The sequence below is a fragment of the Puntigrus tetrazona genome, chromosome 8, assembly GCF_018831695.1.
Source record: "Puntigrus tetrazona isolate hp1 chromosome 8, ASM1883169v1, whole genome shotgun sequence".
In the NCBI taxonomy this organism is placed as follows: Eukaryota; Metazoa; Chordata; class Actinopteri; order Cypriniformes; family Cyprinidae; genus Puntigrus; species Puntigrus tetrazona.
In genome coordinates this window covers 16,856,992-16,929,080 of record NC_056706.1, presented here as the reverse complement: position 1 = coordinate 16,929,080, position 72,089 = coordinate 16,856,992, and the positions used below count along the sequence as shown (strand labels likewise).

Below are 72,089 nucleotides of genomic sequence, written 5' to 3'. Positions count from 1 at the left end.
ACACAGAGCCTCTAACACCACAACCAAATCCCAGGGGGGAATTCTGGTCCGCACTGGAGGTCTCAGCCTCAGCACACCATGGAGGAATCGTGTAACTAATGGGTGTTTACCCACTGAGTGGCCACCAATAGGGTCATGATATGCAGATATAGCTGCCACGTGAGACCTTTAGGTGGAGTGGGATAACCCGGTGGAGAATCTCGCCTGAAGGAACTCCAGCACTGAACCTACTGGGCAGTTAACTGGGTTTAAGTGGCGATCTCCACACCAGGAAGTGAACATTTCCCACCTCCTGGCATACGCGCTCCTCGTAGAGAGGAGCTCTGGATTGGAGGATGGTCTCAACAACCTCAGCTGAAAGACCAGAGGCTATGAGTTGTGCCCCCTCAGGCCACACCCACAGCTTCAACAACTCCGGCGAGGGTGAACTATTGTTCCCCGCCTGAGAGAGTAGATCCGGCCTCAGGGGATCTCCCACGGATGACCGTCTACTAGGCCGATAAGGTCCGCAAACCATACTCGGCCCGGCCAGAACGGGCTACCAACAGTAGTCTGACTCCGTCCTGGCGCACTCTCGCCAGAACCCCGGGAGCAGGGCAATCGGGAAATGCGTACAGGCGACGCCTTGGCCACGCCTCAGACATGGCATCCAGTCCCAGGAGCTGGATGAACTAGAGAGAACCAGAGGGGACATTGTGCATTCCTCGAGAAGCAAAGAGGTCCACCTCTGCCTGGTAAAATCTCGACCAGATCTGCTTCACCACGCCGGGGTGAAGCATCCATTCCCCGCCTCAACCCCTGTCTCGACAGGGTGTCGGCTCCCGTATTGAGATGCCCAGGGATGTAGATCGCTCTCAGCGAGCAGATTTTGCCCTGGGACCACACAAGGATCTGGTGCGCCAGCTTGTTCAAGGGCGCGAACGCAGACCTCCTGGTGGTTGATGTAAGAGACCACCGCTGTGTTGTCGGTGTGCACCAACACATGGTGACCTCTCAGGTCTGGGAGAAAGTGCTTCAAAGCACGAAATACCGCTAACATCTCTAGCAGATTGATGTGCCACCCTGGTGGTGATCGCTCCACAGACCGTGGGGCCGGGCGCCTGCTCAATACTGCGCCCCAACCGGTTAGGGATGCATCTGTCGCAAGGGAGGTCCGGCGACATAGAGCTCCTAACCTTGGGCCCTGATTCAGGAACCAAGGCTTCTCCACAAGTCTAAGGCCCGAACTGCACGGCGTGACACTTTGATCTTGCGGAGTGGGTTTCCTCGGGAGAACCCCCTTGGTCCTGAGCCACCACTGTAGGGTCTCATGTACAGCAGGCCAAAGGGTATCACGTTGGGCGCAGCTGCCATCAGGCCCAACAGTCTCTGATACTGCTTGACAGTGAATGACTGGCCTTCCCTGACTCTCTCGACTGACATGAGGATTGACTGCACACGGGCAGGAGACAAGCGTGCCCACATTGTGGTCGAATCCCACACCACGCCTAGGTATGTGGTCCTCTGAGCGGGACGCAATACACTCTTCTTGGCGCTCAGTCTCAAACCCAGCTCCCCATGTGAGACAGAACAACATCTCGATGTTGAACTGCCATCTGCTCTGATTGAGCTAATATCAACCAATCGCCGATATAATTGAGTATGCGGATGCCCTGGAGTCTCAGTGGAGCCAGAGCTGCATCCATACACTTCGTAAATGTGCGGGGTGAGAGTGCTAGGCCGAACGGAAGTACTGATATTGGTATGCTACGCCCAAAGCGAACCTCAGAAACTTCCTGTGTTGAGGAAGGATGGATATATGGAAGTATGCGTCTTTCAGATCTATGTTGACAAACCAGTCCTCGGATCTGATTTGAGTCACCACATGCTTGACGGTAAGCATTTTGAACTTCAGTCTGCTGACTGAGCGGTTCAAGACCCTCAGATCTAGGATAGGACGCAACCCCCCGTCCTTCTTTGGAACAATGAAGTAGCGGCTGTAAAACCCAGATTCCACAGCATGAGGAGGGACCACCTCGATGGCCTCCTTCCTGAGCAGGGATCCTACTTCCTGTTCCATCACCAGAGCCTGCTGGGGGCCGACTACTGTCGGTGTGACTCCCCTGAATGTCGGTGGTGGAAAACCGAACTGAATTCGATAGCCTTTCTCTATCGTTAGTATGACCCATTGAGATACATTTGGCAGAAGTTTCCACGCTGCTAAATAATCTACTAAGGGAATCAGCCTCTCGAGGCTGACCTCTGGTGTGTGAGATACAGGTAACCCGGTGGCCTGAAACGGTTGACCGGCAGGCAGACAACGGGCTAGCTGTAAACGGGACCCCCGCAGGGGAAGCGCGTTCCCCGGCCGTGACGCACCCTCGGGTGAATCCGGCTGGGGAAACGTGCTGGAAGCCTCCGCACTCTGGCACGAGGGCAGAGACAGCGGAGTTACTCCCTGAGGGCCCTGAGGAGGAACGGGTGCCGTCTGACCCGGCATTAACTGATCCTCCCCAGGAGGGGCAGCCCTCAGAAGCCCTGAGCCACTCATATCAGGGCTTCTTGGCCGTGGACTTCCTGTCCAAAAAGGCCCTCAGGTCTTTAGGACCGGAAGCCCCCGGCCCAGAGCGCCGCTTCGCCCCCTGCTGTTTTTTAGGGGGGGAACGAGGCGACGCCTGTTTTTGCACATGCCTATATGAGGAGCCGGCACGCGGTGGGGGCATCTCTCGTCCCGATGCCCCCTGAGATCGACGCGGGAGGAAACTCTTGAACGCCGCCGCCTGTTTACGGGCCTCCTGGTACCTATCGACGACCTCATTAACGGAGTCGCCGAATAGGCCAGAAGGCTGCAGGGGCGTCCAATAGGCAGACCCTGTCCCGCTTCTTTCATGTCGGACAGGGTCAGCCAGAGATGCCTCTCCGCGGCCACAAGGATGACATAGACCGCCCTACAGCACGGGCGGTCTCCTTAGTGACGCGCTGGAGGCAGAGGTCAGCCGTCCGACGCAGTTCTGCGATGTCATCGGACCTGACCCCCTCTCCCTCATCAATCTCTTTCAGCAGGTCGGCTTGGTATGCCTGCAACACCGCCATAGTGTGCATGCAAGCCCCAGCCAATCCTGCTGTCACAGACTTCTAGCCATCAAAGCCGACGTTGTTCTCAGCGGCCTTGATGGTAAGGTCGGAGCCTTCAAAGACGATGCCGCGCACCGGGGACAGATAGGTAGCCAGAGACTGCTCTACCCGGGCATCGCTTTATAGCCGCACTCCGCGACTCCCGCCACATTACCGTAATGACTAGCAGCGGTGGGGGAGAAAACACGAGCGGAGTACGGCCTTCCCCAGGACCTCGACAGCTCACTGTGGAGGTCTGGGAAGAATGGAAGGCTCCGTCTCAGAGGTGGCTGCTTCGCTCTCAGAAACCTTTCATCCAATTTAGATTTCTGAGGCTCAGCACCCGCTCGGCGGCCAATCGATGTTTAATTTGGCAACCGCACGAGTTACCACCTCTAAGAGCTCCTCATATTGCGGCGTGTGCAACGGCGCATCGCCCACCACGCCAACATCAACCTCCTCGGAGGAAGAGTGAGCGCGAGTGGACGCTCTCCCGCGGGCCGGCGAAGCCGGAGTACGGGCTTCGGACCCACGGGATTGAGCGCCCGACCTGGCGGACTCCGATGGAGAAAGGGACGAGCCCGCCTCCATCTCCTCCGCCAGATCGAAGTTGCGATCCCCAGACGCAGCGCTCGCCGCCCGCCGGGCGGAAGCGGGTCCCGCACCCTGGGGACGCTGGTGAAGTCTCCTCGTGAAAGAGAGACCTCCGGGCGGGAGTGTTCGCAGCGGTAGCTGCAAACAATGCGACAATCAGTCCCCTCGAGGGCTGACGCCGCGTGCTCCGCTCCCAGGCACGCCACGCACAAGCTGTGTGTGTCCCCACCCGTGATATAACGAGGGCAGGGATCAGCACACCGCTTGAAACGCGACGGCACACCAGCGTGTTTCGCCTTAGATTTTCTCTTTAATTTCTGATCATCAGCCATATATTCTCTTTTAAGCTAGACAATACAGACAATAAATAGACAGACAATAACATGTAGCGCTTACTGAACGCAGAAAGCTGGTGCCGGCATCGCAGAGCGTCACTTTATACTTCCTGGTCGGCGACGCTATCTCGTCCATGACGCCGCTCCCTCCATTGGGCAGACTTTACACGTGGTTCAGAACGGCGCACGCTGAAGGCGTTCCCAAAGCGTTTGTGACGCAGCTCGAGTTCCTGAAGAGGAACTGATTTTACTCAGTTTACTGATTTGACTTGTTGGATAGAAACAGTGCTTATGAAGACTGGAATGTATATGTTACAGGGTGCTACTTTGGCCTAACCCTGTCTTTTTCCCAAAGATGTTTAACCCCAGGTTTGCAAACTCTGTTTCAGTGGTTGTCACCTCATTGGTTGGTTAAAGGAAACCTATTATGCGCCTTTTTACAATATGTAATATAAGTTATGTCTGTGTAGATAAATAGCTGGAGGGGGAAAGAAAAAAAAGAGTTTTTATTAGATCACTTAAACGTAAAAAAATAATAATAATAAAAACAACAACCAATTTTTAATGTCATCTCCTATGCCTAAGCGGAAAAAGAGTTTCTGGTACCTACAGGAATACAAGCTCATTCCACACGTAGTGTAGCTACTTCAGAGGCTGCATTGATGGGGATTCCTGCAGGAGATTGCTGTGTCATGAGATCTATATCAATATATGTAAGATTTTATGTAGCCTGTACCACATCTGTGTGCACTGAGTTCTGAAGACTGTTGCCGAGTGAGGTGTAGATAATGCAGATTATTTTATTCCTCTTGACAACTGGTGCCCAACCCTGCTCTTGACAATAAACTATCCTGCAAAGTTCAGCTCTAACATTAATCAAACACACCTGAAGCAACTAATTAAGGTCTTCAGGATCACTTATAAATTAAAGGTGGGTTTAATTACAGTAGGGGCTGAACTTTGCAGGACAGTTGATCGCCAGGAGTAGGATCGAAACGCCTCGGTTACGTGGTAACCCTCGTTCCCTGAAGAAGGGAACGGAGACGTCACGTCGGGTGACTGACGAATTGGGATCTCACTTCAAGAGAACAATCTACTTCAAGTGTATCTAAACGAGTCAATTGAAGATTGGTATGCACTAATCGCATCCAGCTGCCGCTGATCACAGCGCTGGTATAAATAAGCAGCGGTGCAGCGATATTCAGGTTTTCGCTGAGGAGCCGAGCTAGTGATCCGCCCCTTCAACGGAGGTGCAGCACAGGGCGACAGGACGTGACGCCTCAGTTTCCTTCTTCAGGGAACAAGGGTTACAAACGTAACCGAGACATTCCCTTCAGTCGGTCACTCCGAGTCACGCCGGATGACCGACGCAATTGGGATCCCAACCAAAAACGCCATGGACGCTGCCTTTTCCAGTGTCCTGTGGGGAGCCCACAAGCCCCTCAGTCTATTGGCGTAGGCCGGGGCTTGACCACAAGGAGCCAGCTACTTTTGTAAACACTACCCATTCGTAAGACTGGAACACTGGGGAACATCCCACATTCTAGTGAATAGGGCGTGCGGAAGTCCAGCCTTCCCGTAGGAGGTCTCAGAACGAATACACATATGGACAATATTTCAGTTTGCATATGGAAAATTGGAGGTGATTGAACCCTCTTAGATGGGCAGAAGGTCTGCCGGGGAAACACGGGGCTCTAAGGCTATGCCGTGGAAATGCACACATAAAGTCCTCTTGGGGTACTTTACATGGCTCCCAGCCCTCACCGGTTCGCACGGATTCATTGAGAGGGCCTGGCGCCAGATGCTCTGCAACATCTGGCTGCCGAGGGAATGGAGGAGCTCGACAGGGTCTACTGTATGGACGCTCTGGAGCAGTTAACAAGCCGATCCAAAACTGGCGGCTCTTGAGACGGCCTAGGGCGAGGCTGTTGATGTGCCATTGCAGTTCAGGGCCCGTCCTAACCCCTGACACTGCATGCCCGTTGTACGTGGCCCCCCAGCCGGTGGTGGAGGCATCCGTGGAAACCACAGCATACCTGGAGACCTACTCCAGGGCACTCCGCCCGAAGGAACGAGAAGTCTGACCACGGGAAGAAGGTTTGGCAGCAGACTTTGTGTTATCTGAACCCGCTGCGTGCCACGTTGCCACGCCCACTTCGGGACTCGATCGTGTTGCCAGTGTTGAAGCGGTCTCATATGGAGTAGTCCCAGCGGTGTCACTGCGGCCACGGCTGCCATATGCCCCAGGAGCCTCTGAAAATATTTCAGTGGGACCGCCGTCCTGCTCTTGAACATATTTAAGCAGTTCAACACCAAATTGGCATGCTCCTGTATGAGCCGTCTGATCGATCGAATCCAGCTCCATCCCAAGAAAAGATCCTCTGTGTTACCCCAGGATTGGTCGTAACCCACCGCTTTTTCTTGGGCACTATGAAGTATGGGCTATAAAGCCCCGACCTCATATCGGCTGGAGGAACTGGCTCTATCGCATCCTTCTCTAGAAGGACAGCAATCTCCGTGGCCGGTCAGAAGCGGGGTCTGAGTGTGTGCAACTCTTACCTGCATTCCCGCAGAAGTGAAGTGGGTAGGCCGTTGGTTCGTCCTCCCAGTCTTCCCACTGCTGCGTGTTGGCCAAAGAGGTCATTTTGAGGTCAGTTGCGGTACGGAGTTCTTTCAGAACTTCTGGGTCATGACCACTCTCATGCAGGTCCTTCAGTGCCTTGGCCTGATGAACTTGCAACAACGCCATAGCATGTACCACAGACGCAGCCTCTCCACAAGTCATATAGGCACTGCCGTTCAAAGCTGACGAGTGCCTACAGGCCCGGGAGGGGAGCACAGGATCACCAAGTGAAAACGGAGTTGGGACACAGCTGCATCGCAACTGACCACTCCACTGGAGGGATCACCATATACCCCCTGGCTGCGCCGCCGTCAAGGGTGGTGAAGGAGGAAGTACCAATCTTCCAGCCTTGAGGGCTCGGGACGCGGTGGAGGTTTCCACTCTAGCCCAATCCCCTTGGCGGCCCGGGCAAGCATAGCCACCAGTTCCGGACCTGTATCTAGCACGGTGGAGCGTCCGCCGGACGCCCTACCAGCCGGAACTTCATCCCCAGAACCTTCCGACTCTCCTTCCGATGCCGTGATCGTTATCTGGTCATCAGGGGGAGCTCCAAAAGATACAACTGGTACCTCCCTGTAGGAAGGTCCAGACTGCTCCTTGCTGCTGCGAAGCGCCGGTGGCAGGAGTCCCCCTCGGTGGAGAGTTCCTCACTGTCACTGTAAGACCAGTCCGTCCACTGTTAGAGGGAGCACTCTTCCCACTGTTGCCAACAGGAGGAGCCCTAGACCTCGGCAGAGGAATGGATACTCCGCCCCTTTGCAGGAGTCTGGTCCGCAACTCCGCGATGGTCATCCTCCTGCACTGGGAGCATGACTCATCCACGAAAGCCACCTCAGCGTGCTTAAGGCCCAGACACGTGAGAGAGCGATCGTGACCATCACCCGGCGCCAGGTAACAACCGCATCCAGAAACGCACGGGTGGAAGGGCATCTTGCAGATGAACTAGCTCTTTTAGCTCTGGATAGTGTTGAGGCAACAGGAGATGGTCGCTCTGCACACAAACAGGGGGGTAGTGCAGCCTGATTGTGGCAATCCACTCGATGCAGGAAATGACCTCCGCTGAACGCCGAACTCCAACACTCGAAGAATCCGTCTTTGGAGCAGAACGGTCACGCTCGGCTCCGAAGCGAAAAGCTGAATATGCGCTGCACCTGCTGCTTATTTATACCCACGCTGTGGTCAGCGGCAGCTGGATGTGATTAGCGCATTCCAATCTTCAACTGGCTCGTTTGGATACACTTCGAAGTAGATTGGTCTCTCGGCGAGATCCCAATTAAGCCGGTCATCCGACGTGACTCCCAAAAATATCTTCCTGGATGGTGCTAATAATCCTGAAAGGTGTTCAATTACTCTCCAGGAACTGAATGCGACAACCCCTAACATGTCTCAGGAGAAAGGGCAACAAAGATGATTTTTTTTTTTTTTTATAAAGACTGCATTGACAGTCATCCTTAGGTCTCACAGATCCACAGTTGTATTCATAACCATAGATATGTTTTTTTTCCAATGAGCCTTAGTTGCGAATGAGAGTTAAAAGCCTTCAATAAATAAAACACAGATGTGAATGCTGTCATTAATCTTATTTTGACAAAATTAAGCATTACAATTAAGTTCAACCTGAAATACATTTCACAAAATACACCCACCTGTGTCTTCAATTATGCTTCATATTGAGTGGAAAAACTAAAAGTTGTGAATTCATGCTCAATGCGACAATTTACAGATCAAGGTTAAAAAGTGTCTGGACTCTTAATTCTTGTTTAAGAAGCTTTGCGGTTCGTTAGGACTGTTGCCACTAAATGAGCTTTGCGTTTGTCCCTGTAATTATGTGGAAAGGGGACAGCAGGGATACCACTGCTATTTATACATTGACCTCATTTGCATGTTCCATACTGAGCAAAATAGTGTAGCGTCCAGGCTTTATGAGTGTATTTCTGTTATTCTGCATTATCCAGTCCATAAATTATTTTATTCATTTTTTTCACCCCAATTATATCCTGCATATGATAATACAGCAGCAGTTCCCATTTAGACAGTTCAGTTCCCATTTAGTTTTCAGGCAAACAAAGACAACTAAATTACTTGCTAGATGTTGGCATTCTTCAGTCTCTATTGCTCATATAGGGGTAGGAACAAAGATATTCAATAACATCTGTGTGTTTTGAGAGGAATAGCTTTTAATTTATTGAGTGGACTAATAGCAGCTATTTTATTCATTTCTTTTTCAAAATATCTTCTTTTGTGTTCTGCAGAAGCAAGTAAGTCATACAGGTTTGAAAGAACATGAGTGTGAATAAATGTTTTGGTTTTTGTGTGAACTGTCCCTTTAGGACTAGACCTGTCTTTAGTAATGTGTATACATACGTTTACCTTTACTGATTTAATAAAGGCTCTAAATTTGCACAATAAATAGATGTAATGTGAAAACTTGTTTTGTAACTATGTCTTTAACGATGCACAATGATAAATATGATGCATTACATTGAATTATGACACAAACTATTACAGGGGCTTGTGGGACATTTGGCTGTTTTGACTCGAGTTATCTCCTAGCAACCACTCTGCATTCCGTAGTAACCACTAAACAATCCTTTAGCACCCCAGCACATTTTCTTCAGAATCTGGTTCATATATGCATCATACGCTGAGTTTCACATACTTGCAATTACCTAGAAGACCGCTTTCTCAATAATAATTGAAATAGCGTTATTATTGACATAGCATTGTTTTAGTGAATAATGGAGAGGTTCAGTATCTCCATGTGATGCCACCTTCTCACCCTCTCAAATGTAGTAGTGCCCTTTTCTGAAGTGCATTTTGCTGTACCTCTCTTGTCTCTTCCTCTCAACCTTTTTGAATCAGAACAGTCCAAACACCCTTTTGTGGGGATCTGTCGGCTAAGAGCAGGTGAGGAAAACAATAGAGAGCACCTAATTATGGCGTCCTTGATACCGCCTGCAAGAGCGCTGTCAGCTCGCTAGATTCATATGGACAAGAGGCAAAGGGAGTGCGTCGAGCGTCTGTACAGATGGGCTCCAAACAAATACGGTTAAGCCGCTGGGATAAGATTGCATGGGGGAGGTGGGTGATAAAGCGGAAGGGAGACCAGGGGTAATAAATCAAACCGTGTAGGGGACTGGCGAGGAAGAAAATTTCAGTCAAGCCGTCCACGGCTCCCTTTCTTCAGGACAGCAGCCAAGATCTTTATTTAGTTGCTTTGAGTGAGTTTTAGCATGAGGGGATTTCTTGAGGAAGAGTGGTGTGAAATCAATAGAAGCGTTGGCTTGAAGGTACGATTAACCCTGAGTATGGTATTTAAGTGACAGGTATCTTTCTGTCGGGGGGAAATGTAGGACACAGAGTATCTGCATTTGGGATTCTCAGGATTTTGGTATTTGAAGGATGACCTCCTCTGACATCCCGCTGAGGATGTTTGGGGTTATTTGTGCAACGCTTCCAGAAATATTGACCCTTTAAATCTCCTGTCTTTATTTTGATGGGATACAGCCTGCTCTCTCACAGAAATCACACGCTTAAGTGTGTATTAGCTTGAGCTGATCAAAATAGTCATTTAGGAGAGTGAAGTACACGGATTATAATGATGGTTAGAATGGTACAAAGTAAATTTACATTTTTAGAATGAAATACCAGTGCTTGAGGCTACAGAATAAGATATAGGAAATTATATTTTCAAGCCAAATTAAAATGAATTTTTTTTGTGTAATTCCAGTCACATACAAGTACATAATAAAGCAGTTCTGTAGTGCAACTTACTCCGCAATGCAATAAATAAGCACCCAAAAAAGGTGTACGTAATACACATTAAATTATATAGATAATTTTAGACATATGATTACACTTGTTATTTTTTATCAGTGCTACTCTGCTGTTGTCGTGACACTCAGCATTTTATTTCTATTGATTGCGAATGGGAATCAGCACATAACATGGCCTCTGTGCTGCATCTACTGTATGGATTTATGAAAAGAAACACCATTTGCATAAAACTCTCAAAACTCAATGTTTGTTGCATTACCAACAGTTGCCTCAAGGAATGATCCCACAGTTGCAGCCACTCATTTTTTAATGTGAATTTTAAAATTATTATTCGTTTTGGTTTCACTTTATTTTAATGGTTCCTTCTGTTGACAATAAGTAACTTTGCGCCTACATCAACTAACTTTCATCAGAGTGTTAGTAGAGTATTAGTAGACTTGTAGGGTTAGGGTTAGAATAAGTCGACATGTTCTTGAAAAGCTATCTACAGTCAGTAGAAAGTCTGTTGGGAGATCATCACAATAAAGAGTTAACAGATAATAATCAGACTCTAATGAAAGTTAGTTGACATGTAGGTGCAAGTTACTTATTATCAACAGAATGTTCATAAGAGACCATCAAAACAAAGTGTTAACTCAGTTTTTTGTGATCATATTTTCAATTTTTTTTTTGTCCACCAATATAACAAACCCATTCAAACACAGAAGCCAGCAGAAATTTTTAAACTGAAAACTAATTACTTTGAGGTGTAAACAAAATATCAAATCATTTTATTTTATTTTACACTGTAAATAAACACCTGCAAATCAGGTGTCATATGGTAAGGTAATGTGACATTTCATGTAATCTTTCAGTAACATTTTGGAAGTAAAATAAAAAATAGAATTCTCAGCAAACTCTAAAATGGTATGTTTTTCATTTCTTTGCAGTTTTTTAACAGTTATGTAACAGTTATGTATGTAGTTTTCTGTTACAACCTATGTATTTTAATTTAGTGCATTACATGATAGCACTTTCTGTTTTTATTTTATTATTATTATTATTTTACCTGTTATTTACCAGTTTATGGCATATGGCATATGTATATAACAGTGTGATTGCTAACAGATTGAGTTAAGGACCTATCAGAGTGTTTCACCTAGTTGTTCATGACAGAACTTTATTTATACTAACAGCCTGGACATTCATGCATAAAAATACATACCAGACACACATTTGACTTTAGTTGATCCTTAAACCACAAACAGATATCAGAATTACTGCAGCAAGATTGTGTTATCTATTCTGTGTCCAGCTGCCAAATGTGAATGACCGGTATTGTTGTCTCCCAAAACCCTTGGTTAAAAAAAAGAAATGTAGCAAATTGCATTGCAGGTTTTAAAGGTCATCACTCTCTTAATCTGAGTGTTGTGCCTCCTCAGCTGCATTACTAGCTCTCAAACCAAGCTAATTTTTATATCTCCAAGGCACAAACTTTGGCATATCGCTCAATACAAATAACCACTTGTACGGCGAGATGCTTTAATCATTCATTATCCAATTTGAATGCCATTTTCTATCGCCATTTTCAAAGAGCATGGATGTTAATTGAAGCTAAATGCTGTAGCTTTATTGCATTTGTGTTCCTCTAAAGCCCTGATTAGAGTTTAGTGAAAGCTGGGGCTGACATTTTAAACAGGACGTGCGCGGGAAAGCAATCAGACTTCTGCATGCATGATATTTAACTGTTATTTTGTTGGTAGAGGGCCACTCCAATGGAGAGCACAGAGGAAGAAATGACATGATTAACAATCTGGACAAACGTCTTATATTATGGTAATAGTAATTGAAGTGACAACATGGGTTTTGTCAAACAGCATTGGCCTTATTACATGATATCACTCGACATTAATGTGCTCTAAATGGTCAGCTAAGAAGTACATTCCAGTGTTGAAATAATTGGTAAAAGTAATGTGAAATGTTTAATGCTTTAACCTTTAAAACACACACACACACACACACACACACACACACACACATACACACACACACACACACACACACACACACACACACACACTTTTAGTAATATTTTAGTAACCATTTCACAAATGTTAGAGTATTAACAAAATACACTTTGCAATAATAATCTTTTTTGTTTCGTTTTTTGTATGCATTTGCAATTATTGATGTGTTCAGTAACATACAACACTAAAACATGCGTAAAATACCTATATTTTAATTTTAACTTTATTCTTTTCATAATTATATTCAAAGCTATTGTATTTTAAATGTACTAAATGGCCGTTTCATCATTACAAATGTGTTCTCGTAAATATTTTTTTTACCAAATATAGTAGTAACAACATTACACTTTACATTTACATAAACATTACATCGCATTTGAATATTGCTGTAAACATTACACTCGGTTTGCATATTGCACTGCTCTTTTTTTTTTTTAACCGTACTAAAGTGATTCTTTTTTTACAGGAAACAGTGAGATCCTTTTCTAAAAGAATTAAATATAATATACATACATTTCCGCAAGTAACCTTGCCCTTTTAACGTGATGTTGATGTTAATATGCTCCATTGGGATTACATTTATCCGCAGTGAAACCCCTTTGTGTCATGTTCAATGAATACTTAATATTAAAAGACAGAAAACATAGCAGAGTTCGAACGCTATAGTTTACAGTGACCTGTAAATAATTAAAGCACACGTGATAAATGATTCATGTTCCTCATAAAACAGTGCATGACACGTCTTGGTAGTCTCTCTGTAACAAGCACAATATGCTCCACATTACTTGAAGGCTGATAATTATAACAGGACTGAAAGAATGGCTTCTCAGCCAAGCAGGAGAATGCACATTGGTATTTTTAGCCAGGAGAGCAGTGTTTAATTATTTCTGAAGAAAGTGCTGTAAGGATGCTTTGTTTCACTGAGCTTCTTGGCATCCCCACAATGAAGCACGTAGGGAACAGACGAGATCCTGCTGATGTATGAACGCATGCTGAGAGGGGTACCGGTGCCTTCTACAGAATGCTATGGACCACGAAGACAACAGGAAAAACACTAGGGTTGTCAGTTAATTTACATGTTTTTGTATGGAAGTCCCATTTCTGCCTCCGATGTCCTGTTCCCATTTCCACAGTTTCAGCGAGCGTACTAGAAACGAAAACGTTTTTTTCCTTGCACTTCCGAAATGTTTGCATAGAGAGAACAGTGAAAAAAGAGTTTTGCAAGCCGCCGCATAGTTATTTTCTTTGCGTGCAAAAAGCGCTTCGTAACATTCAGATCGAACCACTGACGGCAGATGAAGTATTCTGATGATGTCTTTATACTTTTCTGGGTCTGGGCAGTGTTCAGTCAACGGGACAGTCACAAGCCTCCCAGTTTTCATCCAAAATGTCTTAACTTGGACAAAATTAATGACAACATTTTCATTTTCAACCCTTTAAGCCACTCTTTATAATGTCTGTTTAATGCTTCACTTGTCTGCTATAATAAACTTATTTGAATTTTCAAAAAAAATATTGAAATGTGATTCATCAGATCATTTAATTAGCACATTGTGTAATTAAGTCGATTTACAAAATTTGAATCAGTGGACAGCCTTAAAAATAAGCATCTGTGTTCCCCTCCTGGCCATTATCAGGGGGTTTCAGGGGGAAAGCAGGGATGTTGTCACAGGCCCTGCATATGCTAGGATGCCATCCATAAAAATTCCCCCCCAGGACCTGTAAATTTCTATGACAACCCTGACTCCCCTTCCTATATTTTTCTCTTTATCTCTCTGTTCTTCCGTCACATATTGACACAAACACACTCACTCACATTCCGTCAGCCTCCACAGTAAAGATTTCAGTTAAACGGTTAATAAATTGTTTCGCCTTGCAGCAGTAGCAGGCAGGATATTAAACAGTGCTACTCCGGAGAATAACCAATTTTGATATCATAAAAGTTGTATGTGCTGAATTTATAGTATATTTATTTATATTTATATTTTTTTTAAAAAAGACAAAAACTACAAAAAATGATGTTTTGAAAAGAAAAAGCAAGCAAGACTACCTGAGGATCAAAATCATAACATTATAAATGTGAATTCACAAAGCTTGCATCTAAAGTTAGAACTGATGTTACATAGAGGTGACGTTAAACTTTTGCAGTTAGTTTAACTTGCAATTCGGACTTTTTGAAACATGACGTACATTTGAAACATAATGTACAAATAGTACATTATCACAACTCCAACTGCAAAACTCAGCAGCAAAATGATGCTCATAGAAACATGTTTAAGACATTTTATGTATGAATGGAATAATTAGATATTTTTAAATAAAGGAAGGGGAAAAAAATTGCACCACATCATTTGTCCTTAGAGACACAATAGAGATAATAAAAATATTTTTCTTCCTTAAGAGAAGTCAGTGGTATAACAGAACTAATCTCACAAGTGTAAAAATATACTATTCTGTGCAATTTTCCCCTTGAGCTAGAGAGTCTCAGGTCTCTCGCTGCCGTGAGGCTTATAAAGATTAGGGTCTGCTGTTGACATGTCATTTGAAAAACTTATCTAAGGGCAGTGTATTATTGACTCGTAGGCTATTTGAGAAGGTTTGGCTGAATTACTAAAGGATTAGATCAGAGCATATGGCCTCCAAGGGTTAGTGCCCTGAAATATTGACTGGGGAAAATTAGTTGAACTTGACATCATCTTTTAATAGTGCAGAAGCGTGCAATCTTCCAGTCAAGCCTCAATTCTTCACCTCTCGATCTGTCTATCTCTGAGGCATTCATCTGAGCTTTAATCTGGATGATATGACAACTTCAGGGATGGACGTCTTGGCAAACCGAGTGCAGGAAGTGAATGTCTCAGACCTACCTTCATCAGACCATCATGTGTAAGGTGGTCACAGACATGCGTGTGGGGGAGTTTAATTGTCTACTGTGAATTTGATATGTGGACCTGCACGCTATAATCACTTTTATTTCTGGCTGTAGTTTCAGCTTGAGTGTAGTCTACAGTTTGGATGCTCAAGTGGATGATATGGTTTTGCCGTGTTATTGGACATGTTGTATTCAACATCGTGATATTCAGAAGTTTTGCTTTTCCATGAAAAATATTGCCACTGTTACACTAGGATTTTGTGAATGATTGTCAGGATGTTATTTTATTATTATTATTATATTTACAAATCCAAAGTTCTGGCATGAAATTTTAGATGGTGCAGTCAGATAGGTCAGACTCAATCTGATATAATGACATCATTATCACTTGGCAGAGCTGATTGGCCCTTTTTGTATCAGCAGCCAATGAGCTCATTTCAGACGCCCTCCACCATCCCCAGCTCCACCTGTATAGATCTGCTTAGGGGTGATTCATATATACTATAGGGTTATTTCATATATGTTATATGAGTAGCAGCAGTATTTCTTACATGCTCACATCAGCAGCAGTGTAGATCTATTCCTCCAAGACCAAACACATTTACATGTATATTACCATACCAATCCCTCTGAGACTGGTCATGACAGAACTTCATTTCACCATAAGCAAAAGCTAAATTAGCTATAATTTACTAATATTAAATGATTAGCTTTTAATAAAACTAAAAACATATCTCGTTAGGTTGAGATTATTTATTACAAATAAAGCCAACTTTCGAAGGACCTTAATGTGTTTTTAATATATCATCATATTAAAATATCACAAGCGTAGAAGACAAATGATGTCTTCTTCACATCAACATTACCTACTTTTAGACCAATTTAACATATGTTTAAACTAGAACCTATGATGAAATGCTTCTTCACTTTTTAGTATTTATAAATGTCAGTCTGTTTGACACAGGAATTAATTTCTATGGCTTACAAAACAAAAACATTTAGGATTGTAATAGCCTTTCACTGGGGACAATGGACACACTCTTTAAAGGGTGCATAATAGAACCTTGCAATAATAAAATGGTTCCTACTGGAATTAATATGTTCTCGTCCTATTATAAACCTTTAGGAGTAAAAAGGTACAAAGGTGTCTATTTGAGGGGTACTGTACCAGTGAGCTGTTGTACCTTTTGTTTTGTAGTTTATTCTTTAAAAAACACATTTGGATGAAATGATGGTGTTTTTGAGGATTTGCTCCTAATAATAATAATAATAATAATAATAGTAATAATGGGAGTCTTGCAAACAAACACAAAAAAAAAAAATAGCTAATAAAAAAATTTTGATTTGAAAATTGACACTTTATAATTAAACCCTATCCGTCTTAGCTTTGACTTTTTTCAATGGTTAAATTCATGAAAGATCTGCAAATACATATTGCTTATCCTAGTGTCCAAAAGTTGTCAATAATTGTGAAAGCAATTTTAGTTTCAAGGCCTCAACTGTAATTAGCCTCAATCCATCAGGGAAGCGAGTGTGTACTTTTAGATGGTGGGCCGTAATTACGAGCTGTCTCTGTGACTTGTCGCATCTCACGATCTAATCATAGCGGAGCTTTGGAAACCCCCACCTGCCCTCGTACAAGACTCTTTGACCACACTCACATTTATACTGCACATTCATCCATAATTATAACCCCTTATCCTTAATTTTCTTTTAAATCCGTAAGGTTCTGATTGTAATTATGGTCATTGAAATTATTTTAAAAACAGACAAAAAACTACTTTGAAGGAGCTTAAATGAGCCAGTGTGCATTTCCCAAAGATGACCTGAATTCTCTGGGTTAATAAAAGGCTTTCTGCCACTGTGTTTGCAGATTACCCAGAATGCCAGTTGCTTTTCATCCCTACTCTCTGTCAAACATTGACCTTTTCTTGTATTAGGTTTATTTTAAAGTAATGTCACACCATTTAAGAGCCAGCATATGATCAATGTACGACAGATTGCCTCTTCAAACTTTATTAGAAGCCTATTAATACCCACTCCTACAAATAACACGCATTTCCTTTGACTTAAATATCAATGTAGCGGATGTGTAGCAGACTTTTTTGAACAAAAAGATCACCGTTCACAATGCCTGACATTTATTTTTATTCATTCAATATTTACATTGCTATTACAAAATATCTGACATACCATAAACTTACATTTACTTACTATGTAAAAGGTGTCCATTGCATGTTTTTTTTTTTTTTTCTTTTTTTTTTTTTTTTAAAGCCAAACCAGTTGCTAGGAATTGATACAAGGACTGGACCATGTTGAAAAACACATACATCAGGAGTTACTGTGATTAAAAACTGTACAGCATTTACATTCCAATATATTTGCATGAGCACATACTGATATGTGCTCAGATACAGGGGTCATTCTTTATTTTCTGCTCAGAAACAGAGGTCATTCTTTCAAAATTCATCACGAAAGAAACTGGGTTGTAGGTTACCAGATCAACGCCAAACGGCAGAAATAAAAGCACAACTAAAGGTCGAAATAAAATAAAAATACACATCAACTGAGCAAGTAGGGCTAAATCAGGGGTCAGCAAGCTATAAATACTGTGCTAATAAAGAGTTTAACCCACGCTAGTAGAAGCACACGGCTCTGACAAACCAATTAGCAACTGCTTCGCACCGACAAGCAAAACAATCACTATGAGCTCCCGGATTTTAGTGTTTAGTGTTTTTACAAGAAAAAGTAAAAATGCTCTGCACTCTGTAAATGTCACATATGTTTAGTTTTAAGGCTTGAAAGCCTTCTTTTATGATTAAAATACCTCTTCTGTGCTTTTATTTCGACTAAAGAATATTTAGACCAGTAATTTTTAGAAAAACACACAATCATTATCATTTTGGAAATATTAATTACCGTATACAGAATCCTTCACATTCCACACACAAAGTATAAAAACCTACTTTATGTAGGAGAAAAAGAAAAGCTTCAGAAGCAGAAGCTATATAAGATTCTCTGCTATTTGTATGATACTCATCCAATAAGTTTGTGGTGTTTGATGTGATATCATGTTAGGGTGACGCTGATCTTTGGATTTTAACTATAAAATCCATTTTTCCATTAAATTTAAATGAACTGTGGACGCATGGCTCAATGATTACCTTAATAACAATAGCACTTCATAACAAAAAGATTGCTGACCCCTGAAATAAATAAATTGCACAAACAGTGCCAAATCGCACCTATTTCAGCTTGAGAAATTATTTACATAAAACACTTTACTCTAGGCACATTTTTATTCTCTCTGAAATGCCTTATAGATTTGAATGTTTAGTGATGATCGAATTGCAATAAGCAAGTAGGGGAGTATTAAGTGTGCAATCTTTGTGCCACTAGTGCCACTGGATGGAATTGCAAAAATTTTTTTCAAAATTATTTTTCAACAGGTTTTCCCTTTTGTCTTCCACAGGTGAGAAAACCAAACCAAACCAGAAAAAAGTATAAAATATATATATATACTGCCCATACAAAAGAAAAAGTCACATTCTAGCGTTGATTACGGCACATAAACTTCTGCAACGTTTATTCCCATACATTTTTTGCCAAGATCTTGTATTGATTGCAAAGTCTTCTCAAAGATTAAGGTTAAGATCTGGACTCTTTGGTGGCCAATCCATGTGTGAAAATTATGTCTCATGCTCCTTGAACCACTCTTTTCACAATTTGAGCTCAATGAATCCTGCCATTGTCATCTTGTAATGTGCCCGTGCCATCAAGGAAGAAAAAATCCATTGATGGAATAACCTGGTCATCCGGTATTCAGTACTGACCTCATTTTTTGGGCACATAACGTTGTTGAACCGACCGACCTGCAGCTACTCCAGATCATAGCACCTATTTCCTTGGTTAAATCCAGGTGGTGATCTTTTTTTCGTTTTTTTGGAAGGGCAGTATATATTTGACACTGAATAAGCTACACACTTCAGCATTAAAATGATTCATCCAGGGCTATTTTTGAATCATATCCTTGCCTTTTTGCTGACTGCTTCTCAAACGATCACTGAGATAGAAAACAGGGTTAAGGTGGATAAAATATTCAAAACCACACCAGTAACGACATCTTCCTTAAAGGAAAGAAAAAAAAAGAACTTAAATTGTAGTGCAGTTATAACCTTCACCTGCAACATAGCAAATGCTCATTATCATGCTGTATAATATAGCACTTTGCACCAAAACTGTGTGTGATCCACAAAGCCTGATTCAAAAAAGGTGAGCAGTGGATATTTATGGCCGAGTTTAAATTGTGACACCGCTTTTATTACTGGAGATTTTTTTCTATTTTTCACAAATTAATTGTGCTTAATTTTTTTTTTTAACCACAAAAATGAACTGTCACATGTCAAATCAAACACTTACTCCAGTGAACAGACAGAAAAAACATAGACACACCTTTATATAGTTCAGATAGGTTTGTGTACAGGTGATGTACACAAAAATACTATAGACATACATTGGCTGCAATGTTATGAGAAGTACCAATGTAACATGCATGATCATTTTTGTCATGGGCTTTAATAAAACTATTTAATTCATATTTACATTGTCCTTCATAGTCGGTAAGTCAAAGGCATTCATTTCCATTTGCTTAAAGGTGCGCTCAGTTTTTTTAAATAAATGTTTTAATATATAACATAATATATTAAATAATATACTACTTTATTTTGGCTAATCATCATATCATTAACATAATTCCTAGATAAATGAAAGAAATAGTTCACCCAAAAATAAACGTTTAGTTCAAATTTACTCAATAAACTTGAGTTTGTTACTGCATTAAAACAGATTTGAAGAAATTTTGCACTGCGTCAGTGGCTCACCATCGGATCCTCTGCAGTGAATGGGTGCCGTCAGAACGTCCAAACAGCTGATAAAAACATCACGATAATCTAAATTTATTGTGATCATTGGCAGTGAATTCCACTGTTGAGCTGGCGATGCTCAAAAACTTCTCCAAATCTGCTGCAGTGATGAAACAAATACATCTTGGATGGCCTGAGGTGAGTACATTTTCAGGGGATGATCATTTTTAGGTGAGCTGTTCTTTTAAATTGCATAATTCTGCACTCCAGGCTCCTGGGTGTCAGTATGTGTTTAAAATAACCAGCGCAACGTAAAGAAAAAGTTACTGAGTGCACCTTTAGTATCTTTGTGGTCTGGCTTTATAAAACCGTAAATGGCATTTTCACCTTGTTTATTTGTCTTTACAATACCTATCTCTTTATTAACAAGTTCTCAAACAAAGAAACAGATCGGTGATTAAATAAATACTTGAACAGAGCCGTAAGCATTTTGTAACCAATTGCTCGCCACTAAATTGATATAACGATGTAATTACTGTACGACATTCCAGGTCCTGCTTGCATAAAAGTCTCTGTAGTGAGATCCAATTGCCAATCATCTCAGATTTGCCTTAATTCTACAATTAATCACATTCATACTTCAGTTCCAAAGAGAAGAAACGGGTTCGCACATGCACTGGCAGAAATAATGGAGACACACAAATATAACTTTACTTTACATTCATTTGAACCTCCATTTTCTGTAATGAGTTCTTCCGCTCTGCCCTAAAAAGCATGGCTTTGTAAATCCTCATTTCACATGGCGGTGAAAGATGGCACTAACCTCTTGTGAAATCCTCCATCTCCCCTCGTCTATGCGTGCAGCGAATAAGGTCCTCAGCAGTGCAATATCTTTATGAAAGCCTTTCTGAACTCCACATTGAAAGTGGTATATATGATAGGGTTGACGGCACTGTTCACATATCCCAGCCAAGTGAAGGCATTGTACATTTCCAGCGGCACCACGCAGCTCGTGCAGTGAGTTTTCAAAATGTGAGTAATAAAAAAGGGCAGCCAGCAAATAATGAAAACACCTGCAACAGAGAAAATAAAGCTGAGGTATTCTGAGGACAAGACCTCAATCTAGGACTTTTATGTAGCTCGTGCTCGGCATACGGCTGAGAAAAATGACAGCATCGTGACCTCACCTAGAACAATAGCCAGCATCTGAGTAGCCTTCTTTTCTTTATGCTGGGATATCTTTCTCTGCTCATGGTTTTGGTCACTGTAGTTCGGGTTTTGCCATTGGGCAGTGCCTGAGTTTCAACAGGTTTGGCTTCTTTAGGGGTCTGGACCTCCTTGGCGTGCCCATTTTTCTCATCTACGTTTGACTGACATTCACCGTGGGAGGGAGAGCCATGGATGGGGCTTGGATTGGCCAGCAGATCGACGACCAGAGTGGATGCCAGTTTCTTTTTCTCTGGAGGGCTGGTGCATGGAGTAACGTCCACCCCCACATCACCACCTTGGTGCAGGACTTCCTTTATTAGTTGCTGTTGAAGACATGTTTATTATTAGTTGTATGAAAGACACTTTGAATGCCATGAACTAGTTTAGTTTTTTTGTTGACATAATTAATTTTGTTTATATTTGCACTATATAAGAATACAGATAACGTACAGCTAAAAGAAAGTAAAAAAAAAATGAAACAATATAAAAACAAATAAAATGGTCTTTTAAACATTGTAATGAGATATTAAACAAAAACATATTGTGACACTTTAGTTTACGGACACTATTGTGACACTTATTAGCATGCATATTACTGTTTACTATTACTTATAAAGCTCATATTATTATATCGATAAATTATATTACTAAAATAAAGGGAAACAAAATATTTATGAAGGACAATTTTTGAAGTAATGGAAAAAAAGCTTGACTAAACTATATTGCAATATGAAAGATATAATGTAGATCAATTAAAACTATAAACCTATAATAAAAATGAGTAAAACAGCCTATAGTGTCTTATTATTCTTGTTTTTTTCTAAACATAATTTTTATATAGTCTGGACAGGGCCGGTCCAAGCCTTTATTGGGCCCTAAGCCATATTTACGTATGACGCATTAAACCAGCAGACAATTGAATTTTCACAACATAAATATTAATTAAATTGTACTTTTATTACAAGTTATGTTTTTATTAGGGATGCACCAATATTTCGGTCGCGGAAAATTATCGGCCGTAAACGGCATTTTCGAAAGAGGGTTAGAAAGAGAAAAATGATAATACAAGCTGAAAATATGCTATATAATATATGGCGTGTCCGCCCTGTCATTCCATCGCTGTGATGCTCCGCTCAGTATCCGCTCGATGAACGTGTACCTGCCCGTATACGTCGTGACGTATGCTCAAATAACAAAGCTCAAAAAGCAAAGTCTGCTCGAATATGCACCGACAGGACTTTTCTATTGTATTTTCTACTGTGCTGTAACATGCTGCTGTACAGCTGATGCTACCCTCTCGTGATGATTGCTTTCTGTTCAATGGAAATTAATAAAAATGAGCAAACAATACATTTATTACAGTATTTCATTAATCTGTCCTAATGTTAGATAATACAGCTGTTTGAGTTCATTCAGAGTGCATTAACTAACAAGAACAACTGATGACTTTAATACTGCATTGGTAAATGTTGCAATTAACAAACATTAATAAATAAATGAATAAACCATTGTTCATTATTAGTTCATGTTATCTATAATATTCTGTCCAGTTTTGATACTTTCAGTAAAAGTGTGGTTCTTTTTAAAAGCTTGCGTTTTTCATTTATTTTTATTCAGTATCGTTAAAATTGTGTTAAATTAAAAGAATCTTACAAAATGACTCTATATTATTCAATAAAATAATAAATAATCATTACAAATCATTTTCGGTTTCAGTTTCGGTCACTTGCATCCAGAATTTTCGGTTTTAGTTTCGACCAGAATTTTAATTTCGTGCATCCCTAGATTTTATAATAAAAATTAAACGGCAGAGAGCATCTGTAAAACAACAACTCTTGATCTATATCTAGCTAACTGAGGCATAATGATATTGGAATATAATAGCACCCAAAAGGTAGGCTAGCTTAAATAATGTTAAGCTGTTATCAGTTTATGAAACAGAACCTTATTTTTATTGCAAAATTATATACCCAGGAAAGTTGCTTTTACACTAAAAAAAACTAATCAAGTAAAATGACATATTATATTAAAATATCTATTTGCTGATGTTTTGATGTTCAAACATGAACTTAGCTAAAACAAAAAACATACCCTAGGCTAAGCTAACAATCTGCTCAGGAAGCCTTTCTCAAAAGCAACCATGGTCGCAAGTTCTGTTGCTACCAACAGAGTTCAGTGGAAATAATGAGAACGACCAAAGTTAGTTAACTATGGTTTTAAAACACACCCCTGCCGCAAAAACAACTATTTGTCCCTCCTCCACCCTCAAAATCAATTTAACCCTTTGATGTTTTTACTGCCACTGAGCCAGAGAAAAAAAAAAGTGGAATGACGTGAAAATAAATAAATTATATGTACAGATTATTTACTATTGCACTTTCGTAAAATTACAATTGCCTATCGACATAATATATCACAAATTAAAAAATTAAATAAAATATAATTTCATGTCGGCTACTCTTGGGGCCTCCTCCGTGGCCACAAGGCCCTAAGCAGCCGCTTAGTTCGCTCATGCCTTGGGCCGGCTCTGAGCCTGGAATACTAGTAGACCAGCATGGGAGAAAAGTACATAGTACAGTACACGCAATATTGAAAATTATGTTACGTGTGAAAATAAAAAGGGTATTCAAGCTTATTTGCACTAACCTGACAGACCCTGACAGCATTAATTGGTGACCTTATGGCCTCTCATTAACTATTCACATTTAAAGTAGTTGCTAAATCAATGCTTGTTTAATACAGGCAGGCTGTCAGCATGGATGTATGACTCACAGTCGTCCAGCTATAATCCATCTGATGTGATATATGACTCACAGTAGCCCAACTGCAATAAACAGTCCGTGAAAGAGAAAAGAGTTTTATTCACTTACATTTATTCACCCTTACAATTAGTTAAATAAGCTAAATCTAATGATAATAAATGAATAAGAAATAAGAAAATATCAATGTTACATTAACTTAACTACTACCTCGTAAATCTTCTGCTAAAAACTGTTTTTTGATGTTACTGCAGTTTTTTACACTCCACATTACTTTCCCAATGTAATTAGGAATGTTCTTTTTAACTGCAATTGTAATGCTTTTCATTGACACTAATAGTGGATGTATTCAGTGGCTAATAAAAATCTGCTTTGCACAACCAGGGGTGCATTTCCAAAAACCATTGTTAGCAGACTATGGCTGTTAGTCCTGTTGAACTCTATAGGTAACGGCAGAACTTCTGACCATATTGCCTTTGGGAAATGCGCCTCTCAGTGATCGTACTTATAAGTATTCAAACAAAGTGTCTGCATTGCATTCATTCAAAAAGTTTTACATCCCCTTGAGAAACTCTGTTTACTCGAATAAAACTTCTAGGCGAATGTATTGAAATAATTTTTTTCTTCCATCGCATATTTTTCCCATCGCCACGGCCCCTTAGGGCTTTATATATACAAGATCAACAAAATCTAAAATTTAAATCCAGTTATGTCAAATTAAGACTCTTAATAAGAAATAATAAAGTGCATTTCAGTGTGTTAAATACAGACGAGACTAACAAAAGTAAAATCATCATCATTTATCATGTAATTATTCAGTAAGTACAAAATAAGGGAAACGCCATGCATTAATAAGTTTCACTCATGTACTAATTTGCAATTAAATTAGTAATGGTCCTACTTTTTAGTAATCACAGAACAAAGAAAAACGTATAAATAGTAAACAGGTGTGTTAAATAATGTGATACCGTTAACAGTTTAATTTATTTTATAAGTGCAATATAATCAACCCATGAAATGCACTCTTTTTTATATATAGGCTATGTTTATTAGCCACCTGTTTTCATTTAGTAGTAATAGCAAATGGAAATTTGGCAGCTTTTGTGAAGTCTAGTGTATAATGAGTCTAATTTACATAAAACATAGGTGTGTATGCAATTTAATTAGCATTAGAATGCAGGACAGCTAGTTAGTGAATAATCAATCAATCACTTTTATTTATATAGTGCTTTTAATTGTACACAGATTGTATCATAATAGCTAGGTATAGCTAATGAATAACAGAATAGTTAGTGAATAACAGGTATCTGCATTGATTCACCTCGTGGAAAAGTGGCGTAATGGCTTGTTTTTTCATAGAAAAGTGCCTGGTATACAACACAGGATCTGTGGAAAATATCCAATATTTTTGCACTGTACCAAAACTGTACTTTATGCATATACTTCCCTGCACTATAGAGGCAGTTGACACAGACAATTTTTATCACTTTTCACGCAAATATTGCTCTGCATGGTTCTTCGTGACAATGCATGTGATCGCATCAAAACAGATTTACCATTGTGCAGAATTTGCTAACTAATACAATTTAATGTTTGTATCACATAACCAACTCTATGTGTATGGCTTTTCCAAAAAAAGCAAGATTGCTCAGTAGCTCACCTGGTACGGCATTACTGAAGCAACTCCATTCATAAGCAAAAGTTATGTAGTGTGTACTTCAAATGGCCAGCTTCTTTTTTTTTTGTATGGATTTTGTTTTAGAACCGAACTTCTCTCCCCATAAAGAGGAAAGAGCATTGAGATATATTGGATGTAATGGTGTAAATGCAGAGGCAGCTGCATACATATACTGAATCTACAGAATCACAATGCTTAATAGCATTTTCATTACTTGTTTTATAAGTAAAGCACACTTACTGCTTTCTTGTTTTTGGCAGGTAAACCCCCATTGGTCTTAATGATAACTGTGCACAATTTCACATCTTCAGGATGAGTGCACTTTTCCTGTGGCAAGAGTAATAAGAATTTGATTCAGCATGTGGTCGACATTAAATTCCAAAGACAGCATGGAGCCTTGAAAATCATTCATAGGTATATTTGGAGCCTCTTGATGACACACAATGCAAATAAATCCACTGAACACAAAAGAGCCTTTCTAGCCCAATGAAAAAGAGATTTCTTCAGTAATTTGTAAGTACCTCAAAAAGTCCTCGGGACCCTTAAAAACTAGATGACTAAACCCACTGATCCAAAGTGGCCATTAAAAACAGCTGGTGCGAGAAATCGATGATGAAAAAGCACAAAGGTCAGAAAAAAAGAAATAATTTGTAGCTCTTCTGTATTGCGCTGAAAACAGAAGATGAATAAAGGGTAACCGGTATATCATATTCGCAATCTGCGCTGACACATAAATAGCACAGGGAATTATGTTTAAAAACCTTACAGCTCAGGAAAAATGGCAATGACTTCTTTTGCTTTACCGGCTTTACTTCCATAGTGTCCAGTGGGTAATGCATATTCATCAAATTCAAAAAAGGCAATACCCTCATAACCAGATACAATGTACACAGTGGGGATGCTGAAATCAGACTGTCTAAAGATAAAACCACCATTCATTTTCATTTCCACTATACTTAGATATCTATCTGCCAGTAGCCACAACCAAGCATTAATTGACATGTACATGCAAAATTACTTATAGTTCGTCCATCATAAATAGATAGCAGATATTAATCAGAAAGTCTACTAATACTCTAATACGAGTTCTGTTGCAAAATGTAAGAAAGGGACCATCAGAATAAAGTGTTATCAATGAATCTAACAACACTGTAACATAATACTGATTCAAGATTTTGGGATCATTATCCTGCAGATCCCAGCATTACCCCAGGAATTCTATAATTAACACTTCTTCTAACTTCTAAACACTTCTAACTTCTCCCCATATTTTCTAGAAGGAGGGCAACTCTCTTTTCTAAAACAACATTGACACCATGTCTTGTCCAGTGGGGAATGCTGGGTATTTTCTCTGAGGCTACTGTCTCACATGGTGCATATCACCTTGAGAGGGGGCAGAGCATCAGCGTCTGTCTTCTGGCAGCTCCGTTTAGTGTTGACCCGTTTTCGACGCTTACGAAGAACCACGTAGATCTGCACGTACACGAGAAGGGTGATGATGAAGGGCACGTAGAATGACATGATGGAGGAGTAGACAACAAAAGCGGGGTTGGCGATTTCACATACGGTATCATCCCGTGTAGCTAAAAGAGAGAGAGAGAGAGAGAATAAAATACGGTTACACAATTAATTACGGCTACAAAACTAATTAGTTCATTGAGGCACTGGCAAATGCCTGTATGGCAAATTTCCCCTAACAATTGCAAATTAGCTCTAGATTAGAATTAGATTAGAAGCGTACTGGAAAATTTATAACAGTATGACAACGTCAAGTGAACTCAAAACGTAATACAAATGCCGTACTGGAAAATATATATAAATACATTGAAATATAAGATAAGATTAAAAAGACTTAAAAAGTTATATGCACATCAAGATTTTTATATTTGGTTTATGTCACTGATGCAGTGTAATATTAAATAAAACGTATTTACTACAGGTTTAGGGTTAAGTTTAGCCTTAATTGCTATCAATTATGAATATACTACATATGGGGCTTTTGAAAGTTTGATTCCGACTGACTGACAAATGTTTTAAAGGAACACTCCATTTTTTTGTTTGGAAATAGGCATATTTTTCCAACTCCCCCAGAGTTAATAAGTTGAGTTTTGCCATTTTGGAATCTATTCAGCCGTTCACCGTGTCTGGTGATAGCAGATTGGATTTCATGATCTATGTAAAGCCATGCCTTACAGTGCTATCTTCAGGCCCGGAGATTAACTGAGTAGATTCCAAAACGGTAAAACTCAACTTATTAACTCTGGGGGAGTTGGAGGATGAGCCCCAAAAAAGTGGAGTGTTCCTTTAAGGTGCATGTGCAAATATTGTTTAGGGAACGCACAGCTGAAGTTTAACGCTGGTCTTGATAGCATTACGGTTCCACTTCTTCAAATGATTTCAGTTCATTAAAAAGTTATTTCAATCTACAACAGCAAAGGACCAAAATCTGCAAAGCATAATTAATAAACTAAATAATGACAAACATGATAAAAATTACAAACTCTCCATAATTTGCCATTAGATTTTATTATCTATGGAAGGCACATTCACTTCTTTTTGAAATTAACAAAGGAGTCTGAAATTGGGATGAGAATATTAGTTATAATAAGATTATTATTATTATATTTTTGCCCTAACGAGCCACAACAGTGATTCAAAACTAACAACAATGGGTTCTATTTTAGATATTGTTTCTATTTCAGAGACGGCTAGAACAACTTTTTAATAAAGTTTTTAATGGAATTTAATAGAAGTCACTTAGTATGTTTGTATTGCATCATATTTGACTATTTTGGGCCATTTAAAAAAATGATAAACCTGACCAGTGTTATTTTAACTATATAGAATACTACATTTCATTTTTATCATTAACTTACATTTAAATGTAATATACTTTTATGTTTTAAAAAGTGAAATTTTCAGTGAATCTCTATGTTGTTGATTTATTGTGAAATGCATGTGACAATTAATTGATTAAATTAGTTTTAAAATTAATTTCATTTTGTATTTTGTATTTAGATTGTATTGTGTGTGTGTGTGTATATATATATATATATATATATATATATATATATATATATATATATATATATAATACAATCTAAATACAAAATGAAATTAAGGGAAACATTAGGGAAAATAACCTAATGTTAATTCTTGTGTGAACTGTTGCTTTATGAATATTAGGGAAAAAAACTCATTTACCTGTGTTATTTAATCCGAACAACAAGGGGCAGGAAATAGCGAATGAAAGCACCCAAACCACCGAGATCATTACCGTGACTCGTCTCTTGGAGCTGTAGCGTGTGTTGTACAACATCGGCATGGCAACAGCCGTGTACCTACACCAGAAGCCCAGAGGGAAGGAGATGAAGAGGGGGTGGATTTGCATTCAGGCAGACAAACAGAGAAGGAAACAATGATGGTCACACCTGACTAGCTGCCTCTGATACAAGCTGCCATTATTGTGCCATCATCTCTCTTTTTTGTAAGTGTAATAAACCTAAACATCATCATGATCATCACCATCATTTCCAAAGCTTTCAGGGGTCTTCCTAGCCCAGCAAAAAGCTTACCAAGTTTACCAAGCATGAATTGCACTGATGTCTAGTGATCTCTGCGTTGTTTTATAGCACTGGTTTCATGAATTCAGAATGATCTGTTTTTTGCAATGCAACTTCTGTAATCCGACATGCTTTAGTGGGACTCTTCAGAATGTCAAAAGTACCCATTTATAACATTATTCTCCATCAAATAGACATCATCTGATGAACTACTGCTGCCATGATCAATAAAATGTAGATGAAGATCTCTTCTTAACTAATATTCAGTATACCACCTGCTTTCTGTGGATGGGAATAGCATGGTTCTATGTTAGTGACCTTTGACTTTCATTATATGGATGAAACATTTTTCTTCCCTTTCCATAAAATCAATTAAGTCAAATACATTTGAAACAACATAAGAGCAGAATTTCCATTTTTGAGTTAATTATTCATTTTCCTTTGTCTTTCATCTTTCCTTCACTATTTCTAACAACTCACTGACCAAATGGGTTTGAATGACTTTTGGGTGCTAGCACAACTGTATAAACAAGAAGATGCCTATTTCATAAGGTATAACATCCCCCCGTTCTACTGACCACAAAAACATGTAATTGATTTAAGACATTCTTGCTATTCAAAAGAATCATTACACTTTTCCTGAACCGACAGCAAAACCTACCTGTCAATACTAATGGCACACAGATTAAGAATGCTGGCTGTACACATCATGACGTCCAGGGTGACGAACACGTCACAATGGATTTTACTGAAACGCCACTCCCCCACCACCTGCAACACACGTATATACACACACAGACTTGAAAAAACAAGTTCAGTTATTTACTGTGAAAAACAGTAAGACTATACTGCCCTACCTGTCTTAGGACATAAATGCACCTTGGCGAACTTTTTAGCGAGACGCGTACCAACAAGTACATATCACTGCAGTTTCCAAAAGAAATGAACACTAGAGGCAGTAAACCCTTTTATTGCTTTTCACACAGATTTACAAAGCTTCGTTTAATAAATCGGTTCAAGTTAAACCATGGATCTTTCAATTCTGAACCACCGCAATACAAACCTACATCAACGTAAAAATGTGCCAGGGTTCACATATTAAACTTACGTTTTAGCGCCACTCAGTGGATGTTTCACTTTGAAACTGCGGTGAAACATGCGGTAAGGCACGTAAAAAAAGTATTGCACAGAGGTACATGTTTTTATGAGACCAGGTTGATACTTGTTAGGATTTCTGTCTGTCTGTCGGTCAGTCCGTCTTTCTGTGTATGAATACTGCCATGAAACCTGAGCATAGCTACACTATTTTAGATTCATAGCGGCGCATATCGAAGAATCTTTTTTCAGTTTGATATCATATAAAAATAACAGTATTTTAAAAAGCTTTTGAAATAAAATGACTCATGATTGTAAAATGCTGTTGACGGTTTTATAATAATATCAGGAATATCCAGTTGTTTTCCACAAGACCTTTTATTTAGAACCTGTATGCACTTTTGTATGGAGAGATTTATAACACCCCACAGAGCCTTAGCAGTACTGCTGAGAAGCCATTGATACACACAAATCAGTGTGACGACAAACGGCAGCATTTCTATGAAATATTCAAGTTTGCAGTTTTACAAGCAAGAGATGAAACGATAGCTCACGGAAATGTAAAAGGGCTAAAAGCATTTGAGAAGTGGGAGATATATTCATGCTTTATTAATGCGTGAAAGGCTATTTCCTCCATCATTCATTCAGTAGTTTGAATAAAAAAAAGAAAAACACATTCCATGGTTGCCTAGCTTTTGTTGTTTAATTTATCTCTTAATATTATCTCTTAAAAGTCCACCACATTTCTATTCAAGTGCATTCAAGCTTTTAGTAGTGGTCTTAAGCTCTTAGTATGAATAAGTAAAGAAGTACTTAATGGAATTTGAAGTATGCATACTTAGGATGATAAGTGATAATACAGTAATTACTGTGTGATTTTTTTTTTTGGCTCATTGTGCGTTGCATATTTCTTTAATCATTTTTGGCCTTTTTACTTTGACCTTTCTGTTTTATTATAACTATATTCAAAGACTATAACGTAAGACCTAACGTAATCAGCTACTGGAGTTGTTGTTATTCTTAGACATATAAAATGAAGAATGATGCTAAATTGCCTACATATGCCTCAGTTCCAATGCAGTGCAGAAGGGGAGAGTGGGGAACAACACTTTTCAGTTGGTGTAAATCCACAAGGGGTTCAGAGGATAATTTTTATCTCACACTTGTCTAGTACAAATATGTCACTTTGTTTCATTGTTACATTGTATAATTTTTTTCTTTATATGACCTAAAAAAATGCCCCATAGGTGGGATACATATGACGACTTACGTTATCTGATATAATGGAAAAAATATATATAGACAAACAACATATTTTTGACAATAAAATAAAAGTGTCTTAAATTAAACCTAGGTCAAATAGCCAGCCTCGTTGGCAGAGTCTATTTAAACTAACTCCATTTAGTGTAAATAGCATCTAATTGCTTTATACACTTAGTGTAAATAGCCACTTGCAAAATAAAATGATTAAATTCCTTAAATTTAAGTTTTTGAAGAATTAAAAATAATCAGATTTTTCAGTTTCAAGCAATAAACATTACAACCATTTTTGGTGAATAAAATAATAACATATTTTTTATTTTTAATGAATATGACAAACTGAGTTAAAAAATTTACTCCAGTCAGAAGTGTATATTTAGGAAAAATATTAATTTATATGATCAAAAGATTTTAGAATTTTGTTGCACCGTTTTCCTCTATTTAATGTTGATTAAACTGAGTTAATGGCATTAGTGTTGTTTTTGGAAGCCTTTTTTAATTTTTGTTTTAGTCTAGACTTTGTGTCAAGCTTTGTGTCATTTTAGTTTTTATTAGTTTTAGTCACGTTCATACTATTTTTACTCAAGTTTTAGTCAGCTAAAAGTCCGAGCATTTTAGTTATATTTTAGTCAGAATTATCCATGACTATGAGCATTTACTCCATAACTTATAATAGATTTTTATCATCATTATTAATATTACTAATATAACCCAGTTTACATTATTATGGCATACATTTATTATGGCATACATATATTATTGTGAGCCTTACAGCACTAGTGTGCCATTTTTCACTTGTTATTATATATTTACATATTATATGTCACTATTCTTTGATTTTAGTAGATCTTCCTAAACTGTTACTGTTTTCCTTCACAAACAACTTAAAGTGGGCTTTGTATTTATTAAAAACCTAATCAGTTTCTTTTGCAGCTGTCTACCTAGCCCTAGTTGATTGTGCCAAACCATTCCACCATCAAATAACTACAAATCAATATGTGTAGGTTATTCTAAAAATGTCATTTTCTTATATTAAACAATTATCCTCCTCAGAAAGTGCTTTCTTAATAGAGTTAGATACCCTTTCCAACTGAGAACTTATTAGTACTCATGTGGCACCACATTAGCCGGCAGTAGCTGATACCAAGGGAACAAGACTTGAGTGAGCTAATAGAAAGAGCAAGATTTTCCAGAACAACTCTATAGAGTAACAATGAGTCGGTCTGCTTTCTTCTTTATCTCAGGAGACGTAAAGAATTTTTCTCCACCTCTTATCACTGCAGCCTGTCATATCTGATCTACCTGTCATTTTCAGCAATAACAAATATCAAAAACTGAAAGGAATCTTTGGATTTGACATTTGACTTCATTATAGTACTCTTTGGCCGCAAACTTTTGTGCTTTTAGAGATAGCATATAAATCAAAAGAGTATCATAACTCGTGCAAAGCTTCTTGGGAGGAATTCTGCAGTCCACCATGCAAAACTGAACTGAAAATTCATTTTACATTCAAGTAGTAAACAGCGTTGAGTTGGAATTTTAATGTAAAACAATTTCAATCAATTCAAGGATCGATAGCCTTACAAATGTGATAGAAATGTGCATTTTATACATTTCATTACATTTTGCAAGAATCGAATAGGGGCCAATTCTTACTTTTAAAAATGCATACAGTTCGTGGTTTCTTCTTTCGACCATACATGCAGTAATTACACAACTAATGTTGTAAATAACTCGTATGTATTGTTTTCCAAAACTGTAGCTGCAGGAAAAGTGACACCGCAATGAATATTCTTATATTGTCCTATATTATGAGCACTATATTTACTCATTCTTCAAAACCTTCATAAACTCTCCAGAGAAATAACTGTTATGGATGTCCCTTTCTGCAAGAAGGAAATGATGAAGGTTTTCACTTGGGAGTAGTCATTGATTTGGTGTTATCTCACTGCTTCAGCCTAGTACTTTTACAAATCCCTACTATAAAAACACACTTTCAACAATGAACACTTTGTGCTATATCATCAGTCTATTTTCGAATCCTCCTAAATCATGTCCTGTCAGCTGGAAACGTCAACATAACTCAGCATAAATTTGCTTGATCTTCTTTCCCTCGTCACTATATCTTTGGTTCTTCTCAACACAGATCCTATTAACTTGACTTAGTTTTTTATAAATCAGTGCTGGCATAATTCATCAGCCTTCCCTTTCCCCATCCTCTCCATCATTAGATGCAGGAATCACAGTGAAAGCATGTCTGCCTGAGCACATCTTTATAAAGCTATTCATTATTTACAGGTAAACGATGACAAGGCGACACTTCTTTTACGCGGCAAGACTCTCTATCTCGCTCGACAGCTCAATACAGTGTTTGCAACACTGTCAGGAAACTCTAGAGTGATTGAAGATTTCTATCTTATCTGTCTAGCTTTAAGTCTTAAAGCAGGTGCCTCAGTAACCAAATAAATTGTTCGCTGGGCCTAATTCAAGCTCTTCGACAGGGTGGTAATATAGGGGGCACGCCAAATATTTTCTGATCTCAAAAATATGCCATTTAAATATATATGTATATATAACGTTATTAACTTTAACCAAAGATAAAAGTTAAGAAGTTTTAGTTTCATTGGTCCTCGTTCATTCAGTAAAATTAAAGTGTCATGTACAATTCTACTTTGCACATCAATAAGATTCAAAGCATTAATATGACAGTATAAACATTTACCTTAATCACGCAGTGGTCGTTGTGTAGATATTTATTATGGTAACACTTTATTTTGATGGTCTCTTATGAACATTCTGTTGATAATAAGTAACTTTGCACCTGTCAAATAACTTTCATTAGAGTATAAGACTGTCTTCTTATTATCTGTTAATTCTTTATTGTCGTGATCTCCCAACAGACTTTCTACTGACTTTAGGTAGTGTTAGTCTACTATACTCTACTAACACTCTAATGAGAGTCAGGAGATATGTAGTGGCAATGGTAATTATGGTCAATAGAATGTGTAGACCATGTCAGTAGACCATCAAAATAAAGTAAAACCTTTATTACTATTTCTAGTGGCATTTTAAAACTCTTTTTTTTCACTTGAGTGTGGGTTTTTGCTCATATTTTTATTTAATGGATTTATTTCTTTACCACTGCTTTGGCTTTGAACGTTTGTGGACTGGAATGGAATTATTAATTTATTTAACATTTAATAATATCTATAACCTATATCCTTCCACTATACCATATTTGATTGTTTTAGAAACAATACTACTGACAATTTTGTCGTGACATGGATTACATGGATTTTGAGACAGTGCTATAATGGCATTTTACCCATGATAGTGACTGATTGATATATTCATCCAGGTCTAAAAAAAAAAAAAAAGGAAGTATCATAGTGCTTTTTGATGCGCAAAGAGTTTTGAGTGCGCAGTTGCTGACTGCTTTAATACACTATTAAAAAACACTCTATACTTCCAAAAGACTTTCTACAACAGCCAAAATCATCAACATACTTCAAGAGACAATGGCACTATTCCCAGCCACCATTCAGAAGGCGTTTGCTAGTTTGCAATGATTTCAAAAGTCTGGGCATTTCAAGTGGTTTTATAATTAAACTGGCACTCTTAAGACAACTGAAGACAATGAACGTGTTGACACATGCAGAATGTTACAGTCCTTTCTAGTCATCTTTGTGTATTATAATTTAAATAGCTTTTTCATAGAGTTTTCTGTTCAATAATGGTGGATAACATCATTCATGTTTTTGATCTGAGTTGTGAGCTACTTTACGGTAACAGAATCCATTGCATAAACCCATCTAATCATTCACCGTGAACAATACGGTGGCCACATTTTTTCAAGGAGGTTGAAAGAGCAGCTGAGCTGACCCTGAGAAGTGCAGCCAAAGGCAAGTTCCACAGACTGATGCGGAGTGAGATGGACATTGGTAAGAGACATGGCAATGATGCCAAGTGGGTCTCTACTTTTTTCCTGACCTGCCGTACATGAGTTGTGCAGAGCCACAGTATTTCAAAGTTGGCACAGGATGAAAATGTCAGCATGCTTTCATTTCAACCATGGTAAGGCTTCTCATGTATCTTTAATAATGCTGTGCTACCAATGAGGTTTTTGCACATCTGAGGTTACCCTGAAATATGATATGGATTATATTTTATGGCCCCATGAACATGTCCGTGGAGAGTTTGTAAGGTTTGAAGTTCAAATTGAAGCATTTTAACTCTTTTTTACATTTTTTGAATCTTTTATGTATAGCATAATACATGCTGTTTGTTTCATTGCTATGTTAATAACTCTGAATGGACTCAAAGACAGTACATTAAAATTCTCCATTTGTGCTACTAAAAGCATGCATTCCCTACATTCACAGGACTATTATCATTATTTCTGGTTAATGGTGCAACTGAATAGCAATTCAACAGAGCACGCCTGTTGCGCTTTAGCAGTAGAACTGTAGGCTTTTGAGATAATATTGCCCTGAGCACAAACTAAATTTGAATAAATCCAACGGTTGGCTTTAGCTATAAACATCAAGAAGTATTAGGTCTGTGGCAGCGTTAAACTAAAATCAAAAATATATCTATATATATATATATAGACAGAGAGAGAGAGAGATTAAGTAAATGAATAATGAAAAAAAAAATCCAATTTCTGAACTAAACTTTAACTAAAATTTAAATGGAAACAAAAAACATAAAAATATTTATGTCAATAAAACAAATAACAATAACCCTAAAATAACTGCTGTCAGCCTACATGATTAAAACAAAGGATAATGCAGGGGTTCTCCAACAACAGCATAATGAAAGGAAGGAAAGGTTAGTCGATTAGTTTTAATTCTATGCCACTCAAAGTCAATCAATGAATCTATCAATGAAGGTCAATGTATCATTATCAAATGACCTGCAGTAGCAATCCATCTGGGAAGGGAGGGACATGAAGGTGTTCAGCCAGCAAAAACATTAGCCATTTTAGAAATATAAATATTACAATGTCCATAAGTCAAACTTTTGGGATCAATTGAAAAGCCATACATTCAGGGAGCTTCATATTTGAAACCATGGCAGAGACTCTAATTCTTAAAGGAATCAGTTGCATCTATTTAAATGCATGGTAGACAACAAATATTTTTGTAATTGATGTCGGCCCAACTTGCCTTATATTGAACAATGAGGCATGAATAAATAATTTGTAGTTTTATTTGTAAGGGACGCGCTATAAATTGGGACCATATTAGTTTTCAATACTGTGAATGCTTCTGGAGACCCTATACTTGCAAAGCTACAGTACTTTTAAAAGTTTTAGACACTAAAATGAGGATGAAAATTAGGATTTTCAAATAAATAATGTCATAAACAGATTTTTTTATCAATTAACTTCTATTAAGTAAATTAAATTATCATTTGGTGTCAGAGCTTTTGCCCTCAGTGCACTTGCACATAGTTTTTCAGGTAGCTTTGCAGGTTTCTTGAAGCAGTTGTCACATTTCTTCTGGGTTTAGTCTAGTCCCAACCTCAGACGTCACACCCAAGGACCATTGGCTAAAAGTCTGCTGCAAATGGTGCACTTATCAGGAATATCTTCAGGAGTTTCAAAGTCGAAATCAGATGTTGAATTATACAGGATTTCCGGAAGACGTGTATATCAGGGTCTTTAACGTACTGCCTGGAAACAAAGATGCGGTGACCCTGAACCATTCACGAAATATATATTTTATGTTACATTTACAACTGTGATGACAAAAGCTTATCAAATCAACTTAACGCTGGATTTTCAAAATTATGTGAGATATTTAAAATTTGTGGCATAGAATCTTTAAAACACATCAGATGGTGTCACACACCAGTCTGTTATTGACATTTCCACGCCCTGAAACATGGTGCTGAATGTAATGAACTGTGATTTGTGTATCGACATGTCGCTCAAACGGTCTCATGGGTTTCGCCTTGGCCAATGAATGCTGTCGCAGGTTTAATCTGCCTTAGATTGTTCTGTTAATTCTTTCTAGACAGACTGGAGGATGATGAGATCAGATCTTTATGTGGAGTACTAGCTGTTGTCAAGAAAAAAAAATCTCATTTTTACAATGTTTAGAATGAATGTTTGGAAATTTAAACTAAACTCTTAATACACTACAGCAAAAAAAAAAAAAATAAATAAATAAATATATATATATATATATATATATATATATATATATATATATATATATATATATATACACACATATATATATATATTTTGTCCACCACCGTATTTCACAGCAGGTAAATCTGTGTATTTAATGCATTGCCATAATATATTTAATTGCAATCTCATTATTACCTTAAGCAGTTAGATATTATTATTATTTAGATAGTTCTCTAAATCTACTGTAAACTTAATCAACTAAAAATATACTAAAACAATGCAGATGACTAGTCAAGGGCTATGTCGAACTAAATCAAAATTTCCCCCAACTGAAGTGTGACACCTTTCTTTTTTACCAAAAGTGAATCATTTTAGCTGTGTGTGATGCTTGGGGCAAAGGTCAAAATATCTTGCATCAAAAATTGAAAATCGCACTTGCAGGGTTCTGTTTGTTGTCCTATACAGAGTGAAACACCTAAGGACATGAGAAGGAAATGTGAAATTACCCTACTGATGCATTGCTGCAGCTCAATTAGTCCCCTAGTTCCTATGGAACCTTTGTGGGGCTACAAATTATAATCTGAGGTGCAATATGTTTCAAGGACAAAGGACAGATCAATTGGCTGTCTGGGAGCTGGAAATCACACAGCTGACACAGAAGCCGTGTGGTGCAGAGTGCATTATAAACCCGAAAGCTGTACGGCGCCAGCTTACAGAAGCCCCTGAGATATGTCCCGAAGGTGTTGTTAGCTGATTATCCAATTAAATTAATTCAACAGCACATATTTAAACAATAGCGAGGCACTTTGAATCATGCCTCATATCCTTAAAGTGTTTAAAAGTCAAAGTTGAGGCTCATTTTTTTGACATACAGTCTTGGGTTATTTTCAACTTCCAGCAACCCAGAAATGTGGCTCCATATGACACAATTAATGTTTCTTACCTCAAGGTACACCACCCAGGGCATAACTAATGTGGCCACGAGAAGATCTGCCACCGCCAGGCTGACAATGAGGTAATTAGTGGTGGTCTGCAGCGCTTTCTCTCGGGAGACTGCCATACACACCAATACATTGCCGAAGACAATGACAAAGATGAGGAGAGTCAGGAGCATGGCATAGTAGTTATACTGATGCTTGGCCTCACAGCTTGTGCTGTTGAGGGCCCCGGTCCCGTTGTCATAATAAGTGTCATTGTAGGGATACTCCGTGAGGAAATCCATGAGCTGTGGCCAGGGAAGAAGCCTGAAACTGAGAGACATAATTCACTGTCAGTGAAGCTGCAAACACGGAATGAAACCAAGCAGTAGTACGCCAACACAAAGGAAAATATTATTGATCAGAGGTTGCTCTATCATTTCTCAGCGGAGTTTTCAGTTATGTTTTATTTATAGCATGCGTGTGCAATTTAAAGCCCATGTTCATCACGAAATGGAAAGAAAATTAGACTTTTTTTCAAACAGCTGAAGTCATATAGTGTGAGATATTGAACTGAAAATTCTTACATTTTTCTTGCAATTCTGAGGGTTTTTTCCCCCAGAATTCTTGCAATCTTCGCCTCAGCATAAAAAATAGGGTTACACTTTATTTTGATAGTCCACATTCTACTATACTACATGTGCACCAACTCTTAGAATAGACTATTAGGGTAGGTTTAGGGTTAGTAGAATAAGTTTCTAATAGTATGTTGTATGTTGTGGACCCATCAAAATAAAGTGTTAGAAGACATTAAGCAGGCAGCCTACAAATACTCTAATGGCAAAGTTGTTTACTGTAAAGTGATAAACAGTTACCAAAATGAGTTTTTAAAGTTGCAGTTAAATTCAAGTGAAATTGTTAAATTAAGGTTGTAAAAGAAAGGTTTGAATTTACATACACATCTCAGACTTTTGATAGCGTCCGTACTAGCATTATAGCAAGCCTGAATAGAACGTTTGTCAAAACCCTGAAAAAACGACACATGAGATTTCTTAAGTATATTTCCCAAGACAAAAAAGTGAAACAAAAGTCTTCATTTGCATTTAATCTTGCTGACTAGGAGAAAAAAATTGATTTTAAAGAGGTTTTTTTTCCTTTCCACCTGAATCTCTGTTAACCTTCGAAGGGGAGCAGAACTAAACTTAACAGAATTAATGGATTAAACAGTTGTTTAATGAGAGGTCATTTATATTCACGCAAAATGTTTTGTGACTGTGTGAGAACAGATTCAATTTAATACAGTTGCAAAAGCGGCAAGACGCAGTGGAAGACAAAATTAATGAGAACGGGGAATCATGTGAACCCTTGCACAATATGGGTGACACTGAGCATTGTAAATGAACAATCTGCACAATCACAGCATTCACCTGACACTCACACTATCACACCCATCTTCATTTCCTATGTATAATATTTGAGACACACATTAGAGAAAATATCTTCTATCCTTCCTCCAATTTCTCCTCTAAGCTCCATAACACTGGACAGCTGCTGAGACATGATTGATTTTTCTGCGTGAATAGTGGCATAATAGCTGTCTTGTATTGATTTGGAATTTACACAGCAAGATCTATTCCTGCTCCAAAATCAACATCTCAAACCAACAGGAAATAGCAGCGAGGGTACACACCACCACAGCTTAGGAACAATTATTATATATATTACAAATATATTATATTTATTCAAATAATCTCTGAATTCTCTAATGTTTGTCACAAGGGAAATTATGGCTGTGTTAAATATTTATGTGTCAGTACTTCAGTCAGAAATCCAATTAAATGGGTGTCAATGGGTAACACTTTATTTTAGGCTCTCTTAACTAGTTGATTATTAGCATGCACATTACTAGAATATTAGCCATTTATTAGTAGTAATTAAGCACCTACATCTCTAATCCTACTCAGTACTTAAATTTTACACCTACCTTACCAGCTAAATATTATTAAATGAGGGAAGTTAATAGCGAATAAGTGTTCCCTATTCTAAAGTGTTACCTGTCAATGTATGTTTAATTAACCATTTATTTCTTAAATTTCAAAAACTGACAAACACTGACAAATATTCACTGGAGTGTAAAAGTGTGAAACTACTGTATACTGCTGGTTAAGGTGTAAACAAACACACTCCTGAACCTCCTGAATTAGACATGCATTTTGGTGTGGAAAATCAGTCTGATCTGTGTTCACCCTCAATCAAATGTTTTGGACTTGTGAATGACAGTTTATCTAATCTCGCATGTCACCGCCTCCCCGCGCTCATCCACTCTGTTACACAGGTTTCCGAACATTTGCCCTCTTTAACTCGAAAGCCTATAGCTGTCAAGCTTTAGAGTGTTCAGCTTCAGATGCTTCTGAAAGCACTAAATCCTCAAGAGAGTCGTCATTATCTCTTGTTAAACTCCGCAGAGCACAGATGATCCATATGTTGTACTATAAGACATTCACAAACGGTAATGGCAAAATCTAATGAACGAAGAAAAACGCAAATGTTCAAGGCAAATAAATAAAAACATGAAAAAAATACAGCCCTTTATCATTTTCTTTTCCATAGAAAAAAATAGTAAGATAAATCTACAAACAAAGAATAGAGAATAAAACAAATGGCCTTTTGCAGAAACAATCACCCTGGTCCTTTTATAGCAACAATTTATATCCGCTGCCCTCCACCCTTACTCTCTGTGAATGTGTGTGTGACGCTGGCGCCACAGACTCAGTGGAGCAAGTGAGGGCCGCTGATTGATGCAAACTGTCTGACAAAATGATGTCTGTGTCAAATACAGCAGGCAGGATCCTCCATCCAGCTATGACCCAACAAGAATCAATGAATTACTTCAAACTATTTGAAGTGTCTTCACTTTGTTGTCTCAGTTATTCAAATCCTAAATGACTAGTATGTAATTTGAATATTTTTATGGAGTATGTTAACTTTAATAATGTCTGTTATGGTAAGAAAATGAAGCTATTCATTCATATTCAGTCAGTGACATTTTCTTTGGTGTTGTTCCAGTTGATAACATACTTATACCGAGTTAGTAAAAAAAAAAAAAAAATATATATATATATATATATATATATATATATATATATATATTCACGCTTTATTTTAAAGTCCAGTTCTTGCTACCAATAAATAGATGGTGCAGGTCTAACTCACTTAGACATAATTACATCTTTATCATATACCACAGCTGATTGGTCCACTATTGTATATGCAGTCAGTGAGCTCGCAGCTCAACAAATACTTGGCTAGTGTTTGCTGTAACAGTTACAACACACATCAGAACCCTCCAGCTTCCCCAGCTCCACCTGTATAGATGTGCTATGGGGTGAGATCATGTATGTTATGGTGGTTATTCATAAGTTGTATTTGCATGAGCATAACATAAAGTAGTAGAAATACTGCTGTTGCAAATACAACTAAATACAAATTAAGTAGGACTGAAATTGTATATATATATATATGTATATATGTATTTATATGTTTAGAAATGTATATTTTTATATTTTATATATGCATACATTTAAGATATAAATGACATATTTGTATTAAGTATAAACATGCATGTGTTTATATTTATTCATAAATGATAACACATATATTATGTACACAAAAACATTAATTTTGGATGCAATTAATCACAATTAATCTTTTGACAGCACTAATAGCTACATTTTGTAATAAGAATGTATAAGAGTAAGTGGAACAATTTGATCCATGGGTGGAGATGGGTAGGTTTAGGGGTGAAAATGGGTAGGTTTAAGGATATGTAAGACGGGAAGAGTTGATGCACCACTGTAATACCAGTGTACCTGGTAACTCCTCAGTAACTTTCCACTTAAAGGAGTCATATGTTGTTGCTGAAAAGAACATGATTTTGTTTATTTGGTGTAATGCAATGTGTGTTTATGTGGTTAAGGTTTGAGAAAACACATTATTTTCCGCATACTGTACAGTATATTGTTTTTCTGTTGTAAGCCCTGCCTTCCAAAATGGGTCGATCCGCACAAAGCTCATTGTTCTAAAAAAGAGAGGGGTGCTCTGGTTGGCCAGCTGTCCAGTGTGTTGTGATTAGCCGAGTACCTCAAGCGGTTGGCGGAAATGTTATGCCCTTTATCATCACGCCGTGTAAACATAGCACTATGTCTGCATTTGTTATCGGAGAAATGTCAAACGACAACAACACTACCACTGACTGCTCAAAACTCACGTTTGAATATAGTAAGTAGCAGATTCTTTTAATAAGAAAACATAACTTACTTAAAGGTTGTGAGTGAAAAGCGCCAGTCTGTCCTTGCAGAGTTAGGATTGCTCCACTTTACAGTCTCTGTGCGCAACCAGAATGGTTTTTAGGAATCACTTCTCAGTAAATGCGCTGAATACACTCTAATATTTGTGTTGAACTGTTCTAGAACAATGTTGTAAATACAACTCAACCGCTGATTTCTAGTTGTGTCCGCTTTTGGAAGCACAAACAAAGTAGTTTTACTTTCATATCGCTTTGGTTTTGAATCTTTGCAACTTTAAGAATCTATGCGCTAACAGCTTTTTAAGAGAAAGGAAAACTTGAAATCACATCAATTTATATGTAAAGGCTAACTTTCTGTGTTACAACAGATTACTTAATTACTTCGTAGGAATTGTTTTATTATTATAAAGTTTCCAAAAAGTGCTGTTAGTCCTTTTACGCATTTGTATTTCATTAGCAAAAAGTGTTGTTACCAATGTCCTGTTACACATTTGTACTTACACATATCATTCAGTGAGTTCTTACATAGTAGTTACACGAACAATCTCAGCGCTCAGTTGACTAAACACTTGTGCTGCTTTTTTTTGTAAAAATCATGATAAATTCAGTTCTTTGATTTGATTCAAAAGAACACGTATTTCAAATATTATGCATCAATATAATGCATACAGTTAAAAATGGACACATTATTTTTGCAACAACTTTTTGCATCAATAATACAGATATTTATGCTAATCCACGCATGTCATTGATCTAAAGCATGACTGACAGGCCCTTGTATATCAGTGCTTCGGGCTTAAAGTACGTCTGTTATTAAGGTCCGACTGCTGCCGGTCTGAACTTTGCCTCTTGGGAAATCTAGGTGAAGGCAGAGATGGATTAAGCTTGAATCAAAATGAATGCTGGGGAAGAACAAGGTGATTTCTGCTTCTGCTAGGTAACAATTAGCCTCAAACATCTTTCGCCAATCAATAGCATGTGACACTTTGATTTGACTGAATGAAGGCTGGTTTCCTGCAGCAGAGGATCTCTAATATTGTGTTGCTCCCTGATTAGCTGTCCAATACATCTAGGCCTAGTTGGATACAGTATTTGACATGTTTTTCATGACCAGAGAGCCCTGTTTCTGACAGTGCATGATTGTGATTGCATAAATGAGAACTGACCCCCCAGACAAACCAGTGGCTGGTAAGATATCACAAAAACAGTGGGACTAGATCTGGCAATAGGACAGTGTGGAAACTACAGAGAAAGAAAAAGCAATTTCAGTGTCATTTTCTTCATATCCACCCCCACCCACAGTAAAAGTGGTCTTTTTTTAGTGATACGCACTTGAACATATGATGGGGAGAAAAGATTGTATTGCAATTTCTGCAGGCAAAGCATCATTCAACTCTATCTCACAGCAACCAATACGTGCAGTCTGTGGCATTGGGAAGAGGAAAGATATCGTATTGCAGGAGTGATATAGCGAATAGAGATATATTGGGTTGGGAAATTAATCGAGAAGGTTTCCTTTCAAAGCCCAAGATTAAAGATCTTTTTGAGTGTTGATATAGTTTAGTGCATTTAACAGTGCAGGAATACATATTATATATTGTAATGTTATAATATATGTATAATATTGTAATTAACAGACATTTAGGGTGAGAAATTGTTCTTACGTGTTACTTAGATCAAGGGATTTCAAGGGTTTTCAAGGGTTTTGGTTTGATGCCAAGATGTTCACACTGGATAAATGTTTTGATAACGTGGAAGGTGCATATGTGTCAAGATTACATCCACCTCTGGAACGCTTGGATCACAATGTTATCCACTTGTTACCAAAATATAGGCAACTATTAAAGAAGAATAAGCCTGCTGTTCAGCAGGTTCAGATATGGTCCAGAGATTCAATAAAACAATTAAGAAGCTGCTTTGAGTGTACAGAATGGGACAAATTTCTTAATGATTTTTGCAGTTATTATGAATTGTTGAATGATACAATAACTGGTTATGTTCATTTCTGTGCAAATTCTGTTGTTGAAACCAAAAATATCACAATTTATCCAAGTAATGCCAAGCCATGGATAAACAAAGATTTGAAACATTATATAAATATAAAGAAAACTGCTTTCTTGCAGAATGATCAGCAGAAGGTAAAGGAGTTGAATAGTTAAACTTGTAATAAAAGTTGCACAGAGGGAATATAAAGAGAGTGAGAAGAAATTAAAAACAGGAAATATAAGAGAAGCATGGAACGGCTTGAACACATTGACGGGAAGGCAAAAGGTAAGAACTCCAATGTGAGGATACACTGAGTTTTGCCAATGATCTTAATATGTTCTTATCAAGATTTGATAACGATATAAATGAGTCTATTGTTAATAGGCACCTTCTGTACAAAACTTGTAATCATAGAACACAAAGTTTGTCATAGATTAAAGATATGAAGATAAATACTGCTATCTAGCTATTCTAACAAAACAACTGCCATGAATCGTTTTCATTTTTTAAAAATATTGATACAGTATTGCCAAACAAAATATTGTGATACTCATGTGTAATAATATTTTCTTACACCCTAGTCATGATGCTCCTTATTTTTACATTCAGTCAACAGTGTTTTTTTCGACCCAATATAAGCATTATTAAGCAGCTTTCAAGCAGAGAACACTGCGGCAAGGGAAATGTGTGTTTTACTCATGGTACTATCTGTCAAGCGTCTATGATAATTAAATTATACCATACAAAGGCTGTGAATAAATTGCTATTCCTAAACTCCCATCTGGAATATAAATTTAATAACAGTCCAAAACTCAATAATTTTTAGTGAATGTTTTGCTGTAATGATTCTCCTTGCAGCTACCAGTTTGAAAACCCTGTCCCGCATGGTGTACTTGATGTGTACAGACTTGTGATGGATACTGTCTGTGTGAATCTACGCAACAAAAACAGGGCATCCCACAGTGATGCTTTCTGGTTTTAGAAGGGTGCTCAAAATCTCTTTTATGGTTGCTGGCATTCTAAATGCATTATTTGCCAGATCAAACAGCATCTGTGGAACTTCACTAAAAATGATGCTGCTAAAGTGCAGATTTAAAGGAGGACCACAATGATTTAGGGTTTTTCATACTGTCAATTTAAACTGAATGCAATCAACTTGTATGACTTGCCTGTGTAGTTACAACAGTCTGGCATACTTATTTGTGCTCTGTTTAAGTGTGGGATTATAAAGAGACCTCAGATGAAATTGAAAGTAAAAAAAAAAAATTATTGTATAATATACAACAAATATATAACATTTCTTTTAAATGGTAAACTAAGCTCACAGCACAATTTGTTAAGTGCTGTACTTGCTGTTTAAAGGGCAAATCTGTATAATTATGCAGTGACCTTTGCTTATCTTAGGTCCTATAGAGTGTGCCAGAGGTATATGAAGATGTGCAATCTGCAGTGGAGAGCAGTTTTTATATTTTTTCCAGAACCGTTAAGGTCAACACGGAGAAGTAAAGCTGATCTTAGATAACAAAAAAAGGGCACTTAGACCTGGAGAATGTAGTCCCACACTTGAATTGTATCTTATCTGCCATATTACGAGGGGAAAAATCACACTTAATACTTGAGGGAATCAGCTGACAGCTTCCCAGGGTCTGTTTGCAGTAATGACACACGGTGTATCACTCAGTGTATCACGTAAACATGGCAGTTTGTTAGGTCATGGTGACATGTGCAAGGATGTTGTGGGTTGCTAGACTTGTTAAGGCTGGGTAAAGTCTGAAAAGTAATAATACAACTCTTCTCAACAAGTTACACATCAATCATGTCGATAGCAGGATACATTCAGTGGCTGTTTTTCGGTTTTAAAAAGTATTAGCCTACAATAGTAGCCTATTCAAATGGAAAACTGCAGTGCAAATAAATGAAAAGGTCTCCTTGACATGCCGTATTAAACACACAGCACTCATGCGCAAGATGATAAAAGACAGGAGATGCAGCAAAACATCTAGCAGGTGTTTACATAGAAAAATCAATGAAAAAGCGCATTTTTGTGAACCGGCGGGTTCAAAATCCATTAAAAATCCTAGTCAAAGCGCCCAAGTTTGAGCAATAATTCTGCAAGACGGTGGGCCACCATAAAGTGACTGAAACCAGGTGGTACAGATGAAGACCAAAATGGTGATGCTTTCAGTCACTGCATAAGAAGTTGGTCAGTCCAAATCTGATTTCTTGAATATTGCAGGTTTTCAGTCCCCCAAAAGACAAATGCACAAGAGGACAGGATAATGCAGAGACTCTCAACTGGGAATCTGCTTGCCAGTTCAGAAATGAACAGGGTATGGATCCGTCTCATGATCATGTTCAAGAGAAGTTGGACTGAAAGTGCACTCTGCAGTGATGAAGCCTCAGCAAGAAAAATCAAAAGGTTAAGGTCACCTTTGCTGAGGAGCATGTTGTGTGGAGAGAGATTTATTTTCATTCTTTTCTGGGTCAAGTGGGAAACATTATCTTTAATTACCATTAAATTAAAATTGAAGGAAGTGTCATGACTTGGGTGATGTTTAATCTGTTGCTGAAACTATGCTTTCAGACACAGGTAGCTTTAGATCCAACTACACAAATTTGTGATGTTGTTAGTGAACGTTCATTGGAACTTTGAAAACAATTAAAATTGCTAAAGTATATTATTAACAACAGAACTTGTGACTATAGTTGATTAACAATATTTACATACATTCACATTTATATTTAATATATAATTTAGCAGATGACTTAAAAATGAGCACAATAAAAACACTGAACAAGACAGTGTTGCACATGGCTGCCTCTGTGTTTGACTCTCCAGTATTTGTCCTGTTTTTTTTTCTAAACATTAGTTTTACCAGGATGAACTGCTGAGCATTTGACAGAACACATGACAAAATCCTCCACACGTTTTTTGTTTATTCTGATGTTTTGCTCAACAATGTCGTTGGTGGAGTGGAGCAGCGGTGTATTTTTAGGACGTAAAAATACAGATAGCAAATTACATGTCCCACCAAAGACAATATATTGGATCACTGTTACACCACAATTAAGGATACATATCACTCTGTCCCACAGGCAGCTTTGGGCTTCTCTGATCAATGTTTGGTTCATATTATAGCAACCTACAATCAAAAACTGATTTGTAGTGTTTGAAGCTACTGTCAACAATCTGGATGAGCTCACAGAGACTATAACATCCTATATCAGTTACTGTGAAGACATGTGCATTCCTACCAGGACCTATTTAACATACAGCAATGACAAACCATGGTTTACTGCAAAACTTAAGACAGCTCTGCCAGGCCAAATAAGATGCTTACAGGAATGGGGACAGAGACAGTTGTATAAGCAGGTTAAATACACACTGGGAAAGGAGATCAGAGTGACAAAGAAGAATTAGTCTGAAAAGCTAAGGAACCAGTTGTCTTCCAGTAACAATTCACCAGTGTGGAAAGGTCTGAAAGACATCATGAGCTACAAAACAACATCCCCCTGCACTGTGGAGAAACAACAACTGGCAGACGACTTGAATGAGTTTTATTCCAGCAACCCTCCTCTCCCCCACTCTTGCACTTCAGATCACTGAGAATGATGTGCTGTGACCTATGCTGAACAGCTGACCCTCATCTTTACACTGATCTCCAACAGATCAATGAAGCTGTGTGGAGTGCCTTCCTGCTTAAAGTGTCATCGTTCCCATCCCAAAGAAACCCAAAATTACAGAAATTAATTATTACAGATATGTGACCTGTAACATCTGTGGCCATGAAGTCATTTAAAAAAACTGGTTTTCGCTTATCTGAAGGACATTACAAGACCTTTAATGGACCCCCTGCAGTTTGCTTACTGCAATGATGGGACTGCACTACATCCTGCAGCATCTGGACAGACCAGGGACTTATGTGAGGATCCTGTATGTGGATTTAAGCTCAGCTTTCAACACTATCCTTCCAAACCGCCTCCGGTTCAAATTAACTCCGCTATCTGTGCTTACCGCTGTCTGTCAGTGGATCACCAGCTCCATGACAGACAGACAGCAGTTAGTAAAGCTGGTTCTCATTCAGCACCTGTATAATCAGTACTGGAGCTCCTCATGGTTGTTTTCTCTCCCCCCTACTCTTCTCCCTCTACACCAATATCTGCACATGTAAAGACCCCTCTGTCAAGCTCCAAAAGTTTGCAGCTGACACCACACTTATCGTCCTGATTTAGGACAGTGACGAGTCTGCCTACAGACAGGAGGTTGAGCAGCTGGCTGTATGGTGCAGTCTTAACAATCTGGAGCTGAACACACTCAAAACAGTGGATGATTGTAGACTTCAGAAGGAACCCTCCTGCACTGGTACAACCATCCCCACTCTCTAAAAACAGTATTTTTCCAGAGTGAGCAAAAGGGCTGGCAAAATCACTCTGGACCCCTCACATCCAGAACACTCCCTCCTTGAATTGTTGCTATCTTCGTCGACGCTACAGAGCACTAAATACCAAAATGGCTAGAATCAGGAATAGAAACGGTTTCTTCCCTCAGGCAATCCATCTCATGACACTAAAACACTTGACAACAAAACTCATAATAAATGAGTAGCATTAATTAACAGTATATTTTATATAGGTTTAGTTGCTTCTAATTGCGCAATTATTATATAACAAACACACGTAGCATGTGTAACAAGGACCCATTAAAATAAACCTACTTAGATATCACTTGACTACTTAAGGCTAATTGCTTAAAATCATTTTTGCTTAAAATCATTTTAGGTAGGTGCAAATATTTTTGATTATTTCAAAAATACGTTTTACAGAAACCTAAATATATAATATTGATCAGAACAGAGTATATTTGAGTGCTCATGTCTTGCTGTGTGTTGGCTCCCAAAGCAACCCATCTGAGACCTCATGGCAGGCATCCTGCATCCAAACATGATAATGCACCTCCTCTAAGTTCAGTGTGCGTGTTCTGTGTCTGGGGTCACATCACAGAGTCTAGCCGTGGAATCGCTCACTGTCTCTCTCTGTCTGTCTGAGCAGTATGTTGGAATATGCTAGTGCCCCGGGCCACTGGAGCTCTGGCTTTGCCCCACTGACGCCCCTGCTCTGTCTCATCTCATTAGTTAGCTGGGGTGCATATGAAAGGAAGCAAAGAGAGAGAGAAAGAGAAGAGAACAGGAGAGAATTAGAGGAGAAGAGAGAAGTGATAATGATAGAGATGGGGTACATCTTTCACACTGACTCTAATTAAAATTATATAATAATAAAAAAAACTTATAACAAATGAAAACAAGCAGTTCCTTGACCACAAAAAACAAAACTTCACGTAAACCCCATTTTCTTTTTCTAAAAGTTAGATCTTTCATCATATGTCCACTCAACCCTCACAGACACATGCACTGATATTTACAAGAGAGAAAAATCATTATTTTTTAGGAAACATGTCCATCAGGCAATACTATGAAAAAGTGCACTGTGCACAATTTAGTGCAAAAAAGTGTTTGAAAAAAAGAATTCAGTATGTAGTCATTAAAAATTAAGAAACTTTAATACTATACCATTTACGGTAAATACTGCAATAAATATTCATATCAAACCACATTTGAACTATAGTAGTCGTTTATTATTTCATGAATATGAAAGTAGTAAAACAATTTAATTACTCAGAAAACACCTAAAAACAAATGTTTGTTTCATTCAGTTAACAGGCTACTTTGTGTGAGAATAAAAACAAGAAAGCCTGAAAACTAATGTCCAGCATAATGTATGGCTTAAAAATTTGTCTTATATTTATCTGTTTAACATTTCAGAGCACATAAGCCTTTTTTCCATCACTAGTCATAATCATGTACCTGTAAATGGATACATCTGTTCCAAAAGTTCTAAAAACGTGTGAGCTGACTTGTTCTACTTCACATGATTTTAGCAAGCTGTGAGTTAATTTTTATTTATTTTTTGCTCATAAAAACTGTTGTTGTAATCGATTTCAATGTCAGTTACTAAGTGTAGTTTTTAACTAATATTTATTAAAGGTTGGGTACTATTTATGGTAACTGCTTTGTACAGATGTAGAAATTCTGCTGTGTAGGCTCCACAGAGAAGAGAAGAGAAGAGAAGAGAAGAGAAGAGAAGAGAAGAGAAGAGAAGAGAAGAGAAGAGAAGAGAAGAGAAGAGAAGAGAAGAGAAGAGAAGCTCTTTTTTCTTGGTATATATCAGGGGACTTCTCATGTTATACAGACCTTATGCTTGGCTGATCAACTCCCAAGTCCCCTTTAAGGTGTTTTTCTGCACAACTAAGGCCAGTGCGGCATCAATGAGAGTTTGCTTGCCTTCTTGGTGGATGATTCACAAGACACATTCTCAGGGGGCCTGATTAATTACTTTCATAAAGCCTGAATTCAAAAGGCCAGAGCAGGCTGGTCTAACATGAACTTAAAATAATGAAGCACCATCAAGCATCACACTTTATATGTTTAACCAAGAGGCAATTTTCCATTCAAAAGCTAGCCAGGTAATTTAGCACAAATATATTCAGACTGACAATGCCTGTTTCACAGGAGGTGTACTAAAATGTTCAGACCCAGATGAGAAATACTCAAGGGTAGCGTAAACAACTAATCTTCAATTGTAAATTGGGTTTAGATTGACATGCTGGAAATCACAGCATTCTAATAATATAACAACTCCACTCAGTCGATCTCTGCAGACTGTGTTTAATTTTCTCTCTAACAGCCAGAAAAAAATTTTACTGTTAGGTGGGAAGTTGTCAGCAAAAGATCAGTAAAATGAAACTTGCTGTGAATCCTGTAAACTAATCTTAGAGTGTTGCACTTTTTCCAAGAAACTGTCATGAGAAAACATGTCAACGTATTTGTTTTTTCAAAATATTTGGCTATTAAAAATTGCTGCAGTTTCCAGGTGAGTTTTATTTTTTGCAATACAGATAAGGCTTTAATGAGGTTAAAAATCAGAACCTGTTGATTTAGAATTCAAATAATGCTTGAATTCTAAATCAACTAAGAGAAATGCATTTTTATCTAGGTCTGGCCCCCTAACCCTAAACCTATCCCTACCTGGATTCAAATCTAATTTTAGATCTAAAATCCAACCTCAGAGGAGAACACATCATTTTCTGATGCATTTAAGCCACTCACAGAGCATTCAAGGTTCGTTCTGTGAACTGGGAGTCAAAGTCATGGCCTTGTTGTTGGTAGTGCTATGCTCCATTAGTACAGCTACAGGATGCCCTTAAAAAGGTTCGCAACAACATATGTATACAGGGATAGTTCACACTATTAAACGCTCAACCTCAGGCTGCTCTTTTTATATGACTTGCACACTATTTCCAGGTCTTCTGAATTCATATGTTAGCTTTGTGTTGAGTCGTGTCTTATTTTATTATTATTATTATTATTATTATTATTATTATTATTATTATTATTATTATTATTATTATATAATTACTGTCACTAACTAAAAATCTTCCCTAATCTTGATCACCTCAATCAGAGTTTTTAGCAACACTAGTTGTCATTTCATGTGGAAACCAAGCAATTTGTACATGCAGTAATGTATTACATGTATTACACCCATAATAGTAAAAAGGAATCTGTAGTACATGTCACCTTGTCCAAAACACAACCTTTTACTTCAACAAGAACGTATCCTTATATAGAAGGTCAACAAACAGATTAACCTTGACCCGGACATTTCACTGAGCCTTAAGTTATATCAGTGTTGACATTGTCAGATTCTATATTAGTGATATCAAGTAATCTGTGCTGAGTCTACCTCCAGATTCACTACTTAAAGTTATAGTATCAAAGAATATGTTAACAACACCTTGATCTCATGACAGTAACTATGGTATATTTTTTAAACTCATTAACAATATTTCAATATACATTACCAGTGTTTCCCATACACTGATTAATTAGTGACGGTCAAGCAGAACTTCATTGAAACACGAGCACGTGTTTCATTTGAATGTGTTTGAAACTCTTCTGAATACAGTAGGTTTCCTTCAAAGTATTTTTTTATTCTATATGATGAAGCAGTATTCTTGAGCACAGCACTGCCTTCTGTACAGTCATTACCGGGGAAAGCACTGTTTCACTGTTTCCTGCTGCCAGCTTCATCCTATAATTCAGCCTTTTCATCCGCTCAAACGGCGAAAAGCGGAAAAATTGACTATTCCGGCTTTCCAAACACCTCAGTCTCGCCAAACATTTCACCTACAGCCAAGAGGAAAGAGAAAACTAAAAGAAGCTGTAATTTTCCCGATGGGAAGGCTGTCTCCGTACCTGGATCAAGTCTCAGCCCACCAGGCCGGATCAGAAGGTCTTCTGCTAGCCTCAGCAGAGCCCCGGACCCAAACACTAGCAGCTCCCCCTCCAGCCCCCATAAGCTACCAGCCTAGCCCGGACCCACCCAGTTCGTTAGACCAGACGAATCCACACCAGGTGCACTTTGCCCAATTTTCTCTCCCCTATGCCTGGCCACCAGCCCCTCCTAATCCATCGTTCGGTACAAACAACCATCAAGCTCCTCCCATTGCTCCTCCCAACATTTCTGTCTTCACAGCCTAGCCAGCCAAAGGAGCCAGCATAGGCAAAGAGCCTTCTCCACTCACAAACCTCGCTGTAGCGCCCCCTATCCCTCCTTTCCTGCTACTAGTCTGAATCCAGGTTCAAGACCTCCCCCACCATTTTCACAAGCCTCCCCTCCCCCCACCCCTATTTTTGCCCTCTGCTGGAGCTGCTATGAGCTCCAACCCACCCAAACTAGTAGCTTCCATACTTTACCTTCCCCCCTCTCTTCCCTTACCTGCCCCCTTCACCCTATCCACTCCTAACCCCTCCCTATACCCTCAAATGCCATTGCGCTGGATCCCACTCCCATTTCCATTCCCATCAGTACCCGGACATCAACCTTTTTTCCCTCCTCTCTCCTATTTCCCAGTACCTGCAGACCTCCGAGTTGATTGTGGTGAGTTTTCCCTCACTCTAAAAACCACCGCTAATTATCCGTCATGCATTTTATCCCTTTCTGAATTTGGCATTGCATTCAATACTTCCAAGTCTTCCAAGCCTCTTTCCCCCAAGAAAAAATTGACAGAACCATCCTAGTAGTTTCAAGCCTCCTAGCTAACCCCCAGTGTTCCAAGCGCGAATTACTATCCGTACTTGGACACTTAAACTTTGTATTACGTATAATCCGCCCTTTTATCTCCCACCTCCTCACCCTAGCTTCATAAGTCCACAACCTCGAAGACCAATTAGTTCTAACCGATCCCTGCCTCTAAGGCAGTGGTTCCCAACCGGTGTGCCGCGGCACTAAGGGGTGCCGTGAGATCTTTTGAGGGTGCCGCCAAAATTTCGAGAGAAAAATTGCACTAACGTCATTCTCTCTTGGCAGGAGAGGGGGGGGAGGAGGGGACTACCGAGATAGCGGAGAGTAGAGACCTGCAATCCCGCTGGGAGTACCGCGGGTCTGCGGAACCGACGCAACCCAGTGCGCGCGGGGCGAGGTTTGATATGTGAACGCAGGTGCGGGCGGTAAGGTCCTCGTGTGTGCGGGTTGCGGAGAATAAAATTATTTGCGGACTCCGCAAAATGGAAATATCTTAAAATTAAATAGTTAAAAAGAAATAAAATATTATTTATCTGCTGCACAAAGCAACACGAACAACTCAAAATAACGTAAATTCTCACGTGGTTCTTAAGTGAGGAACAAAGACCATAGACCCACACCGAGGCAAAATGTCTGAAGAGCATGACACAGGTGGAGCGCTTAGTGCTACAGATATTAGTTCATTATTAAAGAAAGGAACATACAGAACTACAAAGCCAAACAAAGGGAAATCCGATATTTGGAAATTTCGTTTTTCTATAGTATGTGACGGTATGGAAAGCACCTTCCTTTATGAAGCTGCGACAAATGCAGCAAAATACTCGCATACAGCAGCCACAAGTCTGGAAGTTCAGGTCTGAAGCGTCATGTGTGCTCAGTTTTAATGTTTACATGCGGGCGGGAGGGACAAAACTTGAATATTGCGGGCGGAGCAGGAAAAAAATCTATATTGTTGCGGAGGCGGGACTGAAAAATCTGTCCGCAGAGGTCTCTAGCGGAGAGTCCTTCTCCACCCCACCCGTTCCTCAGTGAGCGTTGTGGTTTGACGCGTATAACACACGTACAGGACAGGGCGCATTCTCAACAATAAGTCCTGATATCAATAGTTTGTGTTCCAAGCATCAATCACAAGTTTCACACTGAGTATACATGCATGGTGCACTGTGGTCTATTTGTGTGTTTGTCTTGTATCATAGTGTAACACTGTAACTACTTGAATACATTGTGCAACTACAGTAAAACTTGTCACAATTACATATTTGTATCGTAATACAATTTTTTTTATTAAGGCAGAATCAGTGTAAACAGTATTCTCATATCATCTAGGACTAGGTATAAGGTGTTGTTGCATGCAAACTCTCGAAATGAAACAAATAAATAAATAATAAGAAAAAGCTACAGAGATTTTAAATATCTATTTCCTTATAAAGGTGCCGGGAACTTTTAAAGGCTTTCCAAGGGTGCCTCAAACAAGAAAAGGTTGGGAACCACTGCTCTAAGGTCTTCACTTATGGATCTTTTTTTTAATAAGTGGAACGTCCAGTCTTTTATCTTCAGGAACCTAATCGCCTCCCCTATCTATATCCAAGTATGTTTCTTTGGGGGGGGGGCCTCTAGCATTGCCATTTACTGTGATAATGAAGCTACAGTTCACTGCATCAACAAACACAGTTCCCATTCACCCGCTCTTCACATGCCCTTGCTAAGATGTCTTATTTAGATCTCAGCTCGCAACCAATTCATTATATTCACCAAACATATTCCAGGTAAGAAAAATCAGATTGCTGATTCCCTCTCTCACTTCTCCTATAGAAATTCAGGACATTGACTCCAGAAGCGGAATCCTATCCAACCCACAGTTCCTCCCTATTCACATCTAATATTCCAGTGAACAATCCTTAAAGGTCCCTCCTCAAAGACTCCCTTGAATTTTAATTCTCCAAGCAGTTTCTCCCAGGACCCTGCAATCTTTCCTGATCGCTTGGAAATGCTCACTACTTATTTACTACTTCTTTCATTTCCTTCCTTAACACCTAAAAAAAACTGCTATTTAAGCGATATTAAATTTTTCCATGAACTCATTTATGACAAAATAACCCCAAATAACCAACACTCAGATTTCACTTTTAATCAAGGGCATTCAAAGAATGCACTTATCTCACTCCGACACAAGGCAGCCCATCACCCTAGAAATTCTAACAAAATGCATATAGAGGCTACTCTTCCATCCATATTGCCCGACTCTTGATGCAATGTTGATTCTGGCTTTTTTCAGATTCTTCAGATGTTGAGAATTTACATTCAACTCCAGCTTTGACCTAAATATTCACCCAACCATTTCCTATCTTTTAATCATAGACAATGAAACCCTATTATTTTTCATTAAATAAAGTAAAACTGACTAGTCCAAAAGGGCATTTTATACACATTTTTAACTCCAAACACCTATTTTTCCTTCCAAATGCCTTTTAGCTTTGCCCCATTTCACAATTCTGATTTCAAAATCATCTCAAATCAGTCCTGTTCTACTCCGAAATCTCAAAACAAAACTGTTCTACACATTCTTTCAGAACAAGTGCAGCCACCACTGCAGCAGAGAAGGTTTCTCCCAACAGCAAATTCAAACCCTTGGCTGCTGGTCTTCCAACACGTACAAAAGATATATTTGTTCAGACCAATCCTTTACCAAAAAGCCCTCCAGACAATTATCAGTCCCACAGTGGACTGCTCAAGCAGGAGTACTGCACCGATCCGTCTTCTAGTTATCCAATACCACTCTAACAGTAGACCTTTTGGGGGCACTTATGCATGTTTTTGGCTGCTGTCATAATTTGCTTTTTGGGGGCGCTCTGGGATTGGGCCAGACGCCAAGCTCTGTCTGCTTTCTGTGGTCAAGAGGGAAAAAAACCTGGGCTCACGAATCCGTCGAGCTCTAAGCCCTCTCACTAGACAGCATGCCAAACACGCTTACTTTTACTATGATTACTTATATGTAAGTGCAAACCTGTGAAATATTAACTACCTGGTCTCATGGGTGCTTAGTGCACTTTTTAGCGAGACACGAAATATGTACCAACAAGTACACATCACTTTAATTTCCAAAAGAAATGAACCCTTTTCACACAAGTTTGTCAGTTCTAAATATTTATATAAAGCATAACACTCAGCAATTAAAATGTTACGCTTTCTTTTTCTGGATAAAAGAAAGTTATTTACACCCTGATAAAATGACTTCAATCCCAGTACATTTAAATTTTCTATAAAGCTAGATATGAATGGTATGAGTACTACAAAATCAAAATCAATAAGCAATTTTCTTAATCTCTGAGTACAAAAACATCCTTATAAATTGTTTATGGTAAGCGAAGAGTTTCTAAAAAAAAAACAACTGACAGCACCATTTTCCCCTGTATGTCCTATGGTGGATTAAGTTACCAGTCCATTCAATATTTAGGGCTCTTGACTGACGATCTTTCTAATTGAAATGACAAGGCTTTGCAAAATTCACGTATCAAGATACGTGGATAAATCTGCAGGTGCTAAACCTGGATGAGTGATCAGGAGTGATGGGTTTTCCTGAGTTTAGCTGATACACTTTACCTAAAACACATAAACACAGAGACATATATAAATATATATATATATATATATATATATATATATATATATATATATATATATATATGTGTGTGAGTGTGTACTCTTATAAAGAAACATAAATACGGATGCAGTATAGCTCAAAAAAGCATGCAGACTTAAAAAGGAAAATGAGAAAAGTGGAAGGAGGAGGTCTTACATTTCAAGTAATGCAAGCAGTATATGATGAGACACACTAAAAGAGAAATTGAACGGGCTCCTTTCTACTTACTGATATTGAAATTTAATTTGAAATACCACTTGCACCTCTGACATCAGATCATACCTATGGGCATCTGTAAAAGAGCATGCAGCATGCATTCAACGGCTTGATGGCTAAATTATCACATTTATCCTATAGACATATTCTGTCTCTTTCACTGCTACTGTTGAACAAGGAGCTGTACCTGTATGAAGCACAGTGACCTGTGTGAAAAGGTGGAAATCTCTTAACATTTAACCACAACCAGTCAGTTTGATTCAGTTTAAAAGACGTCACCTCTGCTGACCCTGCACGTTACACTGAGACATAATGACTCTCCAGTTCTCTGCTTTCATGGGATCTTAAGGTGAATTGTTTTCTGAAATGGTTGAGAAATTGCCAGATACACCCCAGCAACCTCGACACAGAAGGTTAATGGAAGTATGAGATTATAATAATGGGCATTGTGCCATGGTATTTAAATGCATTTTCAAAATAAATAAATAAATAAAATTCTATTTAGTTCATCTAAAAATGTAAAAACTATCAATAAGCAAATTTCTTAATCTCTGGGTATAAAAATGTCCATATTACTGTATGGCCAGCAGAGCGTTGAGAAAAAAGAAAAAACCACACCATTTCCAAGTTGTATGCCCTAGCTGGATTAAGTTACTAGCACAGAAAATACAGTGCTTTGCCAAATTCACTCCAGCAACCATGACATGAAGATTACAGTTTTCTCACTGCTTACACACAAAATCTTTACTCGTCACACACTCTAACACCAGAACCACACACCAAATCTGCAAAATCATGCACTAATTGTTCTCAGTTTTCAATTTGATAAATCATTTGCTGCAAAACAGAACTCTATGTTACACTAATTTAACAGAAAATCATATTCTGGCAAAGGTGTTTGCAAATGTTTTCTTTTGAAATGTGTTTGAGATATTTTGAATGCACTGCTTCATTTTGCAAGATATTTGTTGCATTTTGCATTTTGGGTGTCCAATCTGTAATCTTGGATCTGTAACGTTTTGAAAAAACAAAAATTTAAAATAAATGGGTTTTCACTGAACAGTCAGTAGGAAGAACAAAATTATTGTAATGGTCGTTGTGCAGTAATATAATAATGCATAAAAAATATGCGTTAAAAATAGAAATTATTAGCTAATATACTGACATGAAAAGACCTTTAAATTATACTCTAAAGATCATTTTGAAGGTACAGGTATAGTGGGGTGGGATATATAAAATGCAAAAATATACAAAAATATAGATTTTTAATTACAAAAATGCTATTGTTGCAATTGCTATGTAATGAATCCTGTATATATCCATCATAAAGCTACTTAACTGCAGTGTAGAAGATAAAATGACATCTTCTATCATAAACGGTATTAAATGTTCAGTGACTTTCATCTTACCACACACCTCCTCACAGTTAAACCTGAAGCACCACGCTGTAGTAATCAGATTCTGTGAACAGTACTTTATTTTAAAATTGTCAAATATATAATACTGGGAGGAAAATGTGTTTATTTCTCATTATATTGGGATTGTCCCCTTAAGTATCTGCAGTGGTTATAGCCCTATTTGATATCAATTTGATATCACACTCTATATCAATTTCTATAATGTGTCAAGCGATTTGACAAATATGGAAAGTATAAAATTACTTTTACAGGGGGGAAAAATACAATAAATTACTTTTTTTAAGACGTAATATATAAAGGGTTTATACTGAAAACACTCATCAATAATAATATTCAGAGCTTTTGTCAAAAATGCTATAAAAAAATGTATTATCTTCAGACATAGCCAAATTGAAAATTAAGGTTTTGTCATTTTTATGCTTTGGTCTACAATTACTACTTTGGCATTCCATGATAAAAAAATCAATTTATCCCAAAGGCCACAGTGTCTGCACCACCCTCAGGTAATCAAAGGTTTAATAGAACGAAGAAGGCACTTCTCCACATAATCTGATTTAAATAAACACTGTGTTTGTTAGATAACATCGATGTGTGTCAAACCCACATTATTCCAGTGTTCCAGTTCTGTCTGTTCCAGCACTCACTCATTCTGAAACAACCATTAGGGAAACTGTAGATGCGTCTGCTTCTTGGAGAGCAGCAGCGGAGAAGCACTATAACAAGCCTCAGATGAGCTCATTAGGACTGTGTGCCCATGCTGTATCCTAACAACCATGTCTTGAGCAGCCTCTGCCTGTTTCCTATATAGGAGGGTGTCTTCTAGCCTCGAGGGTCAAGCAAGACCTCTCCTGCTACAGGAGTATGGGAAGCAGCATGAAACGAATGATGATACGTGCGTGGAACACCCCTGACGACTTCCCGGCCAGTGTTTTAGGGTGATTTTTTCCCCCCCCACGGCTAAAGCAACTTGATCTATTCATAAAAAACAATTTTTGTACAGTACGTTCAATTATCAAGGCCAAATGCAGCGTTTGTTCATCCAGAAAGACAGTGTTTAAAGTTCATCCATATTAAAACCATGAGGACATGATGATGAATGCATCCTAAGGTAATTAGCTACATGCCATTAACATGAAACAGATGTGACATTAATCAAGTATTTAGTGGACACGTATGTATGAAGCATTTTTCTTCTGTGTCAAGTTTGTTAGTTAAAGGTCATATTCAAATATGTGCATCGGTGCATTCCCTAACAGTGGAATAAATGCAGTTTTCACTACCTGAGGGTGAGTAATAAAATTAACTTAATTTTTAAGTTAACAAAAGACTTTGTTTCAAAACCAGTAGGCTTATTTTTGCATGTTAAGCATTTTGCGCTTCTGTTTACCATATTTGATGTATCTGTGTTGAACAGTGTTCATGTGAAGAAAATCTTAAAATGTTTGCAAATGTTTATTAATTGCAGCTCAATAAAACTGTTTAATATATTACCATAACAATGTCTGTGTATTTTCGGATGTTTGAAAATGTGGATTACATACAGTAGAGGGAATAAGAGAATATTATGAATAAAAATGAATAAAGTCTTTTGGGTTTGGAATGACATGAGAGTGAATAAATGATGATAATTTGTGTGTGTGTGTGAACTAACCCAATAAAGATTAAGGAATAGTTACTTAAAATACGCATTAAAAATGGATCCTCAAAGATTAATTAATGATTTTATAAAGGATTTTTTTGCATCGAATCTCTCAAACACTAGCATTAGTTCAAAGTCAAATTCCACCAAAGTTAAGTACAGTTGCATGATGGAAATCTTTACTCTCTTTAGAGATAGAACATAGCAGTTGAAAGTCCCAGTGCATATAGTAAATGCATGTTTAAATACTGCAAGACATTTGCAATTTTTGGAATTTGAGCCATTATAAACCAACCACCACTGTACTGTAGAATAATAATAAATTGTAAATTGCAAATGAGTTATTAGGGACAGGTTGATTGATTGATTGATTGATTGATTGGTGACAGTGATTGTACTTTTATCCCATAGCGACTGCATCTGTCAAGTCAAAAAAAGGACATCATTAAAGTAGTCAATGGCTTGTATACAGTATTTCGAGTCATCTGAGGTCATAGCTTTTTTGTGAGAATCAATGACTGCAAATCTGTAATGATGTCGCTTAAATTTTTATTAAATGACAGATATTTTGCTATTAAATACTTTTTAACAGTTATAGTTTTCATTGAAATAATAATCATACATTATTTTCTATTCAAAATGTCCTCCGATGTAACTTGAGAGCTGTTTGTCTTCGACCTGAACTGTGGAGAGAAGTTTCTTCCAGAAACACGCATCGTAGTTTTAAGTTAAACACGGTTGTAAAATGTCCGAACGACTCTTGAGCCGGGCCTGCACTTGCTGAAGCATGCACATTTTAGAGACAGCATTTATTTAAGTTTGCCCATGGTTATGATCCATAACATTAGTCATGGTCTCTGCCCTGTCCTTTAAATTAAACTAAATCACACAGCAGACAGCAAGGTAAACATAAAGCTAGAAATGTCATAAAAGATTTAGTCTGAGTCAAAAATGACTTATTAAAATGTTGTTTCCTATGAGTTGGATGTCATATTCAGAGGTATAAAGGTATGCGGTCTTACATAACACTGTGACTCTTGTTCATTTTAGTCCTTAAATTGCGATCTACTGTGAACTGTACAGTTATAACCAAATCACAGCGGTGACATTTCCAGGACACCAATTTTCTGAGATGCCTTTTGTGCAGCATTTCCAATGCCTATTCCACCATCTGCTACCAAATATATTTAGACCATAATGTGCCATATTAAAATCTGCCTTTTTTCACAACAGGCTGTCTGAGTTCACTACATCTAAAGAAAGAGTATAAAATAACAGACTTTTATTTGCTTGCCTCCGTGGCTGTATTTTCAGTCCGTGCACTAAAACGCAATGGCAAATGTTGCTGTCAGAGCCCAGCATCTGGCAAGTAGATGAACGACATGGCCATCAGCCTCTGATATCTGTGGCCATGCCTCTAATTCTAGCTGAGCCTCGCGTCAACGTTTCTGATCAATGCAGCTAATCGTCAGATTAATACGGTTCATCACCTGTGCTTCTTTTTCTCAATGGTTTAAAATGTTCTTGTTTAAAGCTGCTGTAAAACACTGCCCCCTGTTCTGCAAGCCCCTAAAAACAGGCTCTGTTAAATAACAAAAGGGCAATGTGTGGTGTCTGCCTCTTTCTCCACGGAAATGTCAAGAAAATGCTCTCGGGGCCACACCTCTCCACGCAAGACGCCCCACTCGGCCACTTTCGTTTTTGCACATAAAAGTACAGCATTTCTCACGCGATTCATGCTTACTTTGAATTCTTCAGTGCAGGGCTGGTCTAAGGGATCGATTTCTGTAGCAGCGGCAGACCATTGGATTCATCCTATTTTACACATTCCACTCTCGAGATGTAGAGAATATTACAGAAAATCAGCAGGTACAGAACGGCACAGAACACTGTTACGGTCTGTACACAGAACAGCACTCCATGAACATATGAACACCATCCCTCCTACTGACTGGATGTAAATGATTTAGCACAGATTATTCTGGGCAGCCAATGGACTCACTTTGCCAACTGTCTAAGATTAGGCGACTTGGTAGATTAGTCAAAGAAGGATATCAAGACACATAGACGCATTGATTGTCGTTACATGTAATCTACTAAAGGGTCCAAAATGTGAAATAACGCAAACTATTACGGTCCCTGAACATGTCTGTGGCCAATGTAGAGAGATAATTAACAAATTATTATTTTATTGAATAAATCAATATACAACAGACTTCATAATATGTTTTTTTCCCCCTGTGGAAAAGCTCTTGAAATAATGCCTTGGATCACATGAACTGCTCTTTACCTCTCTGTTTATTAAACAATGCTAAATATGTGCTCTGTTCATACACTAATTTACTCAATACCTCAGTCATCCTATTATGTGCAGCTGAATACAAGACGCTGTTAAATCATTTTTGCTGAACGTCAGGCTGAAAGACAGTGAACTGAATTGTACTGTAAAATACAATCAAGAATTGTGTTTTTTGAAGTATGAAGTATGAATTATATCATTTACAGTGAAAATATATACTGCATTCAGAAAGGTTATACATGTATAGTTTATTCTAAACCAATATTGAAATAGCTTTTAAGCAAAAAAAAAAAAAAAAGTAGTCTTATAATCCAGTGAAAGTGAAATTCTATTTTATTGCATATTAATATTTATGCTTGTTTTCATGTACGTTGGGGTGTTTAAGTTACATTTTCATTTACAGTTACATTTTGGTCTTCATTACGCTATTTTAATGCCGTTATTGTATAATACTGTGTATTTTAAAATGCAAACAGATTTTTGTAGTGGGTTGGAATATAAACATGGCATGCTATATGTGGCTGTGAATACACAAGCACCAAATGCCAAGCAAAGAGCGTCCGAGTTTCTAGCAACCACAGCTGTTTTTCCCCGTAAATCTGACATTAGTGCATTCGCTCAGTCTAGCCTACTTCACTTACATTAATCACAAAAAACAATCACATTTTTATTCATTGCAACCAAAAGTTACGCTATACTAAGTTATTTTTGCCCACAGAGATGCATGGCAAACACCTGCTATTAAATATCATCAATCTCTCTGATCATTTGAAGCAAGCATTGTTTGTTTCACAGGAAAATCATCTGAATAGGGTTAGGTTTAAAACATGCGCCTCACCTTCAAGCCATAGGATATTAGGAACGAGCTCTGTTCTTCTGTCCGTTTATATCCACAACTTCTTGACGTTTAGCATCTTTCCCCCGCACAGTCCGAAACTGTCCATACTCGTTTGTGCCAGAGCGTTCAGTGTTCACGACGCTAAAGAATTTCACTGGACTGAAACAAACGGGAGCGTTATACTGGCCAAAGGGCGTTCGCTTTTAGCCTTACATCTAACTTTGCAGGGCAGTTTTAGATAGTTAGCTGAAGTGCGTGCTGTCAGCGGAGGACCGTGAACGCTCTGATCCGGCGGTAAGCGCGCGCGCGTGGCAGGTAGGAGGCGGAGTCCACTGATCTCCACACGAGCGCGTGTCGAAAACGCCCGGAGGATCCGGTCACAGGCGAACGCAAAGTACAGTCCAAACCCGGTTCCGGAGGTAAGAAAGAAAACGTCAAATTATTCGAACGCCAAATTGCACGAATGTCATTGAGAAAAAAAGAAAAAATCTAACCACGCTTTCTATTCCCTTTAGAAATAAAGCTAAAATGTAGGTTACCGTTCGAGAAGCCTACTAATATAGAAACAAGGTAAATAAGGTACACATGATTGCTTACTAACTGGTAATCATTAACTCATTTATAGCACTATTAATAATTATGTTATTAATCTTTAGTAACAATTTAAACTATACTACATATGAACTGATGTTTCGTATGAACTTATTTTCGCATCGGTCCTCGAAAACACACTTAAACACACCTTTAATTTCAAGCTGATTAATAATATATATATATATATATATATATATATATATATATATATATATATATATATATATATATATATATAGTATAATAAGCAAAACTTAAAAGTGCAAGTGTCTGAAAACGATGCTGTTATCGTCTGAGTGTAAAAGCTCAGCTAAATGTGCATATAGTGCTTTTTTTACAAAGTGACATAACAATCAGTTTCTGAAAAAATTACTGACCACATTAGGCAATAGTTCAGACTTAATTAATTAAAAATAGGCAAAACACTAAGTTCAAACAGCAATAGAGGCTATTTACAATAAATTATAAATAACAATTCTATTTACACGTGAAAATAGCAGTATTGTTAGTTATATGTTATTTACTACTTATTTATTTATGCTATTTATTTAAATAACCTATAGATTTTATTTACCCTTTGTTTAAATAGTAGAGTTTTCTGTTATTTATAATTGCCTACTTATTGCAACTAGTGGCAAGTATCTGCACCTCAGTATTGCAGTACATTATAAAACAGTACTATATAATAATAACTTACTAAGTGCGCAATTTAATTCAAATTATTGAACGGATGCTACCTAATACTTTATTTTCAACTTTTTGATTAGGCTATTTTATTTATTTATTTTTTAAATAAATGCTTTTACTGATGTGATGTGATATGATGCGATTTGATGCGTATGACACATGATTCACCTTCTGCACCACTGACGACTGACGGCCATCTTTTTAATATTGACTATCCCAGTCACACGTCGCTGGATGGAGTTAGCATAAATCGTCTCCACCTCAAAGGCAAGCTATTTGCACTTAATAGACAGTCCGTTAAAGACACATCAGGGATCCCAGTGATCAACTGCATATTAACAGTACACGAAGCGTACAGTCTCTGATTTTATTCAAATAAATAAAGCCTCACTCTGAAGCGGAAAAGATTCACTATGAGTATCACTGCAGATTATTGAAATGAAATGCTAAATTATTTTATTGCCATCATCATTCTTTTTGCAAAACTGCCTACCTTCAGAACAATTTCCTCCCCTTGACCCACATAATTGCTTCGCCTTAAGGGCATGTGAATCAGTTCTCGCAGTCAGCAGTACACCCCCATGTGACGTGTCAATACCTTCCATAACATGCACACAAAAAAATTGTGATTCATCATATTGTGGTCTAGCTATCAACAGACTGGGGGAGGTACAATACCTTGAGGGGGGTGTTGGAGACATCGCAATAACACAGCCCCGTGCATCCTTTGACAAAAGTGAAAGTGCTTATATCACATCTAGGGAGCACGCTTTACATTCAAGGAATGTGGTATTGTGTAGGGTGATTGCTGAATACATTTTGATTGTATTCATCCACAGCATGTCCGGAATGCAATCAGGGCTCATGCCGCGTTCCCATCCATCATGCAAAATTCATAGTATTCACATATTGTGTGTCCAGGGCATATAAAGCTTCCCCAGAAGCAGGCTATGGATCACTGAAACGTTACTTTGTTCTTTCTATATCTGATAACCCTTTATGAAAATAAAATACTATTCAGTATCACATACCGTCAGAGGATAAGATTTAATTACAGTCATTTTTACTGTAAATCGGCTGCTTAATTGTCTTTAATATAACAGATAACAGAAAAAAAGTCTTTTTTTTCTGTTATCGCTCTTAGGTAATGTTTCTAAATGGTTAGTTGGAAAGCAGCATTCTTTGTGAAGCTGTTTTGGAAAAGTATATATTTTGAGTATATAACCGATCGAAAAAAATCCTAGAAAGCTACTTATTTTAAAGAAGACTGATACATATACCAAAAGCACAAAGACATTTCTGATTTATTCATTAAGCCAGCTGAGAACACACCACTATAATAAGATTCACAGCATGACACCAGTGATATTCAAGTCACAAAACACAGGCTTCAGGGTCAAACCCTTCTACTCTAGTAGCAGTTTGCTGTAGCTGGAATATTGGCTTGAGTGGACATCCTTTCACCGTTTCCTCTTCGTCTAGCACTCTGAAATCTCCAGAGTGCAGTTTTGTGTGGAGAAAAATAGCTTCAAAATTAACCTTGTATCGTGTAAAATTAAAAGATGAATGAGACTCCTGTCAGATGTTAAAACTGTTCAAGGTTGTACAGCATCAAGAGAGGAAAACAAGTTCATGGTAATTTTGGATGAGTCAATGTCATTTAATGTGCCACTCTAATTTAGAGACTGTTAATGCTTCTCACGGGACACCGTGTTCTGCCTCTTCACATCTGGACTTGTCCTCGCGTAGGACTGTCCTAAGGAGGTTAAAAGAGATGTAACATGTTATAAACGCTATATAAATAAAAGTGATCGTTTGATTGACCGTCACATAAAGAACACATGCAGCATAAACATGCACACTTCACAAGACCTCACAACTAGATTGGACCGAGTATGCAAGGTTTGTGCAATTAAATGTTCATTAGTCAACCTAAGATTTGTTCAAATTATATAAATGTGTATTTGCTGATCGCTGACGGCAAACGAAAGTATTGTTTGTCTTTATTACTTATTAAAGCAATCATTGCCTACTTTTTGCATACATTTTAATTTGTTTGTTTAATAGTGCCATCCGATTTTTATCCGTATTCGAACTGAACAAGGACAGTGGACAACAAGAGGGAAAATGTGAGCACAGTGTGCTGCTGCTCTCAGCGCCCGCAAAATAAAAGCCCCGTCTGGAACACAATGCCCTGCCTTTAATATTGAAATGGTGAGCGTGATTTCACCAACTACACAATGTACCTTGATCAGCATTCTTCTAATTACATTCTTGTTGATACTGGAACAACATTCCAATCAACCAGTCAGATCTGAGCTTATGATCAGAGTTAGGTGTTTCTACAACCTTGGTAATCAGCTGTCATTTCCCACTGATTTTAGGAATACATTTTGGGTAGGGTTAGGTAGGGATAAGTGCATATTTTTGGTGAGTGATGTTGAATCAGGATCAACAAAAATGTGTCACGTCTTACTTGGCAAAATCACGGTAACCACAATGAAATATGGTTGAAATAAGGTCAGTTGTTTTAACGTTCTTTTAGCGTTGATACAATGTTTAATGCTGAACGTTGAAAACCAACAGATGCATGACTAATCTTCAACAATAATAAATGATTGAGAAAAGATGAACAAAAACACTTTTACAAGATCCGTGTGCTGAATCAATTTCATGTTTTCAACAGCAAACAAAATAAACTTCTGTCTTATAAATTATTATTATTAAATTAAGATCAATATTATATATTAGCATTTTACAATATTTGGATCATGAAACCAACTTTAAAATCTAAAGGTATGTGTTAAAATATCATCATGAACAACGTACAGTATGTAACAATAAAACTTAAAAACATAAAAATAAATACATTTTGCTGCATTACCATGTTGAAACAATTCCTATTGGTTGTTTCACCTTATTGTTTTGATCATGATTGGTTAATCTGACTGTCATCTACAAAATTGGCCAATGACTCTGTTTGCGCCTTTCTAAATGTGAAAATCTGACCGTTATTAGTCTTTCTGAGTGAAGCTGTTGACTGCAGCTGTTTGCCCGGTTGGCCCCAAATTATTTTTTATTTGCCTGTTGAATTTTAGTTAAAGAGGGAGAATTTGAGTCAGAGAACAAATGTTAACAAAGAACAATAACTGAAACGTGAACACTGGACAGGTGTGATCTGCGAGGTCTCATAAATATAGTAAATTCAGGTAATTCTATATTATAGCAAAGTATAATGTAACTAGAGTTTACAAATGGGTAATTGACATGTGAAGATAAATACCTTTGTGTGTGTGTGATTTTGTTATGCTGTATCACAGATGCTAGGCTGATGTTACAAGTTATGCTGATGATAAGCGGGGCAACTTGTTGGTAAATTTTGCGACTTTACAATATTGTTTGGGCACTTTCCCATTGAAAATGGGTAACAAATTTTTATCTGGATATTTTAGACCAGTCGTAGGCCCAGTGTATCATCACGCCATGCTTATCTGATGTTGCTAATATTTGTCTGTTTAGAGATTTCTCACATTTTTCAGTGTTTTTATATATATATATATATATATATATATATATATATATATATATATATATATATATATATATATATATATATATATGCATTTAATATAATTATATAATCTTCTGTTCATGTTTGCTGAATATCATATAATTGCATATATATTTAAATTAATTAAGATTGTGACACTTTGAGAAGTGATTGGTACGAGTAGCACTAGAGTTACTTAGGCTCCCTGTAGTATATTAATGTCAATACATTTTAATTGAATCTTTACTTGACAAGTTTTTTATTTACTTATTTTTATTTTAAGTAATATACAAATATGATTTAACCTTTGGTGTAACATTTTATTATAATCATTATTTATTATTATTATTTTCTTCTTTTTGTTCTTCACCTGTATGTAAACACTGTGCAGTGTTCAAACTGTATTTACAATGTTAAGGTCGCTTACAAATATATTATTATATAACTATTTTTATCAGGAATAAAACTGATAAAACTTTGCAGAGTTGTAGCTGAATAGTTAGGACTACTACGCTACTAAAATTTTATGTTGGTCATTATGGTGGTACTTAGAGAGCCAAATATTTTCTAAATAGGTGGTACTTGATATAAAAGGTTTGAGAACTGCTGGTTTAAAGTAGCAATAGTGTTTTTTTAAGGACTTTTCAGTAAACAGTGTTTTCTTTCCTCTTGCACAGTCATCAAGGATCCAGCTATTCACTATTTGGTAAAGTATAATTAATCTGCTACACTGCACTGTCACTTAGTAGAGATTCATTGAACTTTAATTTAAATTTACTTGGTTTAAAAAATTACTTTTATTTTACTTGTTTTGGGGGCCTGAAAAAACTGCTTGTGAATAATTTGTTAATATTGTACACTATAATCTGAATACATGAATAATGAATAGAGTTGTGTGTATATGCACAAGGCTGTTGGTTTCAACATTTTATCAGAATTTGAAGAAACATTTATAATAAAATGCATTTCATTCAAGGCAGGGATTTTTCCTGAGTAAATTATTTCAAGGTGACTGTCAAATTTAGTGCCGCCTCTGGCTATCGACAAAGCTCAAACAGGTAGTCACATGCTCCTGTACCCCTTTACCGCAGACACAGTTTCTGCTGTAATTGGAATTTATATGTGTGAACAGTGTTGATCTAAATGCTAATTAGGTTCTACTTAAACATACAGTTGTGTATTTACCCTTACTGAAAGTATGATGGTAAAATGTTGTGTTATCAACATTGATTCAATTTTCAAAATCAAAATTTTAATTTACCAATGCTGAAGGTAAGTTGGTGTAAGTTGGTGATTTCAAAGGGGAAGGTTATTCAATGTCTATAGAACAACCTTAATTCACTGGGATTAGCTGGGAAGAAATCTGATGTTTTAAAATGCTAGATTATGTAGATAAATTATATTTTCAACTTTAATTGGATAAAAACTTTGTGTCACTGATCCTGATTTGTCACAAAATAAAGACAGAGGATTCAGTTGTAAATGAATAAGAACAGTTTATGGAAGAAAAAAATGGATGTCCAGTCAATTGTCGAAATGAAGCTTGAGCACATCTCTCACAGACAGGGTAGAACAGGGACACAATGGACAAGATACAGAAGCTGAAGAACCCGTTAGCCTGGAGCATGGTGGAGACACCATGAATCTGACAACAAAGGTAGCGTTAGCAGATCTTAATAGAGCAACTAACGAGCCACAGCTGTAACTGATCAGCTCACGGACACAATCAACAGCACACCCACTGACGCACAAATACACACAGAGACAGTGCAAGGATGAGACCATGATCCCATGAATCTTGACAGTACCCCTCCTTCTAACTCACTGTAATTGTCAATAAGGGAGTCAATAAGAATGTCTTGGCAGGAACCTAGCTTCTCTCCTCCGGAACGTAACCTTCCTGGCCCACCAAGTACTGGAATCCACGTCCCCTCCACCTTGAGTCCAGAATACGACTGACCAAATAAATTGGTTCCCCGTCTACCAGTCGCTGCGGTGGGGAACCAGAACCAGGGAATTAAGAAAATGAAAAACTGGGTAAATTCTCCTGTACCCCAGAGGAAGTTTGAGGCAGACTGCCACTGGACTAAGGATCTTACTCACAGGGTGTGGGCCAAGGAATTTGAGAGCAAGTTTATTACAGACAAAGTGGAGCAGAATTATTTTGGAAGAAAGCCACACTTTTTGACCCACAATGTAGATGGGAGGCTTCGACTGGTGATGATCAGCCTGAGCCTTGGTGCACGCTCCCACCCGGAGGAGAGTCTCGAGCTCTTTTTCAAGTCCGGTGGCACTTAAAGATACACTCAAAATTACTGAAAAATTGTGATTGAGTGACACCACAGGTATGTGAAGGTGTCAAGTCAGTGCTCTGTCCAGGAGGTTACCTTCCCCTCTGTAGTGCCTTGCAATCATGTCTTCCGGCCACCCATTGCAATCTTACCAGGAGTAGAGTGGCAGATGAGGCTTCACTTAATGATACTACTCCTGGCAATAACCTTAGACCCACTGACAGATTTGACCTTTTACTGGGCATTCTACCAAAAAATTGGCCCGCATTGGCACACTGTAAGCATAAGTCTCTCATCCTCCAACAATCTCTCTCCTGAGAATGCAGAGCTCTACCTACCTGCATGGGTTTGCCCTCAGACAAGTGGCTGATTATTCCTCTGAAATCCATAGAAGAATACTCAGAAACTTCTGACATTAGCTTATGAAAACCTCGCTAGTTACACTGTTGAAGATGTGAGTCCACATGGAGAATCTAACTCGGTGGGTAATTCCAGTGTGAATATCTCCTTTGAATCCAATCTGCCAACCCATGCAAGGAACATGTCCCACTGCACCTCCTCGTTCCACTTACACTCTGCCACCAGAGTTCGGAACTTGAAGTGCTGCCTTTTCCGACAGTATAGACACTGTGTCTTTTCTCTGAACTAGAAAATACAGAAAACATTCAAACCAAACTGTAAAACTGTGTTAAATTGTGACCT

At 38.1% G+C, this 72,089-nt stretch overlaps 1 pseudogene; it reads right to left on the bottom strand.

The window, feature by feature from the left end:
* Positions 1 to 20,953: 20,953 nt before the first annotated feature.
* LOC122349899 lies at positions 20,954 to 64,462 on the bottom strand (annotated as a pseudogene).
* Between the last annotated feature and the right edge of the window lie 7,627 nt (positions 64,463 to 72,089).